Raw genomic sequence first — 72,089 nt, 5'->3', positions numbered from 1 at the left:
TCCCTCCATGACATAATACCGCCCCACGGCCATGTATCAGTGGTGCAACATACATTTTGAGCAGCCGTATTGTGACGTCTCCTGGCAAGACATTTACAAAATCGTTATAATATAAAAAAATAAAAATAAACTTTTATCTGTATCATTATTATTATTTCATTACGGTAGGAATGGTTGTAGATTATGTATAAAGGAAAATAACGATTTTTCATTTTTAAGTTTGTGCAATACTTATGTATCTATATTTCACAAATAACGTTATCGGCGAATGTATGTATCGAAGCAGACAATGATAATTAAAAATAATTACAAAGATGCATATTAAATTGCCTATAAATAGTGGAGGTTAAAACATTGCTGTCTCTGTCTTCTTGTAGCCGGTAAAGTTGTAAGAGCCTTCGACGTTCGCTTGAATGCTTAGGTAGCCTTCGTTTATCCTTTGATCGGGAAAGACGCCATTGGAGGCTGATTTTTGTCAAAGGTGTGTACTTTCATTTTATGTGTAATCAAGAGATGAAAGTAGCGAAGGGCATTTTTTATACCATAATTAGTTACAGTAATGATACCATGTTCCATATCTAACAAAGGAGGTCAGTGTTATATAAAAATAGTTTGCAAATTAAAGATCGTACGTCCACAGCAGGAAATCTTTCTGTGATGTGCATATCCCCACATAATAGGTGAAAGTGGATAAACTTAAAATATTTTCAACTGCAGGAGCTAATGGTGAGAATCGTATTTTATCTGTCGTGCTTGCAACAATAAACAATATAAAATTAATTAAAATATTATTTCATAAAAACTGCATATAAAGTAAGAAGGGTGTTCAAAAAATGGGTCTGAGTACTATGGAACTCAACATCTGTGGTCATCAGTCCCCTAGAACTCAGAACTACTTAAACCTAACTAACCTAAGGACATCACACACATCATTGCCCGAGGCAGGATTCGAACCTGCGACCGTAGCAGTCACGCGGTCCCGGACTGAGCCCCTAGAACCGCGAGACCACAGCGGTATGAAGGGTGTGCACTGGTGATTATGCGACAGTTTGCATAAATGACAGCCTGTCTGAACAGGTCCATTGATGTGGTGCAAAGAGGAACGTGAACCGTCAGACAAGACGACACGTTTACATTGGTACGGATCGAAGATCGATGATTCCACTCCCAATGCAATCGTGACTAACGATATCGTGAGTTTAATACGTTTATGTCATCTACTGCGCGCGGTCCTATGTTCAAGAATGTGTGCTAAGCGGTGTGTTCAGAAACGCTTTTGCCGGCAGCAAAATGTGTCAGATCAGACACAGACCTCCGAATTCCACTTACTGTGTCAAACCATGGATGACCAAACGGTCGTCACATACTCATATTTTCAACGTGCTCCATACGTCTCTGTTCCACTTACATTGTTATCTTACTGCGTGTCGAGCACCCTACACCACCAGGAGACATTCACTTTCATGGTGGGCAGTGGTCATGTTTTGGTTCATCATCTTGCGAATAGAGCTAGGATACTGATACTGTAGCCAGTAGCTCATCAGTATGCAGAATAATAGAAGTATCTGTTTCCAAGGACTGGTAAGTACCTCGAATGAAACACAAATGTGCCAGCAGACTTTTTAATTATATCTTCGGAAGACACGCATTGATTAGATTCGATGGGTGTCAGGCACATAGCGAAGCCCACACCGAAAGAGAAAAAAATAATAATAATAAACAATCGTAGATGCATATTAAATTTTAATCAGACGTTCTCTTGAAAATTATGTACAGCATCATGATGAGATTCAAACAGTAGCCCCTAAACTCCCAGTTTCAAATGTTTAAATTTTATTGGATGGCGCTAAGCGCTCAAACTAGCAGTTTTGGTTTAAGCACATCCTGGCGCACCAAGAGGGATGGCACAGTGGCTAGCACACTGGACTCGCATTCTGGAGGACGACGGTTAAATTCCCTGTCCGGCGATCCTGATTTTTGTTTTCCGTGATTTCCCTAAGTCGCTCCAGGCAAGTGCCGGGATGGTTTTTTGGAAGACCACGCCGACTTCCTTCCCCGTCGTTCCCTAATCCGCTAATCCGATAAGGCTGATGTCCTGCCTGTTTGGTTTTCTCCCCCAAACAACCCAATCCAGCATTCTGACTCACTAGCAATCATTTTCAAGAAAACTAGCTTTTTCATCCATCTTTATGATGTCATGTTTCATGACCTATATGACATATGCGATATACACTATTGGCCATCAAAATTGCTACACCACATACATGACGTGCTACAAACGCGAAATTTAACCGACAGGAAGAAGATGCTATGATATGCAAATGATTAGCTTTTCACAGCATTTACACAAGGTTGGCGCCGGTGGCGACACCAATAACTTGCTGACATGAGGAAAGTTTCAAACCGATTTCTCAAACACAAAAAGCAGTTGACCGGCGTTGCCTGGTGAAACGTTGTTGTGATGCGTCGTGTAAGGAGGAGAAATGTGTACCATCACGTTTCCGACTTTGATAAAGGTCGGATTGTAGCATATCGCGATTGCGGTTATCATATCGCGACATTGCTGCTCGCGTTGGTCGAGATCCTATGACTGTTAGCAGAATATGGAATCAGTGAGTTAAGGAGGGTAATAAGGAACGCCGTGCTGGGTTCCAACGCCCTCGTATCACTAGCAGTGGAAATGACAGGCATCTTATCGGCGTGGCTGTATCGGATCGTGCAGTCATGTCTGGATCCCTGAGTCAACAGATGGCGACGTTTGCAAGACAACAACCATCTGCACGAACAGTTCGACGACGTTAGAAACTGCATGGACTATCAGCTCAGAGACCATGGCTGCGGGTACCCTTGACGCTGCATCACAGTTAGGAGCGTCTGCAATGGTGTACTCAATGACGAACCTGGGTGCACGAATGGCAAAACGTCATTTTTTCGGATGACTCCAGGTTCTGTTTACAGCATCATGATGGTCGCATCCGTGTTTGGTGACATCGCTGTGAACGCACATTGGAAGCGTGTATTCGTCATCGTCATACTGGCGTATCACCCGGCGTGATGGTATGGGGTTACACGTCTCGGTCACCTCTTGTTCGCATTGAAGGCACTTTGAACAGTGGACGTTACATTTCAGATGTGTTACGACCCGTGGCTCTACCCTTTTTTCGATCCCTGCGTAACCCTATATTTCAGCAGGATAATGCACGATCGTATGTTGTAGGTCCTGTACAGGTCTCTCTGGATACAGAAAATGTTCGACTGCTGCCCTGGCCAGCACATTCTCCAGACCTCACACCAACTGAAAACGTCTGGTTCAATGGCTGCCGAGCAACTGGCTCGTCACAATACGCTAATAACTACTCTTGATGAACTGTGGTATCGTGGTGAAGCTGCACAGGCAGCTGCACCTGTACATTCCATGTATGCGCTGTTTGACTGAATGCCCAGGCGTATCAAGGCCGTTATCATGGCCAGAGGCGGTTCTTCTGGGTACTGATTTCTCCGGATCTATGCACCCAAATTGCGTGAAAATGTAATCACATGTCAGTTCTAGTATGATGTATTTGTCCGATGAATACCCGTTTATAGTCTGCGTTTCTTCTCGGTGTAGAAAATTTAATTGACAGTAGTTTAGATATGCAGGTGCATTCAGTGACATATATAAATATCATAATTGGTTGCGAATGGAGATAATATTAAAGAAACAAAGAATTAAAATGTCTTGCCTGGTGTCGGGAAAGCGGGTGACAGTCTCTGCACTTTAGTAATGTATATGTACCATATGTCGTAGATATCGGTTCTGTATCTAGAAACGGTTTACAGCTAAATACGATTTTAGATGTATCATACAGAGGACATCATTCATCTGAAACATCGTTACTAAATCCGCTAAGAGGCGTCTATATAAGATATGCATGTATGCTTCGGAGACGACTTTACAAACATTAATCGACATATGTATCTATATATCTTAACGACTGTTATTGGGCCTGTTAAAGCAATAAATAACGTTTAGTTGCCTGCAAAGAACTGACGTGAAACGCCAATGTATCTCCGCGTTAATAACGAATGCACATGCTCCGGTGTCCACTTCTAAATTGACATCCACGTTTTTCATGGCCAGTGACGTCTTTTGTTTGATTGAAGTTTTAATACAGGCTGACGGCAACAGCGGTATTTTCTGCGCGCCTGTATCGCTCCGTGTCGAATGATTGGCAACTTTGACAGACAGCGGCCGCATGCTAACGATCACTGCAAGCAAAACACGTGGCGTAACGTTATGGGCAAAAAAGCCAGCTGTGACTGCAGAAACACTCGGTTCGAGATGTCTTTCTTCTCGCTACATTTTACCATTACTTCGAAATATTCTTATTCGTCTGTTACTACTCTGTCTACTATTACCTCCACTAATACTACTAATCAAATTTCTATGTCAGAAGGAACAGATGCCATCTTCGCATAGATAAGGCCTGCTGGCCAACGATCTTCTTCAGCGCGGATGCACTCACATTGCTCAAACTCTTAAGAGAATAGGTAGATTGACTGCCGCGAGTAATGAGTACAGCGGGCAGGGGCAGTACAAATGTAGTGTGTGGACAGGAAGTTGGAAATGTGTCTGTCTCACGTGGAGCAGTGTCCTCCGTGGCTAAATTGGATGGAGCGTCTGCCACGTAAGCAGGAGAGTCCCGGTCGAGGAACATATTTTCAACTGTCCACACTGATATTTATCAACGCCTGTAAGCAGCAAATGGTCTGGATTTCATTGTAATTTCATATCTACAGAGAGATTAGTGGAGTGATGACCATCATCTGACGCCTACGGAGCAATTTGGAACAAGGGGCCCTACCTGCTTTACAACATCCAAAGATTACAGTATATAAGGACATTTTCACTGTGGCAGTTACCACTCACGTTCCAAAAATGTAGAGCAAAACAGCAGCTGTACTAACAGACACAATCGATTTGGATTCATTTACATCTACAAAGAAAAAGAGCTGGGGATTACATGAAAATTAAAAGCATTATCAGTAAATGCTTGCACAGTTTATAAGTTAGTACGCTCTTACTGTACCTCAAGTAGACGGGACAAGTTGTGTATTACACAAAAGGTGCCTCCAAGAGACTTGAAAAATAAAAGAAAATGTGTGTGCCAATTGTGGTATTCATGAAAGTAAAAACAGTCAACGCAAAATATGCTAAGCCAACTTCATACACAACAGGATGAACAACAGATAAAAGTAAACCGATGTGGATGAAAAATGATATCCGACAAAATCATAAAGTAAATCAATTGCGAATATTTAATTTAATCTAACACAGCTTGAAATAGACAAACAACCAAAGGCTCCAAAATCTGGCATTATGGTGAACATTACCGCTCAATATGACAGAAATGAACAGTAAAGGATTCTAAACTGGCATAGCAAGAAAAAGACTTGACAAGCAAAGAAATACCCTATGAAATCACAAATCAGATAAAATTCTAAATTTCAGTTGTTTGAAAGAACATCTAATGTTATCAATGTTAAATTTACGGACAATGAAATGAACCCATTACAGGCATATTTTACTCTTAGTACTGAATGAAAACCATCAGGTAGTAGTATAGTTGAAGTGATTGGACATGTAAAAATTACAGTCGATGTACCAAAATTTCCAGTAGTAGAACTAAATGAAGTAGGCGGTAAAATATCCAAAATAGAAACGTGACAACAAACAAAGCAATAACAGTAACCTAACCATAGAAAGCCAAACGCTAAATAGAGTAAAGGAAAAATAAAATTAACGATGCTATAATTCTAAAAGCAGACAAGAGATGATACTCTTAATTGATATTGTGTATTATAAACAACATATAATCAAAAATTCCACAGATCCTTTACATCAAATAACTGCCATAAATACTTACAGTAATGTCCCAGTCAAGGAAACTGTGCCCATTACCGGTGACAATCTTTGAATATATGTCCAGGTAGAAATAGATGACTCTGTCTCAGTGGCTAAGCTTACTTTAACGCACAACAAAATTACTTTCAGCAAGCAACCAATACTACAGCCAAGAGAGCGATCTTGCAAAGTGAAAATGCCTGGCTGGCAGCCTAGCAAACGGTGTATACAGTGACTAATTAGAAAATTACTTGAAACTTTCTGGCAGATTAAAACTGTGTGGCCGACCGAGACTCGAACTCGCGGCCTTTGCCTTTCGCGGGCAAGTGCTCTACCAACTTTTTTTTTTTTTTTTCGCGGGCAAGTGCTTTACCAACTTTTTTTATTTTTTTTTACTGAAATATCTGCATTATAATTAATTGAAAACATAGATAAAACTACAATATATGTTTTCCCATTCATGAAAACACAAATATACAAAAACAAAGAATGAGTCTTAATGACACTTTGCTGCCCGACAGAGCGTTGTGACGGCTTTTCAGAAAGTGGCAAAAATAACGCACTTGAAACGTTTTCTTATGTCTGTCCGACGCGATTTAATGCAACTCAAATATAAAAATTAACTGAAAAGAAATGTTCCTTGTTGTTGAGAATCTGATATTCGCTAACTGGCACATTGCTAAGTAACAGATCAAAAAATATAGTTTTATTTATCATCTTTGTAAATTATAAAGAGGAAAACACTTACTTCACTGTAATGCTACTTGAAATTTTCTTTCAGTTCTTTTTTTTTTTTTAGTACAAAAGGCGAATGTGAGGAAAAAAAAATTGGAAGTGCTAAATCATCTTCTTACAGGTCAGTGATGCTACTTTTTTTTTTTTTTTGAGAATGCATAAAAAAACAAGGCAGCCATGCGCAAAAAGTTGCCAATAAAGTGAACTAAAAAGGGCCATCTTGCTCGCCGCGGTCACATTGCTAGGCGGGCGGCCAGGAACGGGCGGTCGTCATTACATTGGACATCACCAGCCACCAATCGTTGGAGCGCCCGGGGCCGCTGCACACAGTCAGAGACTGTTCCTGTTACCATAGGGGAATAGTGGAAAGATCACATCTACAAGTCAATGTCTTCTCACACCCGGCACACCCCAGCTGGGTGGTGGGTCCATGAATGACGAACCCAAATAGTTCGCAAAAAGGTTCCGGTAATCCTGTCTGTTCGTTAAGACCAGAAACTCGTCGATCATATAGTACCATAAATCGAGGACGTCTTTGTCTCCATCGCGGTATATGTAGTGTATCGCCATTCCTCGTACCCAATTAACCGCATTCATCCGGGTCATAGGGAAATAGACAGCGTCGGGATGAAAGAGTTCTTGGGGTAAAATCGAAACGTAGGGGCGGCGGAGCAGGAAAGCCAGGATCTGGCGGATCAGTTTCCAGCACTCACGCGCGGGGCCACAGTTCAGTCTATGTTCGTCCGTGTCTAACGTCGTGCAACGGGGGCACACAGGGTCGTCAATTAGGTGAATGGCATGCAGCCGTTGTCGGGTTGGAAGTTTCTCGTTAACGACCACATACCACGTCGACCGCACGAAAGTAGACAGGAACGGCGCGTGGATGGCTCGCCATACCCGTGGCCAGTCGACCGTAGGGTGGCGCCGTACAATGTCGTTATCCGGAGTCCAGTGCTGGAGAGCACTATAATAAGTCTTCGCTGTCGGATTCCGTGTCTCCGATATAACCCGCAACACATAGCTATGCTCTACGAAAAACGTTCTAATATGTGACAGCGAGGGCGATAAATGTCCAACTGGTACCGGTGGGTACAGCGTACGTGGGGCCACTTCTTCAATCAGTAGGCCGGGGAGACTGGCTGTTGGTGAAAGCCAGAGTCGCCTCATGGAACGGAGATACAGTGCCAGCGCTCTGTGCTTGACGTGAGTGAGTCCAACACCGCCTTTGTCGAAGGGTAAAGTAAGCGTAACAAAACGGATCTTGAAAACAGCACCATCGTTCACCACGTGTCCAAACACGGCCTGTATCCTAGAAGCCATCGTGTCCGTTATCGGCAGTACATGGGCGTAATGGTTAAGGTGAGAAGCCATGTACACATTGACGTATTGGGCGCGTTGCAAAATGTTCAATGATCTGAATTTATTGAGACGAGCCTCTAAACGGAGTCGTCGTAAGACCATACGATACGTAAAGGCCGCCGTGCGTTGTATTTGTCGATGGAGTGATATCCCTAAACACCTGAGCATCGGGACCTTTATCAGAGGTACGGCCAGACCTGCAGGCATTCCTCGTCCTACCTCCATGTAGCGTGATTTCCGAAGGTTGAGCACACTGCCTGCCACCGCCCCATACTGGTGGAGCCAGGAAAACGCCGTGTGTATTTCGTCACCAGACCGTGCTAAGAACATCACACCGTCTGCGTATGCACCACATCGAATGGTTACGGAACGGAGGGTAAGTCCTTCTAAGCGTCGCCGTAGTCCGTGAAGAGCTGGTTCGAGGGCAACGGCGAAGAGCATGGCAGAAAGAGGACAACCCTGCCGGACGGACCTGTTGACACGGACGGGGGCGGACCGACAGCCGTTGATCATAATCCTCGTGACAGCCCCATGGATCAATCGAAGCACAACAGACGTCGTCAGACGCGGGACACCGATGTGTTCCATAACAGCACGCAGGAAACCATGGTTAACGCGGTCGAAAGCATGGTCGAAGTCCAGCGCAACAAGGGCGCCTTGGAGGAGGCAAGTTTGCATGAGCGCCACCACGTCTCTATAGGTGCTTAAAGTCGTAAACACATTAGTGTCGCCCCCAAGGCAGGTTTGATCAGTGTGAATGGCCGCCATTACCGTAGGTTTGAGCCTCTCACGGAGCATGCGTGTCAACAGCTTATAGTCAGTGTTTAGCATTGTCAACGGGCGAAAATCAAGAGGGCGACGGCCTCCGCCGGGTTTGGGCACAGGGATCAAGAGACCCTCAGTAAAGTCAGATGGTACCTGAAAATCGGCGTCCAGGAGTTCACTGTACATCCTGACCCACATTGGGCCCATGAGATCAAAGAACCGCTTGTAAAATTCAAGAGGGAGGCCGTCAGGGCCAGGCGTTTTGTTGGGAGAGCCACGCAACAGAGCCTCTCGCAGTTCTTCCAAAGTCACCGCCGACAAGAGCGTAGCGTCATCTTGTAGGTTCCGAGAGACTGGTAGGTCAGATAGGACTTCCCTGACCCCTACATTCATGTGGGACTCCCTCTCGTAAAGAAGTTTATATGACTGTGTGAACGCTCGGACGATATCCATTTGTGCGTCAACGCGTCGCCCATCCTCCGTCTCAACCTCGGTAATTAGCTGCCTCTTGCGTCTTCGGCGTTCTTGAATGATATGGTGGGTGAAGGTCGTTCACCACGAACATCATCAGTCGTCCTCGCTCGCACCCGCACACCCGCAAGACGTACGGCGTTGATACGAAGCAATTGTGCCTTGACGCGTTGTACTGCTGATTGTCGCTCTGGCGACGGCGGTTGTACAGCCAGTTCGCGGAGCGCAGTATAGTAAAAATCAGTAGTCGCAGTATACCAGCGCGCTCGGTCGCGTCCATAGCTGACTAATGTTCGGCACAGTGCGGGTTTTGCACACCGTAACCACCATTGAAGTACAGAACGGTAGGCGGGTAAACGCCGGTGGCAATTGCTCCATGTGGACTCGACTGCGCGTCTGCAATTTATCTCATCAAGAAGGGCCACATTGAGGCGCCACGGACCCCTACTTCGGCGGACGCGCTGGCGGGGAAGGGTGAGAGTACACACATATGCGAGGTGATCCGTGAACGCTGCCGGCCACATCTCAGCGTCGACAACGGCCGATCGTAGGCCGCGGGTGACGTAGACTCGATCCAAACGGCTCGCGGAGTGACTAGTATAGTAAGTGTGTGCTCGACGGTCGCCGTGTTGGATGATCCAGGTGTCCAACAAGGCCAAGTCCTGTACAAGTGCCTGGAGTGCCGGGCACGTGGTATAGTGTGGCTCCTGGTCGGATGGGCGGAGCACACAATTAAAATCGCCACCTACTACCAAGTGGTCGGTATTGCCCTGGAATAGCGGGGCTATATCTTCGGCAAAAAAGGTGCGCCGTTCTCTCCTTTTGTCGGTGCCTGAAGGAGCATATAAGTTCACCAGACGCACTGTACCAATCGTGAGTGCGACCCCCCGGGCCGACGGTAAATAGGAGACATCAGTGGCCATTATCCCTTCCCGCAGTAGAATCGCCGTACCTCCGCCGCCCACATCTGCAGGCATAGTGTAGGCGTCATATCCGTAGGCATCGAGACAGAGTCCTGATCGGACTTCTTGAAGGAAAACAACGTCCAGATCCGCAGCGCGTAACGTATCCTTCAGCATACGGGTCTCGACATCAGATGTAATGCCATTGACGTTGATCGTGGCGAGGCGGTATGCCTGGTCCATCAAGTCTCGGGTGGTGACCATGGTATGACAGGAGGGCAGTAGTCGTGACGTGGAGCGCCGGTCTTGCGAAGTGCTAGGCAGCGACGAGAGGTGCTCATGCCGCCCTAGGCGTCTGTCGCCGGCCGCGTAGACGCTGCCATCGGCATCGGTGAATCGTCTTGGTCCTGAAACGCATCCTGCAACTCCATCTCCTGCGCCCAGTCGCCCAGGGACGTTGACACCACTGTATCTCGAGAGGCAGACGGAGGCAAGGGTGCATCCCCGGTGTCGGAGCTGCGGTGATCTCCCGCATCCCCATGTGGTCCAGACCCAGCGGTAGTGGGAGAAGACGTCGAACCTTGTGAGACGGTAGGGTCGCCTGTGTCGGCGCGGTGGAGCGGTTGAGGCACCTCGTCATCCAGCGGTGTCGCCTCGGGCTGTACTACGTCGTCGGTTGTCTTGCGCCGCTTCTTATGACGCTTGGGTGATTTCTGCTTACGCTGCCGCGCCTCTGTTTCCGACGTAGGGCAAGGGGAGGACGCTGCATCCTGTGCTTCAACTTCCATCGCACCGTCGGCGAGCCGTTGTGACGGTGCGCCGGGGTCCGACGAAAGGATATCAGTAGCATCAGCACTGAAAGACGCTTGGGGCTCCGTGGAAGCTACTGCAGGGTCCTCCAAAGCTCGCACCAATACAGTGGGGTCGTCATATACAGCTGGCGTCTCCCGTCTCGCCGCCGCAACATACGTAATCGGCAGAGAGGTCGGTGTCGACGGACGAATCTGGTCGGTCGAGGGTGTCTGCACGAGACGGCGTTGCAGGCATTCGGTACGCACAACCGGAGCAGGTTCTCGGCTGACCGTCGTAAATAATTATTGCCCTGCAACCAGCGATCGTGAGATACGAAGGAATATGGCGATGCAGGTCAATACGGACTTGCCGCACCCCGTTAAGGACAGGGTAGGTGTCGAAGGTCTTCCATTTTTCGGCCGTGTGGCCAAGAACTGTTCCATAGGGTCGAAGAGCAAGGGTGACCAAATCCGCTGGAACTTCAAAAGGGAGCTCAAACACGCGCACATTTTGGATTCCCAATCCAGCACGTTCAAGCGTCACCACACCCACGTTTCCGTCTGAGTGGCAGAACCGATAACCTGCCGTCGAGCGTCTGAGAAGTTTGTCACATGCTTCGTCGTCAGTGAACTTGAGATATACGACGCTGGAGACAATAGATAAGTGGATACCGATCAGCTCGTTAGGATCAACATGTACCACATCGCGTAAAAAACGCTCTACTTCGTGGGCCTTGGGTCAAGAGTACGTAGTGTCGAACTGCAGCTTGATCGTGGCTTTCCGATACGAAAGAGCCATCGTGTGTCAGGAACGTGACGGCAATACGTAAAACTAGCGTGCCGGCGCGGTAAACAACAACACACCCGGAAACGCGACACGGAGCGGCCGGGACGTACCGCACCGCTCCACAGCCAAAGGCCGACTACCAACTGAGCCACCGAAGCACGACTTACGGCCGGTACTCACAGCTTTACTTCTGCCAATATCTCGTCTCCTACCTTCCAAACTTTACAGAAGCTCTCCTGCGAACCTTGCATAACTACCACTCCTGAAAGAAAGGATACTGCGGAGACATGGCTTAGCCGCAGCCTGGGGGATCTTTCCAGAATGAGATTTTCATTCTACAGCGGAGTGTGCGCTGATATGAAACTTCCTGGTAGATAAAAACTGTGTGCCCGACCGAGACTCGAACCTTTGCCTTTCGCGGGCAAGTGCTCTACCAACTGAGCTACCGAAGCACGACTCACGCCTGGTATTCACAGCTTTACTTCTGCCAATATCTCGTCTTCTACCTTCCAAACTTTACAGAAGTTCTTCAATAATCAAACAGATTAAAAAAAAAAAACAAAAAACAAAAAAAAACTTAGTTAGTTTACTTCAAGCTGCACTGATCCGTTGTACAATTACTTGTAAAGATATTTTAACATCCAAATTACACATTCATGCACTGAGGTGACAAATGTCATGTCATAGCGATATGCACACATACAGATGGCGGTAGCACCGCGTGCGCCAAGTATAACAGGGCAGCGCTTTGGCGAACCTGTCATCTGTACTCAATTGACTGACGTGAAAATGTTTCCGATTATGGCCGCACGACGGGAATTAACAGCGTTTGAACGCGGAATGGTGATCGGAATTAGACGCATATGTAATTTCATTTCAGGAATGATTACGAAATTCAATATTCCGAGATGCACAGTGTCAACAGTGTGCCCAGAATAGAAAATTTCAGGCATTGACTCCCACTGCGGACAACGCAGTGGACGACTGCCTTCACTTGACAACCGACTATAGTGACGTTTGCTTAGAGATGTCAGTGCTAACAGACAAGCAACACGGCTTAAAAAATTAAATAAAAAAAGCAGCAGAAATATGTGTGGAACGGACGACGAACGTATCCGTTAGGACAGCGCGGAGAAATCTGTCGTTACGTGGACTATGGCAAGAGCCCAACGACGCTATTGCCTCTGCCAGCTGCATGAAATGGGCTACAGTGACTCTACAGTATTCTGACAGTATCAGTTGGAGCCTAGACCGTTGGAAAGCCGTGCACACTGTTGTTGGTAAAACTGATGGTAGGGTTCTAGTGTAGTGTAGACCCCACGCAGCTATGGAGCCAAGTTGTCAACAAAACACTCTGCAAGCTGGCGGTGGGTCCATAACACTGTGGGCTGTGTTTATACATGATGTGGATAGCATCCTATGGTCCAACTGAACCTGTCATTGAAATGGGTATGATCGGTTACCGTTCATGGAATTCATGTTCCCAAATTGAAATCGGGAATTATCAGGATCAGGGAAATGGCATGGAAGGACTAACAATCCTTGGATCGTAGGATAACAACATTTATTTTTATACATTTTGTTTGGTTACAACAGGTCTCCTGTGATAAACAGGTAGAAAAATTGAAGGTAACTTGCCATTATAATCGTCCAAAATGGTAAACGAGGCAGCTATTAAATTACAATAATAATAACCTCAAACAAATACATGAAATAAGACCTTAACAATATGGGCCATTTTAACATTTTTAAATCAACCGGTTCTAAATAAAGTAGCGCATTAAAGTAATTGAGAGGGTTCGAGATAAATTTCTTCAAGCAAATTCTAGTCCAAGGCATTACACGGATCCCCAAAAGATAACTACTAACAATATAACATAGGTACCTCACAAAAGCTTTCACCCAAAACATTAACAATAAAACTTAAAATAAGAATATAATATTCATTATACATCAAAGAGGAAAATGCGTATGTGTAATCAGTTAATCAAATGTCTCTTGGTCGGCAACGAAATTTAATTTACAGCTCAAGTCAGATAACGTAAGATATTCAGATTCAGCGCAGGCAGCACGGATGCGCGAATGCAAACCAATAGCAAGCCACGCTGGAAGTGCTCTAGGGCCGTGAATACTGCGGCAAGTAAACAAGGCCCACGAGGTAAGAAGCCGCTGACAAAGAACACTCTCTCACCAACTTAGTAAACGCAGTTAAGCAACAAGGAAATAATTGTCTCATCGGATTATACTACAAGCAGCCCACCCGGCTAGCCGCGCGGTCTAACGCGCTGCTTCCCGAGCAGGAAGGCATTCTGGTCCCTGGCACGAATCCGCCTAGCGGATTAATGTCGAGGTCCAGTGTGCCGGCAAGCCTATGGACAATTTTTAAGGTGGTTTTCCGTCTACCTCGTCGAATGGGGGCTGGTTTCCCTTATTCTGTCTCAGTTGTAATATGTCGGCGATTGTTGCGCAAACACTGTCTCAACCTATGATTGCACCACAATCACTCTACCACGCAAACATTTGAGGTTACACTCCTCTGGTATGAGATGTTCCCAGGGGGGCATGCACTAGGGGCTGAACCGCACAATAACGCTGCATTCGGTCTGGGACGGCGGTGGGGTGGGTGTACTGCTGTGACCTGTTATGAGGTTGTGAACCACTGAGGGCTATAGTGGGGCGAAGCCTCACTGTCGTTTCTACGTCCCCGGTTGGATAGACAATAGGCACAATACTACAAGTAAAGTTTTGGTTTAAACATGACTCCACTTATAGAGTGTTTCGAATTAGCTGATGCACCCTACGAAATGAGATTCACCAGCAGAACTATAGAAAGAGACCTGTAATTTGTTCCAGGAAGGAACATAACAAACAGCTTGCTAGGGTCTTACAATTAGCCGAAGCTCACAATATGCTTCAAGGGGCTAGATAAAAAATTAATAATTAGAACCGTTGGTTCACTTGTATAAGAATTTTAAAAAGGAACATTTTTTTAAAGTAAAATAGATAAGACGTAGGCCATTAATACGGCTATGCGTATCATTACATAACCATAACATCACTAACCATAACAAATCGCATTATTTGCGAGTTTCAACAAAAGGATGCCTGCAAAATACTGCCAACTTTTACCATTATACCAACACAAGCACTCTTTATTTTACTTGCATCCACTCAGCTGTACACGGAAACATAACCTTTCCAAACGTTGTGGACTGCTCTTCGTCTATCTCCTGCGCTAGAGACCTGTCTGGTCTGAGTGGCTCTACCAACACCTTCAGCAGCCGTGAGCAAAGGACTCCGGGTCGTAACAGAGTTCACAAACCTCTCATGACGTTGAGGCGATAACCCTCGAGGAGGACGCCCTTCTCAAGCAGTGTACTTCAAGTTTACTTTTAATCACCAAACGCTGCAAATCTAGGAGCTGGCAAGGCTCTGAGCGGAACACTGTACCTTCCTACGTTCTCCAGCAAATCGCCCTGCTGTTTGTGAAGTACCTCTAACTGTCGTTGAATTTGTTCTTCATGTTGTCATTTCAGTACTTGCTACGATAGTATTAGGAGCTGGTATCACAACTTTGCGCCAACGAAACATTAATAACATATAGTTTCCTCCAGTACTGTGACAAACCGTGGAAAACAAGACAGTTGACGTAACACGCGTTTGGATACAAAAGGTCGACGCTAAATCGATGGCTGTAAGAAACATGAGCTAAAATCAGAATTGAGAAAAGAGTCAAGACCACCTAGATCACAACCCACTCAGAGTTCGAAACTCAAAGATAACGTCCAGAAAGCTAGGTAACAACGGTACTTTGTAAATAAATGTTCCCGTCCTTAAAAGAACCTGTTGATTTATTTCATCTCTTGACAATTTTTGTCACTTTCTTCAACATCAGTTACTAGAATGGATGGTTGTGGTGCCGTGTCAATTTTCGCTGTGACAGTCCTTTCACTACAATACTCACGGTAGTTCCCTCGCATTATTATCTTTTCCATTCTATGATTTTCACCTGAAGTACCCCTATTTCATTTTATACTGATAACGCTTCACACTTCTTGTTGTCCACGTTATATAGTGCTTCAGTCTATGGCTTTCTGTTTTCAAATGTTCTGCTATAATAAAAGGATTAACAAATATAAACTTCTGCGCACCGAATCGGGTCATGCCAAAATTATTTCTTCCAATGACACCGATCGGAGTAGCCTCTAGCAAGAGATCTTCATGATGAATTATTTCCTATCGAGTATTTTATCCAGAAAGGTCATTATGAAGCCATACTGTAGAGATGCTTGGCCTTGGATAATGAACCAGCTGTATTTTCCCAGCCTTGTCACGCAAAGTCACACATTGCTTGACAATCCACACACTCTTCCCTTTGCAACAACTCTCTTCAGAGAAGATGTTAGTTTCCAAACACACGGCTATGTCGTGGTTGTCCATGCGGTTCGGTTATCTTTACCGCTGACACTCGCGGGATTATAATGACTCCTGGTTAGTAAAAGGAGGTCTTTTTTATTGGGAGGTGGGGAATCATGACACAGTTCCAAGTAATTATGTGATATGGCGAAAAACAAGAGCACTGGAAAAACGTCTGCTCAGCATTTGTCCAGACTCGGACAGGCTCTGTTCATAACTGGAAATAGCTCATCGACGATCTCACATTTTGTTCTGCAGCTGTGGACTTTACACTGTTGCTTACTGTACCCATACCATAAGCGTGTGCCCACTCGCAAGCTCAGTCGATCGCGAGTCATGCACACGATACAGAGGACGAAAATTTCACAACCTGTCAGAGTGTTCGCCTGTTCCATGAAGAGACGGTGATTGCATGCAGTGTAGAGGCGTTGTAGTGTACCCGCATGTCTGCATATGGTACAAGCATCATGTGTGACAGAATGACGCAATACTGTACGAATGACTGTTTGATAAAGCTTCTCAGTATCTGAGCAATAGTCGATAAGTTCTTCTAATATCTAAACCTTGCTATGAATCTACTTCCAACATTAGTTATGTTTGTAAGAGGTGTCGCCCTCAGACAAAATCAGATTTTGTTTCTGCCCATTTGAAACAATAATGCCAGCGTCATTTCGATATAACGCACAACCTCCAAACACAGCGTCATTTCCGTGTGTATAGAAATCACCGCGCTCTCAAGTTACATTACGGTCTGAGGGAAAGTTTGGAATACAGAATTATTGGATAGATATCACTACGTCAAAGTTTCTGTTTTTTTTTTACATGTGTATCTCTAAACGAAATTTCATTGTACGCGATGATACGTGATGTGGTAGCTAATTAGTACGCTCCATATCTTCATGGATATCTGCAAAGCACACTTAAGTGCCTGGCACAACATACATCGAACCACCTTCACAGTAATTCTCTGTTATTCCGTCTTGAAGGGCGGGCGGAAGAACTGAACACCTATGTCTTCGGTGCGAGCTCTGATTTCACTTATTTTATTATGTTCATGGTTTCTCCCTATGTATGTCGGCTTCAACAAAATGTTTTCTCATTCTGAGAAGAATTTCGTGAGAGGACTCCGCTGCGACGTAAAACGCATTTGTTTTAATTATGTTACCGCGAGTGGCACTCTCCGCTATTTCGCAAAGTAAATATTACTGAATTCCAATCAAGAACAACTGCCAAAATGAGAAACATAGAAGAAGATATCTTCGGCGTAACAAAGCAGCTTAAATCACTTAATATAGCCCAGACCTCCGGTCTAGATTTTATACCCGTCAGGTTACTCTAAGATGTGCTGTTAAAATATCTGCACATTTACCAGTTATACACAGTTGCTCCCTCACAGAAAGATCCGTACCTAAAGACTGGAAAATTGCTCCAGTCACACCAATACCCAAAAATGGAAGTAGGAGTAATCCGCTTAATTACAGGCCCATATTATTAATGTCGATTTGCCGTAGGGTTTTGGAGCATACACTGTATTCGATCATTATGAAGTACCTCGAACAAAACGATTTATTGACACATAGTCAGCACGGATTCAGAAAATATCGTTCTTGCGAGACACAACTAGCTCTTTATACTCATGAAGCAATGAGTGCTATCGATAAGCTATGTCAAATTGATTCCATATTTTTAGATTTCCAGAAGGCTATAGACACAGTTCCTCACAAGCGTCTTCTAACCGAACTCCTTGCCTAAGGAATATCGCTTCCGTTGAGCGACTAGATTCGTGATTTCCTCACAGAAAGGTCTCGGTTCATAATAATAGAAGGAAAACCATAGAATAAAACAGAAATAATATCCGGCGTTCCCCAAGGAAGTCTTATATGCCCTCTATTGTTTCTGATGTGTATTAACGGCATAGGAGACAATCTGAGTAGCCGTCTTAGATTTTTTTTGCAGATGATGCTGTCATTTGCTGTCTTGTAAAGCCGTCAGATGAGCAAAGTGAATTAAAAAACCATTTAGATAAGACATCTGTATGGTGCGAAAAGTGGCAATTGACTCTTAATAAGGAGAATTGTGAAGTTATTCACATGAGTACTAAAAGAAACCCTCTAAATTAAGATTACGCGATAATTCACACAAATATGAAGGCTGTAGATTCAACTAAATACTTAGGGATTACAATTACAAATTACCTAAGTAGCACGATCACATAGATAATGCTGTGTGTAGAACAAACCAAAGACTGCGATTCATTGGCAGAACACATAGAAGATGCAACAGATGTACTAAAGAGACTGCTTACACAACGCTTATCCGCCCTATTCTGGAGTATTGCTACGCAGTGTGGGATCCGCATCAGGTGGGACTGACGGATGACATCGAAAAAGTTCAATGATTAGTAGCTCGTTATGTATTATCACGAAATAGGAGAGATAATTCCACAAACATGATACGTTAATTGGAGTGGCGATCATTAAAACAAAAGCGTTTTTCGTTGCGACGGGATCTTCTCATGAAATTTCAACCACCACTTTTCTCCTCCGATTGCGAAAATATTCTGTTGGCACCTACCTACATAGGGAGAAATGCTCATCACGATATAATATGAGAAATGAGGCTCACACAGAAAAATTTAAGTGCTCGTTTTCCCCGCGCGCCGTTCGAGAGTGGAACGGTAGACAGACAGCTTATTGTGAATATCAGAGTAATCATGTAGATGTAGATGTAGATAGTATAGAACGTGGTGCTCTTCTTATAATTTTCTCGATGTGCTAAGTTAATTCTATTTGCTAAGGATGCCAGACCGCGCATTAGTACTCCAAAAGAGGACGGACAGGCGTAATGTAGGCAGTTTCTTTCGTAGTTTTTTTTTAAATTTTTTGGGTGTTTGCCAATAAAACGCAGTCTTTGTTCTATCTTCCACTTAACGTTTTCTACACGTTCCTTCCCATTTAAGCTGTTCGTAAGCGTAATTTACGGGCTTTAGATTTGACTCATTTATCGTGTAACCGAAGTTTCACTGATTTCTCTTAGCACACAAACACATTTCATTATTTAGGGACATTTGCCAATTTTCGCATCGTAGAAATATCTTTTGCAGTTTTTTTATCTTCTGCTGAATTTAGTTGAGGATAAACGACAGCATAATCTGCAAACAGCCTACGACGGCAGCTCAGATTGTGTCCTAAATCGGTTATATAGATAAAGAACAGCAGAGGGCCTGTAACACTACCTTGGGGAACGCCAGAAATCACTGCGGTATTACTCAACGACTTCCCGTCAGTTACTAAGAACTGTGACCTCTCTGACAGGAAATCAAAAATCCAGTGACGCTACTGAGACGATATTCCACAGGCAGGCAGTTTCACTAGAAGCACCTTGTGTCGTACAGTGTCTAAAGCCTTCTTGAAATCTAAAAATGCGTAATCAGTTTGAAATACCTTGTCATAGGACTCAACACTTTATGTGAGTAAAGATCTAGTTGAGGTTCACAAGAACGATGTTTTCTAAAACCGAGTTGATTATACAAGGTGAGTAACTAACTATTGCCACCAAGAAAAACTCCGAAAGTATGACAGAAGCTAGAAAGCGTGTGGGACAAAAATTGTATGGGACGAGGGGCCTATAATATGACGTTGGCTTCTTGTTGCTAGGTGGGATCGCGACAGATATATGAAGGTGAACTTTGTTTTCTTAAATTGGTGCTATAGTTTGGCACTTTTTTTCTGATAACGGCTATCGAGACGAATCCTATGATGTTTAACAGTAAAGTCTTTGAAGCTCAACGAAGGTTACAAAGCCGGCCGCTGTGGCCGAAAGGCTCTAGGCGCTTCGGTCCGGAACCGCGTTGCTGCTACGGTTGCAGGTTCGAATGCTGCCACGGGCATGGGTGTGTGTGATGTCCTTAGGTTAGTCAAGTTTAAATAGTTCTAAGTCTAGAGGACTGATGACCATAGATGTCTAGTGCCATTGTGCTCAGAGCCATTTGAACCATTTTTGCAGGTCACAAAGGTGGCATAAACGTGCATTTACAGAAAGTATTCGAAGTGATGACCATTGGTATCAATGCAGTGATGCAATATTCTTATGATGGATTGAGTGGTATTCCTTATCACAGCGGCACTTATAGAAACACATGCTCTGACAATTCTCTCTCGTATATCTTCTGGTGTAGTTGGAACGTCTTTATAAACAATGTATTTTACAATTCCCCACATGAAAGAATCCAGAGGCGTTAAGTCTGGTGAACGAGCCGGCCACGACACATCTGCTCCGCGTCCACTCCGTTTCACTCATTTCTAGCCATCAGCGATAAATGTGACGAACACCACATTCTGTTCCATGTTCCTAAAGGTATTTCTTCTAATAACAGAACTATTGTTTCTTACAGGAATGTGTACTTCCTACCATTAAAATTTCCTTCTATGAAACAAGGGCCTATAATTCTGTCCTCTAGTATCCCACACAGCACGTTGAACGACAACGGTTTTTGGTGTGCAACTTGCCGCAGCCATCATGGATTTTCAGGCACCCTGTAATACATGTTATGCAAAGTAACATTTCCACGGTTCATAAATGTAGCCTCGTCAGTAAATAAAATCAAATTAATAAATGTGTCATCACTCTGAAACTGAAGTTGAGCCTATCGGCAGAATTCAATGCGACGCATACAATCCGCACCAGTTAATTCTTGGTGGAGACTGATATGGTGAGGAAGATATTCATGGCGATACAGAACATGAACAACACTACTCTGGCTCATGCCAGATTCCCTTGCGATCTGACGCGAACTAACACAAGGATCTAGAACCACAGCTGCAAGGGTACCGATTTCCGTTTCGTCTTTAGTAACTTTCCTTTTGCCGGGTATATTTCCAATGCGTCAAAGATACAGTTCTCCTCAATTTTGTCGTACACATATTTAAATGTAAGACATGTAGGGTGAGTACATTGAGGATATCTTTCAGCTGGCGGCTACACGGGTAGCGGAGGCTGTGTGGCGTGGACTGGGCGGTTTTTTAGGTTAGAAGGCCTCGGTAAAGTGCGGGATGGGCTGCAATGTCAAAGGGTGCTTGGCAATTACAGGACGTGCTTGGATCAAGGAACAGTCGGAATTATAGTTGTAAACTGTTGTAGTTGCGCTGGAAAAGTCCCTGAGCTTCAAGCGCTAATAGAAAGCACAGAAGCGGATATCGTTATAGGTACAGAAAGCTGGCTAAAGCCTGAAATAAGTTCTGCAGAAATTTTTACGAAGTCTCAGACGGTGTTCAGGAAAGATAGATTAGGCAGAATTGGTGGTGGAGTGTTGGTGTCTGTCAGTAGTGGTTTATCTTGTAGTGAAGTCGAAGTAGATACTCTGTGCGAATTGGTGTGGGTGGAGGTTATACTTAACAGCCGAATTAAGTTAATAATTGGCTCCTTCTACCGACCCCCAGACTCCGATGATACAGTTGCGGAACAGTTCAGAGAAAGTTTGAGTCTCGTAACAAATAAATACCCCACTCATACGGTTATAGTTGGTGGGGACTTCAACCTACCCTCGGTATGTTGGCAAAAATACTTGTTCAAAACCGGTGGTAGGCACAAAACGTCTTCCGAGATTGTCCTAAATGCATTCTCCGAAAATTATTTCGAGCAGTTAGTCCACGAACCCACGCGAATTGTAAATGGTTGCGAAAACACACTTGACCTCTTGGCCACAAACAATCCAGAGCTGATAGAGAGCATCATGACTGATACAGGGATTAGTGATCACAAGGTCATTGTAGCTAGGCTCAATACCATTTCTTCCAAATCCATCAGAAACAAACGCAAAATAATTTTATTTAAAAAAGCGGATAAAGTACCACTAGAAGCCTTCCTAAAAGACAATTTCCATTCCTTCCGAACTGACTATGCGAATGTAGACGAGATGTGGCTCAAATTCAAAGATATAGTAGCAACAGCAATTGAGATATTCATACCTCATAAATTGGTAAGAGATGGAACGGATCCCCCGTGGTACACAAAAAAGGTCCGAACGCTGTTGCAGAGGCAACGGAAAAAGCATGCGAAGTTCAGAAGAACGCGAAATCCTGAAGATGGGCTAAAATTTACAGACGCGCGAAATTTGGCACGTACTTCGATGCGAGATGCCTTTAATAGGTTCCACAACGAAACATTGTCTCGAAATTTGGTAGAAAATCCGAAGAAATTCTGGTCGTATGTAAAGTACACAAGCGGCAAGACGCAGTCAATACCTTCGCTGCGCAGTGCCGATGGTACTGTTATCGACGACTGCGCCGCTAAAGCGGAGTTATTGAACGCAGTTTTCCGAAATTCCTTCACCAGGGAAGACGAATGGAATATTCCAGAATTTGAAACACGAACATCTGCTAGCATGAGTTTCTTAGAAGTAGATACCTTAGGGGTTGCGAAGCAACTCAAATCGCTTGATACGGGCAAGTCTTCAGGTCCAGATTGTATACCGATTAGGTTCCTTTCAGATTACGCTGATACTATAGCTCCCTACTTAGCACTCATATACAACCGCTCGCTCACCGATAGATCTGTACCTACAGATTGGAAAATTGCGCAGGTCGCACCAGTGTTCAAGAAGGGTAGTAGGAGTAATCCATTTAACTACAGACCTATATCATTGACGTCGGTTTGCAGTAGGGTTTTGGAGCATATACTGTATTCAAACATTATGAATCACCTCGAAGGGAACGATCTATTGACACGTAATCAGCATGGCTTCAGAAAACATCGCTCTTGTGCAACGCAGCTAGCTCTTTATTCGCACGAAGTAATGGCCGCTATCGACAGGGGATCTCAAGTTGATTCCGTATTTCTAGATTTCCGGAAAGCTTTTGACACCGTTCCTCACAAGCGACTTCTAATCAAGCTGCGGAGCTATGGGGTATCGTCTCAGTTGTGCGACTGGATTCGTGATTTCCTGTCAGGAAGGTCGCAGTTCGTAGTAATAGACGGCAAATCATCGAGTAAAACTGAAGTGATATCAGGTGTTCCCCAGGGAAGCGTCCTGGGACCTCTACTGTTCCTGATCTATATAAATGACCTGGGTGACAATCTGAGCAGTTCTCTTAGGTTGTTCGCAGATGATGCTGTAATTTACCGTCTAGTAAGGTCATCCGAAGACCAGTATCAGCTGCAAAGCGATTTAGAAAAGATTGCTGTATGGTGTGTCAGGTGGCAGTTGACGCTAAATAACGAAAAGTGTGAGATGATCCACATGAGTTCCAAAAGAAATCCGTTGGAATTCGATTACTCGATAAATAGTACAATTCTCAAGGCTGTCAATTCAACTAAGTACCTGGGTGTTAAAATTACAAACAACTTCAGTTGGAAGGACCACATAGATAATATTGTCGGGAAGGCGAGCCAAAGGTTGCGTTTCATTGGCAGGACACTTAGAAGATGCAACAAGTCCACTAAAGAGACAGCTTACACTACACTCGTTCGTCCTCTGTTAGAATATTGCTGCGCGGTGTGGGATCCTTACCAGGTGGGATTGACTGAGGACATCGAGAGGGTGCAAAGAAGGGCAGCTCGTTTTGTATTATCGCGTTATAGGGGAGAGAGTGTGGCAGATATGATACACGAGTTGGGATGGAAGTCATTACAGCATAGACGTTTTTCGTCGCGGCGAGACCTTTTTACGAAATTTCACTCACCAACTTTCTCTTCCGAATGCGAAAATATTTTGTTGAGCCCAACCTACATAGGTAGGAATGATCATCAAAATAAAATAAGAGAAATCAGAGCTCGAACAGAAAGGTTTAGGTGTTCGTTTTTCCCGCTCGCTGTTCGGGAGTGGAATAGTAGAGAGATAGTATGATTGTGGTTCGATGAACCCTCTGCCAAGCACTTAAATGTGAATTGCAGAGTAGTCATGTAGATGTAGATGTAGATGTAGTCTGTAACTCTCACTGAATGTCGTTGGCATTCTCCGTAAATGAGAAGCATATCGACTTATTCTTCGAAGGAATACATCATTTATGTTAGCTTGATTCCACGGTACTGGTCTTATCGTTCCATTTTTTTTTTTTTTTTGTCATCAGTCTACTGACTGGTTTGATGCGGCCCGCCAAGAATTCCTTTCCTGTGCTAACCTCTTCATCTCAGAGTAGCACTTGCAACCTACGTCCTCAATTATTTGGTTGACGTATTCCAGCCTCTGTCTTCCTCTACAGTTTTCCTCATGTCTTAGCAGATGTCCTATCATCCTGTCCCTTCTCCTTATCAGTGTTTTCCACATATTCCTTACCTCTCCGATTCTGCGTAGAACCTCCTCATTCATTACCTTATCAGTCCACCTAATTTTCAACATTCGTCTGTAGCACAACATCTCAAATGCTTCGATTTTCTTCTGTTCCGGTTTTCCCACAGTCCTTGTTTCACTACCATACAATGCTGTACTCCAGACGTACATCCTTAGAAATTTCTTCCTCAAATTAAGGCCGGTATTTGATATTAGTAGGCTTCTCTTGGCCAAAAAAGCCTTTTTTGCCATAGCGAGTCTGCTTTTGATGTCCTCCTTGCTCCGTCCGTCATTGGTTATTTTACTGCCTAGGTAGCAGAATTCCTTAACTTCATTGACTTCGTGACCATCCATCCTGATGTTAAGTTTCTCACTGTTCTCATTTCAACTACTTCTCATTACCTTCGTCTTTCTCCGATTTACTTTCAAACCATACTGTGTACTCATTAGACTGTACATTCCGTTCAGCAGATCATTTAATTCTTCTTCACTTTCACTCAGGATAGCAATGTCATCAGCGAATCGTATCATTGATATCCTTTCACCTTGTATTTTAATTCCACTCCTGACCCTTTCTTTTATTTCCATCATTGCTTCCTCGATGTACAGATTGAAGAGTAGGGGCGAAAGGCTACAGCCTTGTCTTACACCCTTCTTAATACGAGCACTTCGTTCTTGATCGTCCACTCTTATTACTCCCTCGTGGTTGTTGTACATATTGTATATGACCCATCTCTCCCTATAGCTTACCCCTACTTTTTTCAGTATCTCGAACAGCTTGCACCATTTTACATTGTCGAACGCTTTTTCCAGGTCGATAAATCCTATGAACGTGTCTTGATTTTTCTTTAGCCTTGCTTCCATTATTAGCCGTAACGTCAGAATTGCCTCTCTCGTGCCTTTACTTTTCCTAAAGTCAAACTGATCGTCACCTAGCGCATTATCAATTTTCTTTTCCATTCTTCTGTATATTATTCTTGTAAGCAGCTTAGATGCATGAGCTAGTAAGCTGATTGTGCGATAATTCTCGCACTTACCAGCTCTTGCCGTCTTCGGAATTGTGTGGACGATGCCTTTCCGAAAGTCAGATGGTATGTCGCCAGACTCATATATTCTACACACCAACGTGAATAGTCGCTTTGTTGCCACTTCCCCTAACGATTTTAGAAATTCTGATGGAATATTTTCTATCCCTTCTGCCTTATTTGACAATAAGTCCTCCAAAGCTCTTTTGAATTCCGATTCTAATACTAGACCCCCAATCTCTTCTAAATCGACTCCTATTTCTTTTTCTATCACATCAGACAAATCTTCACCCTCATAGAGGCTTTCAATGTATTCTTTCCACCTATCTGCTCTCTCCTCTGCATTTAACAGTGGAATACCCGTTGCACTCTTAACGTTACCACCGTTGCTTTTAATGTTACCAAAGGTTGTTTTGACTTTCCTGTATGCAGAGTCTGTCCTTCCGACAATCATATCTTTTTCGATGTCTTCACATTTTTCCTGCAGCCATTTCGTCTTAGCTTCCCTGCATTCCTATTTATTTCATTCTTCAGCGACTTGTATTTCTGTATTCCTGATTTTCCCGGAACATGTTTGTACTTTCTCCTTTCATCATTCAACTGAAGTATTTCTTCTGTTACCCATGGTTTCTTCGCAGCTACCTTCTTTGTACCTATGTTTTCCTTCGCAACTTCTGTGATGGCCCTTTTTAGAGATGTCTATTCCTCTTCAACTGTGGTGCCTACTGCGTTATTCTTTATTGCTGTATCTATAGCGTTAGAGAACTTCAAACGTATCTCGTCATTCCTTAGAACTTTCGTATCCCACTTCTTAGCGTATTGATTCTTCCTGACTAATATCTTGAGCTTCAGCCTACTCTTCATCACTACTATATTGTGATCTGAGTCTATATCTGCTCCTGGGTAGGCCTTACAATCCAGTATCTGATTTCGGAATCTCTGTCTGACCATGATGTAATCTAATTGAAATCTTCTCGTATCACCCGGCCTTTTCCAAGTATACCTCCCCCTCTTGTGATTCTTGAACATTGTATTCGCTATTACTAGCTGAAACTTGTTACAGAACTCAATTAGTCTTTCTCCTCTTTCATTCTTGTCCCAAGCCCATATTCTCCTGTAACCTTTTCTTCTACCCCTTCCCCTACAACTGCATTCCAGTCGCCTATGACTATTAGATGTTCGTCCCCCTTTACATACTGCATTACCCTTTCAATATCCTCATACACTTTCTCTATCTGGTCGTCTTCAGCTAGCGACGTCGGCTTGTATACCTGAACTATCGTTGTTGGTGTTGGTCTGCTGTCGATTCTGATTAGAACAACCCAGTCACTGAACTGTTCACAGTAACACATCCTGTGCCCTACCTTCCTATTCATAACGAAACCTACACCTGTTATACCATTTTCTGTTGCTGTTGATATTACCCGATACTCATCTGACCATAAATTCTTGTCTTCCTCCCACTTCACTTCACTGACCCCTAATATATCTAGATTGAGCCTTTGTATTTCCCTTTTCAGATTTTCCACTTTCCCTACCACGTTCAAGCTTCTGACATTCCACGCCCCGATTCGTAGAACATTATCCTTTCGTTGATTATTCAATCTTTTTCTCATGGTAAACTCCCCCTTGGTAGTCCCCTCCCGGAGATCCGAATTGGGGGACTATTCGGGAATCTTTTGCCAATGGAGAGATCATCATGACATTTCTTCAACTACTGGCCACATGTCCAGTTGATACACGTTACGTGTCTTTAATGCAGTGGTTTCCATTGCCTTCTGCATCCTCATGTCGTTGATCATGTCTGGTTCTTCCGCCTTTAGGGGCAATTTCCCACCCCTAGGGCAAGAGAGTGCCCTGAACCTCTATCCGCTCGTCCGCCCTCTTTGACAAGACCGTTGGCAGAATGAGGCGGGGATCGAACCCGGGACCGAAGACGTTTTGATCATGAATCAAAGACGCTACCCCTGGACCACGGGAGTTTCCTATTAGTCATGTATTGCGAAACCATCGAATGTTATTTACATGTCAATGACGTGTTAGATGGATACGCCGTATTCGGTGAATATTTATTATTTGCACGTTATACAAGAGAGAATTGGCAGAGTAAGTGTTTCGGTAAGTGCCGAAGTAATAAGAAATACCACTCAATTAATGATAAGACGATTGCAACACTGTAGTGTTAAAATGACCATCATTTCGAACACCTTCTGTAAATGGACGTTCATGCCACCTTTTAGACCTTCGTTGGCCTTCAAAGACTTAACTGTTACACATCATTGGATTCGTCTTGATAACCGCTATCAGAAAATAAGTACCTAACTATAGCATCCCATTTAGAAAGAAAAAGTTGACCTTCATATCTCTGATCCGACACCACCTAACAACAATAATCCAACGGCATATTTTGGCCCCCGTTGTCCCACAAACTTTTCAGCTACCATCATACTATAGGAGTTAATCTAGGTGGCAAAAATTAGTGACTAATAGTATATATCAATAGATGTACTCTGTATATCAGTAGAACAATTCATAATGTTCGGATTAATGCACTGATTTGGTTGGAAATGGTGCCGTAAAGCCATCGGGTGTGAGATCAGGTCACGGTCATAAATGTCTCCTGTGACAAGGTGGCCCACAACTGAAGTAAGTGGTCCATGTAATCTTGGATGCTGGTATTGGAATGAAGTCGACGTCTGAAATGTACTATCGGAGACATATCTGATGGTTTCATGATCTTGGTGGCCTCAAGCGTATCACAACATCGGGCAGACACTTCACACATGTCCATGCAAAGTGTGGATGCGCGTAGTTCTGTTGAAATGTTGCACCACGATAGTTTGGCATGAGAGGTAACACATCAGGACACAGGATGTCCACATCAAACCGTTCTACTACCAGAATTCCATAAATCACCACCAACCGTGATCTGATCTGACACCCGATGGCTCCCCACGCTATGACCGCAAGAATTACACCACTGTTCCCTTACAAAAATTTGGAAAAAAAATTTGAAAAAAGGGAACCCTCCTTCAGATAGCCGCCCTACGACTACGGTCAGCTGGTTGATGTTGTGGTTAGTGTATTCATCTCTTGGTCTCCCTTTATGATTTTTACTTTCCACGCTGCCCTCCAATACTAAATTGGTGATCTCTTGATGCCTCAGAATATGCCTGACCAACCGATCCCTTCTTTTAGTCAAGATGCGCCACAAATTTCTCCTCTCTCCAATTCTACCCATCTAATCTTTAGCATTCTTCTGTAGCACCACATTTCGAAAGCTTCTATTCTCTTCTTGTCTAAACTATTTATCGTCCATGTTTCACTTCCATACATTGCTACACTCCATACAAATACTTTCAGAAACGGCTTCCTGACAAATCTATATTCGATGTTAACAAATTTCTCTTCTTCAGAATCGCTTTCCTTGCCACTGCCAGTCTACATTTTATAGCCTCTCTACGTCGACCATCATCAGTTATTTTGCTCCTCAAATAGCAAAACTCCTTTACTACTTTAAGTGTCTCATTTCCTAATATAATTCCCTCAGTATCACTCGGTTTAATTCGACTACATTCCATTATCCTCGTTTGGCTTTTGTTGGTGTAAATCTTATATCCTTCTTTCAAGACACTGTCCATTCCGATCAACTGCTCTTCCAGGTCCTTTGCTGCCTCTGACAGAATTACAGTGTCATCGGCGAACCTCAAAGTTTTTATTTCTTCTCCATGGATTTTAATTCCTACTACAATTTTTCTTTTGTTTCCTTTATTGCTTGCTCAATATACAGATTGAATAACATCCCTTCCCAACCACTGCTTCCCTTTCATGTCCCTCGACTCATGTAACTGCCATTTGGTTTCTATACAAATTGTAAATTGTCTTTCGCTCCCTGTATTTTACCCCTGCCACCTTCAGAATTTGAAAGAGAGTCTAAAACTTTCTGTAAGTCAACAAATGCTAGAAATGTAGGTTTGCCTTTCGTTAATGATTCTTCTAAGATAAATCGTAGTGTTAGTATTGCCTCACGTCTTCCTACATTTCTACGGAATCCAAACTGATCTTCCCCGAGGTCAACTTCTTTCCATTCGTCTGTAAAGAATTTGTGTTAGTATTTTGCACCTGTGGCTTATTAAACTGATAGTTTGGTAATTTTCACATCAGTCAACACCTGCTTTCTTTGGGACTGGAATCATTATATTTTTCTAGAAGTCTGAGGGTATTTCGCCTGTCTCATACATCTTGCTCACCAGATGGTAGAGTTTTGTTAGGCCTGGCTTTCCCAAGGCTGTCAGTAGTTCTAAAGGAATGTTGTCTACTCCCGGGTCTTGTTTCGAGTTAGGTCTTTCAGTGCTATGTCAAATTCTTCACGCAGTATCATTTCTTCTATTTCATCTTCAGCTACATTGTCTTCCATTTCTATAATATTGTACTCAAGAACATCGACTTTGTATAGTACTCCTATATACTCCTTCCACCTTTCTGCTTTCCCTTCTTTGCTTAGAACTGGGTTTCCATCTGAGCTCTTGTATTCATGCAAGTGGTACTCTTTTCGCCAGAGCATTTCGATTCATCAGTGATCACAATTCACGCCTTCCATCAGCTGTCCGTGCATTCCGGCTACAGCACTACGCAAAATGCAGCCCTTAGTGATGTGGTGTTCACTGCAGCATACAGGTCGCATATAAACCCGTCGTCTGGTGTTTCCAATCTCAGAATAATGGTGTGGGATGACAGAATGATTCAAGGAGTCCATTACGTGTTCTCAGATGACAGGTATAGAAAATCTACTCGGTGCACAATATCCTTCTGGCGGTCGGACGTTGCTAACCGAAACGGGTGTGCCTTCCCGCACTTCCCCATGCTGTCCGACATCGCACCGCTAACACAACCGAATGCCCCACAGAAATGGATATTGCATCACTCGAACAGCCGGCCAAATGGTGGCGGCGATGTCATTTGTACTGATGTAATTAATGTGACAAAGTTTTCGGCGGGATTATCGCCGCACGATGCGAATTAACAGCCTTTGGACACGGAATGGTAGATGGAGCTATAAGCATGGGACATTCCATTCCGGAAATCGTTAGTCACTTCAATATTCCGAGATCCACAGTGTCAGTAATATGCCTAGAATACCAAATGTGAGACATTTGCTCTCACCATGGATAACGGAGTGGACGATGGCGTTCACGTAACGACCGAAAGCAGATAAGTTTGCGTACATGTGTCGGTGCTAACAGACAACAACACTAAGTGAAATAAACGAGGAAATCAATCTGGGACGTCTGAAGAAATCCGTTGCGGCCGTGCGGCTAAATTTGGTGTTGCGGGCTATGGCACGACATGGCCGACGCGACTGCCTTTGCTAAAAGCACGTCGCCTGCAGAACGTCTCCTGGGTTTGTGACCATATTGGTTGGACCCTAGACTGAAAAACTGTGGCCTCGTCAGACGAGTCCCGATTCCAGTTGGTGTCAGCTGATGGGAAGGTTAGAATGTGGCGACAACCTGATGACGTCACGGACCCAAGTTGTCAACAAGGCACTGTGCAAGCTGGTGGTGGCTCTACAATGGTATGCGCTGTGTTCGCATGATGGGGGCTAGGTCCTCTGTTCTAACTGAAATTATCTTCAGCTCCTTGGAGAACATTTGTAGCTAGACAATAACGGAATTTTTATGAAGAACATTCTGGACAATTCGAGCGAACGATTTGGCCACCCAGCCCGACTGACATGAATCTCCTGTAACAATTATGGGACTCAATCGAGAGATCAGTTTCTGCACAAAATCTGCACTGTCAACCCTTTCTAAATTTGGACAGTTATAATGGCATCATGTTTCAGTATTTCTGGAGAGGGCTTCCGACGGCGTTTGAGTCTATGCCACATCGACTTGCAACATTACTGCGGACAAAAGGAGAACCGACGCGATATTGGGAGAGATCCTGTGACTTTCGTCACCTCTGTTCGCTGGTTTACCTCCAGAGAAAATGGGAAATCTAATCATTTTCTTACCCGTCTTTGGGTCGTGTGAATAAAGCGGTGAATATGCTTTATTCTCCGTATATCCGATAACAACATTATTCAGGTTCGCATGAGTCAAGCAAGTCAGAAAATGTACTTCGCTTGAGAATGTTCTCAGCTCGAGTAGAATAGTCGGGATGGTTTCTGAACGTGAAAAACATTCTCCAATGTCGTATTAATACAGCTACAGGTTTTACTCGCAAGCACAGATTATTCTTCGGTTTTTGAAGTGAGCTCTGTAACGTACTTCGATCTGAGCAAGTTAAATTAAGGTGAAATGTTACGGAGTTTGTTTAGCAATAATTACAGAATCTATGTTGTTCGGAAAGCAAAATAACACTGACTTTGTCCAAAAAAACACGAAAGAGAGGAACAATGTTCGTTTTACAGGTTTGACGACAAAACGTATTTGTGGGCGAAGTTCTCTCCCGGAAATCATTAAAGAAGAGAGGGTGACATTTCAAACGAAGAGAAAACGAAAACATGTTTTTGCTGTGTAGCAGATCCAATTTTTCAGAGCGTTGTATAAGAAAACTTAGGTATCCAGCACAGAACTGGTCAATGATCTTTGCAGTTGTTCTTCGTCATGTTTTCTCACAACGTAGATATTGTATTTTGTTCTATTAGTTGTACGTAGCCGGATCAAAAAGTTAATAATTCGTTTATTACAAACCCAACGATCTGTTTCTCGTAACAAAAGCGCCCGTACGACCATTTAACTAACTGATGCACGAGCGGACCCTTATGCGTCATACTTAATCTAAATTATGTCAGTTCGAGTTCCGCTTTGGAGTACATGAAAATATGTTCCATTTTTAAGATTTTGTCCGCGTAATGTGTTCACCTACTTTCAATAACAGAAGTTTGAAATTCATAGAAAATCTGCAACACATCAGAGAATTCATTTCAATAATCTATCCGTAATTGTCTTACTTCTTTTTACCACGCAAAACACTAAACTTAAACATATTGCAACTCTTCCAGGACACAATGATGCTAGTTTCATTTTTGTACATACAATGGTTGGCCTGTTTGATGGAGGTGAATGAAATGTAAGATTACGCGTGTGTTGTTGTTTAGCATAAGTGACAAAAAGCAGATTTCAGAGTACTTGATGGCTCAACACCAAAGTTTTGTCTCAAGTACAGATAGCGTTGAGGTTCATTGGACAAAGTTCAAAACCATCGTACAATATGCATTAGATGAGTATGTGCCAAGCAAGATCGTAAGAGATGGAAAAGAGCCACCGTGATACAACAACCGAGTTAGGAAATTGCTGCGGAAGCAAAGGGAACTTCACAGCAAACATAAACATAGCCAAAGCCTTGCAGACAAACAAAAATTACGCGAAGCGAAATGTAGTGTGAGGAGGGCTATGCGAGAGTCATTCAATGAATTCGAAAGTAAAGTTGTATGTACTGACTTGGCAGAATACCCTAAGAAATTTTACTCTTATGTGAACACGGTAGGTGGATCAAAACAAAGTGTCCAGACACTCTGTGACCAAAATGGTACTGAGACAGAGGATGACAGACTAAAGGCCGAAATAGTAAACGTCTTTTTCCAAAGCTGCTTCACAGAGGAAGACTGCACTGTAGTTCCTTCTCTAGATTGTCGCACAGATGACAAAATGGTTCATATCGAAATAGATGACAGAGGGATAGAGAAACAATTAAAATCGCTCAAAAGAGGAAAGGCCGCTCGACCTTATGGGATACCAGTTCGAGTTTACACAGAGTACGCGAAGGAACTTGGCCCCCTTCTTGCAGCAGTGCGCTGTAGGTCTCTAGAAGAGCGTAGCGTTCCAGAGGATTGGAAAGGGGCACAGGTCACTCCCGTTTTCAAGAAGGACGTCGAACAGATGTGTAGAACTACAGACCTATATCTCTAACGTTGATCAGTTGTAGAATTTGGGAACACGAATTATGATAGAGTACAATGACTTTCCTAGAGACTAGAAATATATACTGTAGGAATCAGCATGGGTTTCGAAAAGGACGATCGTGTGAAATCCAGCTCGCGCTATTCGTCCACGAGACTCACAGGGTCATAGGCACGGGTTCCCAGGTAGATGCCGTGTTTCTTGACTTCCGCAAGGCGTTCCATACAGTTCTTCACAGCCGCTTGGCCACAACGGCCGAGGAGTCAAGCAGCTCCGTCCTACGTATATCCCGTGAAGGGACCATGCGGGTAAAATCAGAGAGATTAGAGCCCACACAGAGGAACACTGACAAGCTTTCTTGCCACAAAGAATACGAGACTGGAATAGAAGGGATAACCGATAGAGGTACTGAAGTATCCTCCGGCACACTCCGTCAGATGGCTTGCGTAATATGGATGTAGATGTAGATGTTCTGTGCCGGACCTGGCAGACAACAATCACCGAAACTTGACAAGGAGAGTAGACAGAAAGGAGGAACACCCTCGTCAGAGAACATGCTTCAGATTTTTTATTCATACGAAATTGAGGACTTTCTCTGGGAATGTTCTTTTGATTCTCCGGATAATGTACCTATAAAACCCTACAGTTTGTACGCATGTAAAGCTATATTGACATCAGACTATGTGTTCTTGCTCAGGCAGTTTATTTTCAGACAGCATCACTCTCTTCATTGTTGTAATTTCTGATACATTTGTTCTAATGTATTTATCGTACTGTCGTATTTGGGAATTCTTAAGTATTTATCGGAGGTGCGTTTTATTATTATTCATTACTTTACAAGGCGAGTGCTTGGCTATCGCTGGTAGGTCCTAATATCGGATATATACTATGCTGCAGTTGGAGCAATAAGCAAAACATATGCTGACTGTACGAAAAGGGACGCAGATAAGCAGCAGTAGAGGTGCCAACGTTCATCGTACTTTTGCACTGTAGTGCCACGTAGTCGTGAGGATGAGATATTAAGCCGACCTAATAACACGATTAATATATGAACAAATAATATAGATTGTTTCGAGAAACGTTCCTTCTTTGTCGCATCAGTGTTTCCGGAAGCGTCGGTCGAAGGACTACTGGCGGCCGTGGCCAGCGCCTACGCACGCTTTACGCTGTGCGCTGCCCGAGTGAAATTGACACGACGCATTCCTCAGCGGATGTACTGAAAAACACTTGTTGTAGGATCCGGGTACACTGCTATGTAGCGTTTCTCGTATCGCGTAGCGATTAAGAATGTTTTGAAAACATTTGCTCCTCACTCCCGATCTTGGACGCTCAAACAGTATCAAATGCCGTCGCCGAAGTAGAGGTTTAATATGAGATATCCTGTACACGGGAAACATTCAGATCTAATACTGTTTTTCGGTCTGACTAAGCTGTTGTTAGAATTCTTCTCTGCGTGATGTATGTATTTCGAGCTCTCTCCAAGATTCTGTAAATTCCGGAGTATAAACTTCCTTCACTGCTCGTAACTATGTCTCACACATTAAAATAAAACATTGCAGCATGTTGTACTTCAGTAAGCACACTATAATAATGTCACTAAAATACCATCGACCTTCCAATGAGAATACTGAACGCCGTAGTTACAAAAACTGTTTCTAGAGCATTTGTTCTACAAAAGTTCTGTAACTGATTAGTGTCTCTGCACTTGTGGTTCAATCCAGCTGTTCGACAATATACTACACACATCCTCTTCTCATTCCGATTTACATATGGAATAAAATTGAGGTAGTAATGGTCGTCATAGGAGAAGCAATACACAGTCGGTATAAGAATGAGTCGCCAGTCTCGCTTTCACTCGCGAGACCGGGTTAAAATTAATGAAAGGCTCCTCGAGTGGCAAATATATAAATACACTCCTGGAAATGGAAAAAAGAACACATTGACAACGGTGTGTCAGACCCACCATACTTGCTCCGGACACTGCGAGAGGGCTGTACAAGCAATGATCACACGCACGGCACAGCGGACACACCAGGAACCGCGGTGTTGGCCGTCGAATGGCGCTAGCTGCGCAGCATTTGTGCACCGCCGCCGTCAGTGTCAGCCAGTTTGCCGTGGCATACGGAGCTCCATCGCAGTCTTTAACACTGGTAGCATGCCGCGACAGCGTGGACGTGAACCGTATGTGCAGTTGACGGACTTTGAGCAAGGGCGTATAGTGGGGATGCGGGAGGCCGGGTGGACGTACCGCCGAATTGCTCAACACGTGGGGCGTGAGGTCTCCACAGTACATCGATGTTGTCGCCAGTGGTCGGCGGAAGGTGCACGTGCCCGTCGACCTGGGACCGGACCGCAGCGACGCACGGATGCACGCCAAGACCGTAGGATCCTACGGAGTGCCATAGGGGACCGCACCGCCACTTCCCAGCAAATTAGGGACACTGTTGCTCCTGGGGTATCGGCGAGGACCATTCGCAACCGTCTCCATGAAGCTGGGCTACGGTCCCGCACACCGTTAGGCCGTCTTCCGCTCACGCCCCAACATCGTGCAGCCCGCCTCCAGTGGTGTTGCGACAGGCGTGAATGGAGGGACGAATGGAGACGTGTCGTCTTCAGCGATGAGAGTCGCTTCTGGCTTGGTGCCAATGATGGTCGTATGCGTGTTTGGCGCCGTGCAGGTGAGCGCCACAATCAGGACTGCATACGACCGAGGCACACAGGGCCAACACCCGGCATCATGGTGTGGGGAGCGATCTCCTACACTGGCTGTACACCTCTGGTGATCGTCGAGGGGACACTGAATAGTGCACGGTACATCCAAACCGTCATAGAACCCATCGTTCTACCATTTCTAGACCGGCAAGGGAACTTGCTGTTCCAACAGGACAATGCACGTCCGCATGTATCCCGTGCCACCCAACGTGCTCTAGAAGGTGTAAGTCAACTAACCTGGCCAGCAAGATCTCCGGATCTGTCCCCCATTGAGCATGTTTGAGACTGGATGAAGCGTCGTCTCACGCGGTCTGCACGTCCAGCACTAACGCTGGTGCAACTGAGGCGCCAGGTGGAAATGGCATGGCAAGCCGTTCCACAGGACTACATCCAGCATCTCTACGATCGTCTCCATGGTAGAATAGCAGCCTGCATTGCTGCGAAAGGTGGATATACACTGTACTAGTGCCGACATTGTGCATGCTCTGTTGCCTGTGTCTATGTGCCTGTGGTTCTGTCAGTGTGATCATGTGATGTATCTGACCCCAGGAATGTGTCAATAAAGTTTCCCCTTCCTGGGACAATGAATTCACGGTGTTCTTATTTCAATTTCCAGGAGTGTATATAAATACGTAAACGAGTCATACCAGCCTTCACAACCAAGTGGATGTTGTGTTGTGGGGTAAGTCCACTGGAGGTCGAACCGCACAATAATACTGAAAGAGTCGTTCGGTGTGGGGCGCGGAACGGTGAAGTGCTCAGCGGTAGTCGTCGTAGAGTTGTGGACCACTGCGGCTACGGCTGGGACGGAGTCTCTCCGTCGTTTCTAGGCCCCCGGTTAACATGCAATACAATACAAACCACTGGAAAGTCTATTTCGTCCGTCAAACAGCATCTCACAGTTCTATGCTCTGTTATGCATCTTCTTTCCACAGAGCGCTGTAGATGTTGGCCTATGCCGCGCAGACAGCAGCTTCCTCCTCGAAAACCGGCAAAGCACGTAGCTACGCTAGCACGCGATAACGCTGTTGCAAACTCTGTCGAAAGCACTTAATTTGTCACTGACTACGTACTTCCGAAATACGCATCCCTATACAACCTAAGCCACAGAGGGCACAAAAGTAGCCACCACAAGGGCTGCCTGCCAACCCCCGATATCTTGAACTGCCAAAATAGCACGATGAATTTTTTTAACATGCAAATCGTACGGTCAGTCAACCTCCAGAGTAAAATGTAGCCAGCTGGATAGGCCATTTGCTGCTACCTCTCATAATGGTTACTGCGAGGTTCGGAAGATTGCCTAAACTTAGAGAATTTGCTATTTTCAAATGCTATTCACGAAGACTGGCCACCCTGTGTAAACGACTCGCCTTCCAAATCAGCACGGTCGGTTCAGGCTAGCACCTTCCTTCCGAATGAACCTGCCGATTACCTATAGGTTGGGGGACATCCAAGGCGCCAGGAAACCGAAGAAGATGCGGTGGCGTTCACAGTGCCGGTCAAGAGTAGCTGACGAGCGCGGCCGAGGAACGAAATGCTGAACACCGTCACTAGACAACCACATTGCAAAATAAAGTCGCACATCCCGGTGGAAAAAGACACGTGTGCTAGAATTTTAAGGTGCACGTTCCAGTGGTAAAGTCCGTTGGGCAGGATAGCTCCTACATGTGTTCTTGTATTTCCAAGCTGTAACAAATGTATATGAAAACACCGCATACAGATTCACGGATTGGGGGGGTCGTTCTGTCGGTTCCTGTATGAGCTAGGGTTATGGGGTTAAAAGTGTTTGGTTTAGCCCGGACAAGCGGTCATTTGTGTAGCCATTCAAGCGTCTGTCTTACTATTGCTCTGTTAAGCACATTAAGCGAGGTTTGAAAGACAAACCGGGGCTGATGCCTATGCAGATTGGGCGAATCGATTAATTCCTATTACAAAAAAAATTTAATTGGAGTGAAATTAATGGTCGACCTTTTGCGCCATTTGAATGTGCACTGTTCGGACTTCATGCGCATCAGCTGTCACGCTCGTTCGGATTTTGAGTGCAAAAACGGTCACCCTACAACAACTCCGGACTGGAGCGAGACTGATGTTTCAAATTTAGCCCACTCTTATGTCGTAACTTGGTCTAAGACAAATTTGAAGTGTTAGAAAAGTGGTTGCTTTTCAATTTTACGTGCCAAAAATTACGTTTTCCTGGGTGGTTTTACAAGCGCGCCACTTCTACACTTTAGACTTGTACAGATTAGTTTAAACTTTGCGCGAAGGTAGACGAATGGATGACGTTAAAATTACTCTTTTTTAATATAACAAACGTAAAAGTATTTACACGTTACCAGCTGTGAGATGTCAGTTGAGCAATTCAGCACACCTCTGAGATGCTACAGAATCTACCCCCAGTGACCTACAGTGATAGAGAACTTCCCATAGAATCATGCGAATTAAAAGAAAACGAGTTCACATAATGGATAATAGCTTATCTAATAAAATTACCTCCTCCCGCCGGAGGTTCGAGTCCTCCATCGGGTATGGGTGTGTGTGAGTTGTTCTTAACATAAATTAGTTTAAGTAGTGTGTAAGTCTAGGGACCGATGGCCTTAGCAGTTTGCTTCCTTAGGAATTCACGCACATTTGAACTTTCGTATTAAATTACCAGTGTAGTCCAATTAAGAATGAAAATATGAGCACCAATCCTCACACGGACATATTGCTAACAGAAGACATCAGATTATGGAAAGGAAGGGTCACATAACAATCTCATTTGTTGATAAACGACATAAAAAATGTTTTATCCATTACAAACACGATCAATTAGCAAGGCAACAAGGCATTGGAAACATGTACGTTGGTGGGTCATGATACAAACACTATAAAACCGTGTTTGTGAATACGATCAATGTCTGCGAAAAAGATAAAGAATAGACTCGATAAAGTTTAACAAATGCCAGTGCTCCTAAGCGCCTAATGCCTAAGTGGATAGTTGGTGCAGCTACCTGGCTGCGAAAATTATTTCACAGAAGCGAAACCTTGATTCTCCTTCGTCTCAGTGAACGCACCTTATTGAAGTACGACACCCGAGTATGGTGCAGTATCGGCTAAGAAGTCTGTTCAGCCCTGACATCTGAGCTCGGTTGTAAGTTGGGGACATCTCTCTGCAGCTCTGAGATGGCGATTATGGTATCAAGTCCTGTGATAAAATATCTTCTACCATGCCCCTTCAGCAAGTGCTCTCTACAATGCTGTGAGGAGATGTGTGTTCTCATTCCCATCTACAGGACGTAGCTGCAAACAGTCCTGTTGGACGAAGATACGTAACTGAGCCTTATAGTAGAGATTGAAAATACCGCTTTAGTTGCAAATTTCTTTTATTATCACGACCGGTTTCGGGCTCTCATAAGCCCATCCTCCGGTGTCGCACTGAAAGTAGCAAGCTGCGGGAGATAACTTTTACACGCCGCAACACATATGAAAAACATAAAAACATTAAACAAAAATTAGTAAAAAATGTCAAACATGAAAAAATAAACTGGAATAATTCGACCATAACACGGTGGTGTGGCTTGTGTGCTGCGGGGACACAGTAGGCTATGTCGTACATAAACCATACCAGGTCTAACCCCAAATATAAAACCCATAATGACCACCCATTTGTCGCAAAATAGAGAGAAAAATTAGTCATCCTGACAGTGACGGCAGCTACTGACAATAAAATTTGCACTCTTCTCAGATTGACAAACAGGAATTTTATATAAATGCTAATGCTTATCAAAAAGAAAGGACTGAATGAAAGAACACCATACGATTCAAAACAGAAACTTTAAAGAACGAATTCATAAGTTATTGTTTACGAAGGCTAAATCCCAGACCATAAAACATTTATGCTAGAAGAGGGCTGTAGCCGCATCGAGCTGTAAATTCGCTATGACTACAATGTAACTCGGCAATGGCGTCGTTAACTTCACTTCTCTCTTGTACCCGGGCAACACTAGTACGCATGGCTAGCTTGTTTTAAAACTGATTTGAAGTTCAAGGTTTTACAATATAGACTGGAAATAATAGTCAGAAGTCAGACTAAAGTAGGATCATCTTTACCGTGTGGAGAAATAACGGGATTTTGATGTATGTGACAGGAAAGCGAATCGTGTGATTGGTGATTTGTGATGGGATGTTGTGTACATAGTTCTGCATAGTCAGCGCGTACACAACTTTCCCACTAGAGCGCGCCCCGCTAAGCACAACGGCGCAGGCGCAGCGATCGTCCGTCGCCGCACTACGAGATGGCGCTGCCATAGAGATGGACCAAATTCTGCTTCCGCCGATGTGCGTATAAATATGCAATGCAGCCAATGAGATTGCTGCTAACGTAGAACCTTTTCTCCTCACAGATCACACTCGCCCAGTGATACATGAACGCGCGAGGTATTATAACGAGTATACAGACCTCCGATTATCCAGTCTGTTTTTGTCTGCACCAGTCTGTATTTGTCTGTACCAGTCTATAGTCAAATTCCAGTCTGTGCCTAATACGATTACCATATTCCTGTACATACACATGAAGATAAATGTTTAGACACTTTTGTCAAGTATCAGAGATATATGAGGGAATAAGATTAACGTACCAAGACCAAAAGAACTTCAGAATGTGAATAGTAAATAGCATCCAGAATCAAGTTAAGTAATTTTTATGCTTGTTATTATTTTAATAAATGTGTGTGAAAATTAATCAAGTTCTGTTTAAAGTTGGTCACCGTCGATCTGCTACTGTAAGCCTGTAAGTGGCATTTCTATCGTCTGACCTAATGGCAGACGATAAACACGCCACGATAAGACCACGAGACATATTGCTGACACTGGCCTACTACGTTAGAGCGACAAGTCAAATAATCTGATGGTGTGTGTACTGAAGGTCTTACAGTACGCTCACCACATGGTACTTAGCCTTCATGAGACTTAATAGCCACGAACATCAAAGAACACATAAAGAGACTCACCGCCGACATAAACTCGATTATTTGACTTGAGTAGGCCACAACTAAACGCAGGTATGAAGAGATTACAATTTCGCCGTGTTGACAGAAGTTAACGTCAAGGTCACAATTGCTGATGTTAACATATGTAATTCCTTGAATGATGTTTCGGTGAGTGTGCTCAACATAGGGACGGGCAATAATTACGAAGAACAATAAACCTTAATTATTCTCCGTGTCGACTATATCATTTCATAGACATTTAAAGTGTATTCGTGAAAGTAACTGATTATTCTCATAACGTAAATGTGCCAAGTGATACTTTAAATGTGATCAGGAATAACTGTACACGTTACGTCTTGCAGTTGTTGAATACTCCACGTAGCGACGCCTCGACGTCGCAATAATAATTAACAACTTAATATCCTTGCTAAATTCATAATTTAGCCTCGGCTTGGGTGATGGAATGGTGATTGAAGACACTATTTTTAACGTTTGAATAACCACTCTCAAACTGGGCATAAGAATTACAGTCAGCAAGTTCGCGTAAACTAAAGAGTCTGTCGCGATCACGTAAAGGACTTTTGGTTATTTCAGGTCAATGGAGGCATCGGGTTATCGAGTGGTGCAGTCGCCACATTTATAAGTGAAGAAGATCGACAGACAACGAATACAATTGCTTTCATTACAAGCAAGGGCGGCGCACACACTCCGGCGTGTTGCTCCATCGAGACAGTGATATCTTTTTCGAGGTATAGTATCTGAAAGTAACGAATCCACTCGCTGAATATGTTTTTTTTCTAATAGTTATAGATTGGCGTTGTCGTGATAGACGGACGCCTTTCCACGTCATCTTGACTGGGACACCAATCACCCATCACCATCGAGCCGGGAGAGAACAGCACCACACAGGCAGGTAACTGTAGAGAAGTGAGACTAACAATGGCAAACTCAAGCGACATAACTAGAGAGACAATAAAAATATCGTATACCGGATCAGCCATTGCTCGAATCAAAATGAATCTACGAGTACTTCGGTTCCCAAGCTATGGCGGCCTAATGTCAATGTTATGGTAGGGTAAAAGTGGGAAACCAGAATGAAGAATCCTACTATCATAACACAAGATAAGCGAATATGTTTGGGGCAGAATTAAGAGATTTAAAAGAAGGGTACTAGCTTTCAGACTTACGTGGCAGCTTCAAAGACATCTTGACGTATTCGCAATTTTTTACTAGTCAACACAATTTTCCCAGCTCAGTCAATTCTCTTAGTTACAACGTGCTGGCACACCTACATCTTTCAATTTGTAGGCTTATGTCCCTGAAACCATGATCGAAATTCGGACGATCCGCCAGACATAGTAAACAATTTATGATATTTTATATCTGAATAGCATACATGTAATAGCTAGAATAGTTTTGTGGCATGTATAAGATTTCTGAGCTTGCACTTGTTTCAGGGGAGATGTTAAAACATATTTTTTTAATTGCTAGTTGGGGAGGTTAATTTTTACCCGATGACACCATTCCTCTCCCAAACCCACACCTTCTTACATCCACTGTGAGGAGAGTAAGAACAAATAGACACAAATTTATATCATTCTAGAGCGGAATGCATTTGCAATGGAAAGTATGCAGACGTTATTTGGGGGAGGGGGGGAGAGAGGAAGCCATGCATCCTGACATTATGTACCATTTTACTTTGCTTGACTTGATATATTATGTTACATGCAATTATTAATACTAATAAGTAAAAAAGGCACAAATGTATCACGATGTTTTGATATAAGTGTCTTTGAAGCTGCTATCTACTTGTACACTCGACAGCAAAAAAAGTGGGTCATGCCTGAATTCCAACATGTAGGTTGCACCTGAATGTATGCAACCAAGATAACATATCTGTGATGCACATCGTCGCAACCCTCCACAGTGCAGTCGTTGTAAGATACACAATGGGTACCGCTAGAGACTATTAGAGAACAACAGTCTTTATGACAGTCTGTCAAGATGTAAAGCAACACCACGATAGTATACAAGAGATTAGACATTCCTTAACATTTGTAAACTAAACTTAATTTCAATAATGACATTTCAAACGTTATTGGACAACTAATTTTATCACATAAATCGTTCAGTAGTCCTTAGGCACAATTAAATATTTGAGACAGTATATGGATTTATATGGCAACTGGAAACAAGTTCTTTGCTGTCTAAAAGGCTTACGCAAGACATGCTGAATGTTATTCAACCTTCAACGGGGAGTGGTTTCACATCAATGTTTTGCAATACTAAGCAGTTAAAAGAAATCGTGATTAACATGAGGCCGCACTCTACAGAAATCCCAACATTAACAGCTAATCACAAGTAATATCACTGTTAACATTACTTATCAACAGTTATTTGTACACAAAGTTATACTTCAAATGACATTACTAACGTCTTCGTTCTGGATCTGGATGCAAACCAAGAATGTAAAGCCATTGTTAACAAAACAAAGCTTTGCGTCTTATCGACACTCGATCACTAGGTAGAAAGAGACGTCAAATATTGACATTTGCACCAGTATCAGTTATCAATTCTCAACTTGAAAGTAAATGACGATAATGTTTGAACAAAACCAGGAATCCTAACATGACAATTACGTTATTGGTAATTAACCTCGAAAGACGTTGTGTATTGTTGCATTGTCAAGGAACAAAAGATGCACATGTTTACAACTCAAATGCCACCATGTAATGGTGGTGACAAGGATTCGAACCCAGCACCTAATCGGATTGTTGAATAAGTACGTTAAATCAGAATGTAGATATCACCAGTAACCAGTAGTGAGGTTGGAACCTTAAATGACGACTGGAGTTGTATTTCCTGACCGGGATTCGAACCCGGCGCCTACCGCCGTCGTTGTCTAACCAGGAACAGACGAGAAATGTCCAATATTGGTCCACCATCAGCGAGATGTGCGCTCGTTTAACGAGAAATAAGGCGACGAAAACATCTACTTTGACTGAGAGTCGCACGCGGCACACATGGTTATGAAGACACGTTAATAATCAAATTCTTAGTCAGAAGTATCTAGGAGTAGCATGTTTAGTTGCAAATCTTAAGGCGTTTCTCATAACTAGTAACGTGTTGCCTAATATCGGCGATATCATGGTGTTAAAATGGCTCTGAGCACTATGGGACTTAACATCTGAGGTCATCAGTCCCCTAGAACTACTTGAACCTAACTAACCTAAGGACATCACACACATCCATGCCCGTGGCAGGATTCAAACCTGCGACCGTAGCAGTCGCGCGGTTCTGGAATGAAGCGCCTGGAACCGCTCGGCCACCGGGGCGGGCCATCATGGTGTTAATTTACAAGTGGATTGACTGCCGTAAAGAGCAATGTTCTGTAGCAGTCGTGTATCATTGCGATGTAAATGAAGTGCCTCAGCAGAAAGTAATTTCCGTCGTGTAGCATATATTCTTTCAGAGACACTTAGTACATGCTATAAGTGCACAAAACGTGTATTATATACTATTATTTGGAGAAGCTGCCGCCAAACCTGTTTACTTTTACATTCCGCTTAGTCATGGTTGAGTACACTTTTTCTTAAGGCTACATATAATGCAGAGAGCTTACAAGAAAGAATAGTTTCCTACGTCATGCCATTGCTAACTAGGTAAAATATTTTTTGGAAGCTATGTTTAAAATGAATGTATTTTAGTACGTGTTGTTCGTCAAATATTTGAATGAATCGTCAGCTGTAGGTGTGCCTGCACATGTTATAGAATAATAGCTGTAGCTGCGTTAGTTTATACTACAGACTTGGGTATGTTAGGTGTAACTATTGATCCTTCAAGGGGTGATCGTGGCCTTGCGGTCCGCGTCTAACTAGCCGGGCTGGCCGAGGCGAGACGGAAGTGAGCGAGCTGGCGGCGGCATTGGTAGGCCAACAGCCCGGGACGAGCCAGCACGGCTACGCCGCATTCCTCTACCTCTGCCGCTCCGTTTGACGTAAATATGTTTACCTCCTCTCCTGGCATCAGTATAAGAGTGGCAAACAGAAATACACATGAGGCTGTCTGCCGTAATGGCTCACTGGGAGAGGCCTATTCGAGATAGAGTCGTCGCTCTCATTGAAGAAGGAGGATGTTCCATCAGAGAAGCTGGCAGATGGTATGGCGTACCACATACCACTGCAACGAGATGGTGGAGGATCTGCCTTGAAAGAGGCACCACCAACAGGGCTCCTGGCTCAGACAGGAAGAGAGTAAGCTCACAGCAGGAAGACAGGGACGTAGTGTCCAGGAGCAGAGAAAATTCCTTTCTGAACGCGAAGCAGTTGCGGCGGGAGACCAACTTCCCCGGCTCCATTGAGACGATTCGCCGAAGGGTGAGGGACGCTGGACTGCGTGCACGACGATCCGCTGTGAAACAAGAGCTCAGCGAAGACAGTATTTTATACCGGCTATCGGAGCTCCATCTGAGGGCGTCGTGGGACAACGTCATTTTCACTGATGAGAAGTTGTTTTCCAACAATTAGGGTGGTTCACGAATCGTTTACAGTCCGCAAGGGACTCGCCATCGACGCGAATATGTAACCACGACGAGAAGAAGTGACCGGCTATCTGTTACCTGCTGGGGTTGGATTTCTGCGAGAGTTGCGGGAATTCTTCACAGGATAGAAGGCACTCTGAACACCATGGAAAAAAATCTAATTTGTGTGAAATCTTATGGAACTTAACTGCTAAGGTCAACCGTCCCTAAGCTGACACACTACTTAACCTAAATCATCCTAAGGACATATACACACACCCATACCCTGAGGAAGGACTCGAACCTCCACCGGGACCAGCCTCACATTCCACGAGTGCAGCGCCTGAGACCGCTCGGTTAATCCCGCGCGCGGACAGCAAGCAGGATGCCCACATATTGGAAAATGTGGTGCTTCCATCTGTGTGAATGGTGTACGCCGAAGGGGACGTCATATTGCAATAGGACCATTCTTCCATACACAAGTCTGCATTTCTTCAGCAGTGGCTCTCCACGATTGTCGTCAACGTCATGGACTGGCTGCCACAGGCGGCTGATATGAAGCCCATTGAAAACATGTGGCCTGAGGTAGCCAGAACATTAACAGAAACTGGCCACGAAACCAACCAACTACTGCGGACGCTCTTTGGGACTGCGTCCTGGAAGCCTGGGAGAAAGTTGCTTCTTCAGGCTATTAAGTCCGACGGCTGATGCATTCCGATGCATTCTATGCCAAGACGCAAAATAATGAAGGATTCTGGATAAAATATTACAGTCCTTAAAATGTTTTGTTATGTCTTATTTTTCGTCATTTTTCCTCATTGGGAGTTAGTGGCAACAGAAAAGGTACAATATGGGTTAGTTTTCCTTTGAGCTGCCTTTTTAATTGAAGTGGGTTTCTTTTGAATATACAGTTTGTTAAATTTTGTATTTTGATTTCATTTATACCCTGACTAGATACTTACAAAGTAGATGGACTCTGTCACAGTAGTTTTTGTTATTTCAAATACATTCCTCTCTTCCCCTCCATCAATGAATACACCCTCCATCCTCACACAATACGCAAACGATTTCATGTTATGTTTCCTCGTTGTTATATCTCCTCTATTCTCTCTCAAACTCTCTCTCTCTCTCTCTCTCTCTCTCTCTCTCTCTCTCTCTCTCTCTCTCTGACATTATCGCCGCAAGTGTCCTTCTATTCCATTCCCCCAAAACTTTGTAAACAAATATAGCGGTTTCCATTGACCCTACATTTTCTCTTTTAATTGTTGCTGTCTTTACTCTCTATCATTCCTCTCAACACCTATGAAACTGTATTCTTTGATCTCCCCTTTCCTATAACCCAGTCTTCGTTTTGAAAACAGTCCTTCCTTATCTCTCGGTCCTAAGATAAAACTAACTGTGGCACACATATAAGTAAGCATTTCACGCTTATATTTTGCACTTCTGCACTTCTATCCATTCCCAGGTCCTGCCCTCCTTCCTGTTACCTGTCCCTTGACATCTTCATCTACACCGAAATGAATACTCTGCAATTCATCACTATGTGCTTGACAGGGGGTTCTGTGGTCTGGTGGATTAATCTTGTATTGAGGTGTAAAACGTGTAGGTTCACATCTCACCTCAGGCGTAGATTTTTAACACACACAAGTAACTCCCTTCGCCTGTAGTAACGCCAAGTGCAGAACGCCAGTAAGCTCCGTAGTTCAATATCCGCAGTGAAGATAACATCCCTTCGCTGCCGACTGGGGCAGAGCGGCATTCGTTTGAGCTGTGACAGACGGAGAAATCCTGGAAGGCAGAGGCTCTGTCACGAGCAAGCCGTCGTAAACTAGAAAAAGTATTTCATTTAATGAACCAATGGCCATGCAAGTTCACAAGGCTCTTACTTTATTTGAAACTGAGACGTTGAAAATTGTTGTGCTGGACTGGGATTAGAATTCGATTTCACTGTGTTCGCCAAGATTGCAAACTGTTCTAGGTCTCCTCGAAAGGCACCTATCTGGTTTCGAATCCTGATCAGCACAAAATATTGATTATTTCATTTCAAGTCCTAGCATGTGCACATCGAACTACTGGTGAAAAACAGTTGCATCTTCAAAGTCTCATCGTGAGCTGTCAACTATAAAGCGTTCGTTACAACTCACAGCCACATGATGAGCTTTTGATCACAACATTACAAGATCAAACGTTTTTTTTACATCTTTTCAACTTCAAACATTCCCCTCCATCCTATTGGTGATAACGGATTTGGGTTTAACGTTGTGTTCTTTGTGATCCCCAACGACGATATGTTGTGGATTCAACTTCTAGCCAGTAGAGTATTGTCCATCGCATCATTGAAAGTACGAACTTGCCACTCCTAGCTATTATTGGAAAAGAATTTTATAGTTTAAGTGTCTTCATGACCACGTGTTCGGGGTTTGAATACCATTCAGCAGAGAACTTTTCGTCGCCTAATGTCTAGCTAAACATGCGCACATCTCGCTACTGGTGAACCAACAATAGCTATATATCGCCTGTTCCTGGCTATAAAACGACGGTGCTTGATGCTGGGTTCAAATATCCGCCAGGCAAAAACTATTCTATCGTCATTTAAGGCATCTCGCTGTTGGTGAAAACATTTAATATTTAACTTCTGATTTTACGTACTTCATTAACAATCCGATTAGGTGCTGGGTTCGCATTCCTGTCACAAGCTTTAAATGGTGGCATTTCAATTTTAAACATGAGCATACCTTGTTCCTCGTGAATGACACCATATTAAACGTCGTTTGGCGCAGTTCCCAGGAAGGTAACTGTTATAACAGGATTCCCAATTCAGTACAAACATTTTCGTCATTTATTTTCAGGATCTGAATTGGTAACTGATACTTCACGTCGCTTTATGCCTAGTGATCGGGTCTCAATAAGGCAAGAACAAAGCTTAGCTTAGTTAGCAATGATTACAGGTGCTGGGTTTGAACCCAGATCCAGAACGACGACGTTGGTCATGCCATTTAAATTTCATATTTGTGTACACGTAGCTCTTGATGTGTTATGAGAACAAAGAAATTACTGGTGATTCGCTGTTAATGTTGAGATTTCTGTAGAGTGCTTGTTGCTGTTAATCGCGTTTTTTGTTGGTTCGTCCAATATAGTTTCCAGAGCCACTCGTCGTTGAGAGACGTTCAGCACGTGGATGGAAAACCTTTTCGAGAGCGAAAAACGTTTTTCCAATTGCCGTACAGCTTTGTAGCTTCATATATTGGCTCAAGTATTAATTTTGACCAAGGATTACTGTACGATATACGTACAATAATCCGTTTTCTCACAATTTTTTGGATGTCACATGTTGTAATTAAGGGTAGTCTATGAGTGTTATGGGGTGACTCATCGCTAAGAACGTGCTTTCTAATATGTTTTGTATGACGATATTAGTTGACGCTTAGACTGACTTCCATAAAGACCTTTGGTCTCTAGTGCTCTCTTGCGGCACCTGTTGTGTGTATTCGATCGACTGTACCCCACGGGGTTTTGGTGTTTAGAGGACCTGCAACACAGCTACGTTATGTTGGTTGCATTCGGCAATGACACACTTTTTTTGCTGTCAAGTGAACATCCCTAACTCTGCGCAGGATGTATTTTCCGGTTTTTGTGCCCTGATAGGAGCACTTTTCATTCTAGTAGAACAATAGTTCCTTCGGCTGAGCAATAGTGAAAAGAACACGCTTGACCGAATGGATGTCGTAGTATTATAAACGAATGTAGAGCATGCAATGCATGAGAAGTAAAATACCGTTAACGATTACTGTCTTTGTTACGCACAGCAGTGAACCGAGCCGTTGTCGCCTCGCATGTTTGCCCTCTCTGCTGCTAGTGGCGAACCGGAGTGCTGGCAAGTGGGTTCCAGAAGGTGCGCGGCCCTTGCCCTGCTGCGCAGTCCTGCACCGCGCTGTCTGCTTTAAGCCCTCCAACCCCAGCAGCCTACAGCCCCACACAGGCGCCCTACGGCGTGTCGCCCTCAGCCCTTGAGGGCCCGACGCCTTTTGAAAGGCCGACACGCAACCCACCTCGAGTCCCAGGAACTGTTTGCCCATCTCTGCCACCAATCTCAAGCGATCGCCTTCTCAAAGCAGATACTCAGAGGACGTAGACACTCCTTGCCACCTCAGTTTGAGCCTAAATATATAATTTCTCATTCTTTCTGCACGGTGTACGAGTATACGGTGATGAGGGGTTTTCCATTGCCTAACAGCGGTATGATTTATTTCTTGTTCTGCACCTACATCTACGATATGCTATTCAGAATTTCCAAAACTACCAATATTTCCTCTAAACAATCAGTAGCATGAAGTTCCGCCACTAGGCTCTTCAAGTTGTGTTTTTCAACTGTCAGTCCACCACGTGCTGTCATTGTGAGTGCACAGTTGTCAAGATTGTTGCTAATTATTTTACAGCTTTTTCTGATCTCTCGGCTAATTTCGAAAAGCTTGAGGTGAGAGAATGGAGGCTCTGCAATACGTTTCGTTTTAAGCTTCGCATAACTGCAACTGATACCCAATGCTTGTTATGGAAAGCTTTTCTTTATCAGCAAAACATTAGAGGGGCTTAAGCGATTTAAATATGGGCGACAGTCCGTGCGGGATGACGAACACTCGGCCATAGTCATGATGCGCATCTCCGGAAACGATTACGAATGTTCGTGAGGAGATCCACAAAGACGAAAGCCAGAAAGTCTTTGATTCTACTGAAGACACTGGAATTTTGTATGGTACATGTGAAAGGTTTAAAATGGCTCTGAGCACTATGGGACTGAATATCTTAGGTCACCAGTCGCCTAGAACTTAGAACTACTTAAACCTTACTAACCTAAGGACATCACACACATCCATGTCCGGGGCAGGATTCGAACCTGCGACCGTAGTGGTCCCGCGGTTCCAGACTGAAGCGCCTAGGGCCGCTCGGCCACATCGGCCGGCCATGTGAAAGGTGTTCTAGCTGACAAGTACACCGAATTTCGTTTCTTTTGATGACCGATCAACTGTAATGCCAGTACGTTTGTAACATGTTTTTTACCTTATTGTGTAACGTATCATTCACGTTTAAATTTACCTCTTGAACGCAGCTATGGTTATTTCGTAACTGGACTTCCTCCCTTTTCCTACCCTCCTCCCATTCTTCCACTGTCCAGTGCGAGTCCTTAGTGTATTTATATTTTTATTCATTAAAATGAAAGCAATCCCTTAAAATCTCAAATATTTTAAATAATTTTGCACTGTTTGTTAATATATAAAGAAGATCGAAAATATACGATGGAAGTTCCTGTCAGTACAATTCTAACATGTGTTTTTATCTTCTCATGAAGTTCTGCAGCGCAGACTGAAACCGGTTAACGGTAAATAAAACACAGTGATACAGACAGTGTTTTTAATTTATAGAACAAACTGGTCTTAAGACACGGCGTTATTTATGAACTTATTTATCATATATAAGACACTTATACAACAAATACTTCTTTATTCTCGTGAAGCAATGAGCGTTATCAGCAGGGAATCTCAAATTGATTCCATATTTCTAGGTTTCCAAAAAACTTCAGATACCGTTCCTAACAAGCAGTTTACAATCAAATTGCGTGCCTATGGAGTAACGTCTCAGTAGTGCGAGAGGATTCGTGATTTCTTGTCAGAAAATTCACAGTTCTCCGTAACTGTCATCGAGCAGAACAAAGTGTATCTAGCTTCCATCGAGGAGTTCTCTATACACGGTTAAGGAGACAACGTCAGTTCCGCTCTCAAAATGTTTGCAGATGATGTCATCATTTACTGTCACATAAGACCATCAGAGGATCAAATCCAGTCACTAAATGGTTTAGACAGGAAGTCTGTATCGTGTAAAAAGTGCCATTGACTGTAAATAATAAAAATTCTGAAATAATCCACATGAAGATGAAAAGGAATGCGCTACATTTCTGTTATTTGATAAATCAAACAAATCTAAAGGCTGTCAATTCAGCAAATAACTAAGGAGTACAGTCACGCATAACTTAAACTGGAACGTTCACACATGTAATGTTGTGGGAAGGAGAACCAAAAGCTGATTACTTTTGGCAGAACACTGTGTCGGAGTATAGCTATACGGTACGGGTTTCCTACCAGACAGGACTGACGGAAGACATCGAAAAATTCAAAGAAGGACAGCTCATTTCGTACTGCCACATGATAGAGCGTAGAGGATGTGATACGGGGTTTGGCATGGCTGTCAGTACAACAAAGGTATTATTCGCTGCGACAAGGTCTATTCACGAGATTTCAGCCACTTACGTTTTCTTCGGAATACGTGTTGATTCGCTCACAGAAATATTTAACTTTTTTTTTGCGCTCTTCAACAGTGAAAATTTGGAGAAATAGGTTGCAAGTGATTCGATGAACGCTCAGCCTGTCAGGTGAGTGTTAATTCCTGAGTAGTTCTGCATTTGTAGAGTTACATAAAGATATTGTCTTGGAAATACATATTATTTAGGTTGTATCACATCAACTTAAGTGTTTTCCCAGCTTTAAAGCATGGTATGACAACAATTATCAGACTACAACTATGCAGGTACACACATGCACTGATGAGCCAAAGTAACTTCCAAATAGAACGTTGGTACATATATGTAACTCATTACAGCAGCTATGCTGCGTGGCACGCATACGACAAGGGCTTGGTAGGGTTTTGCACGTATGTGGCGCCAAATAGAAACGCACTGCTCATTTGTTTCTGGTAAATTATGCGCCAGTGATATTTAGGGAGAATCGGGTATCCAATAACGTTCTAGCTGTGTTCCATCGAGTTCGGATAAGATGAAATTGGTATCCAAGAAATCAGGCACAGTTCACCATCGTATTCCCAAGGCCAATGTAGCATGACTCTGACTTTCTGACGCAGTGATTTGTTCTGCTGCATGATGTCATCGCCTTCGGGGAAGATATCAACAAGTTCTCGTAGTCCACAGCTGTCACGATGACTTCAAAAACTGTCCCATCGAGCACCCGTTTGTGTAGATGACGCCACATCCGGACACGACCATTGACATGGTGACATACGAAACCCGATTCTTCGGACAAGTCGCCGCTGTTCCATTGATCCAAGATCCGTATTTGATGATGGCGAACCCACTGCAGTAGTAACCGACGATGATGTGTGGTCAACATGAGAAGAAATAGAGGCCATCTGCCGCGGAGCCAGATGTTCAACAAGTAAACAATGTGCGGTGACCAGCATGCCCTGGAGCTCTTGCGCCTACAACACCATGGTAAGCTGTCGTCTAATATGCTACAGGCAGTTCTACTTTATAGAGTGGGCAATGCAATGACTTCCACATCCTGCGATGAGGCGTGGACGTCCAACATATGGTCGCTTAGTCATGGGTTCACTGCCCTTCACCGTCTTTAATATGTCGTAGCATATTGAAAAGTATGTATATTTCTTACCTCTGCAGACGTATCGCACTAAACAAACTAAATATTGATGTAATAATCTATGGAAGTGAAGAACTTAATTAAAACCTGCCATTCCGTATTTACCGACACCTACACCAAATAATAGACAAAAATGAATGCACAACCTTCCAGATCGCATAGATTATCTATGCTTCAGCAGCATATATTTCGATGAGATTTGTAGTGCCTTGAGTTCCAGTGCCTTGACTTACTTTAGCGAGAGAGTTTGATTCACTAATTACAACAAGAACGAAATTCCTCATTCTCTTGCATTAGTGAAAATACTGAAAGATGTACCTATTCCACCTAGTAATAAGGCAGTCACAATTGATATCTGCAGAGTATTTTAAAATACCTGGACTGTAGAGTTAGGAAACCGGAATCTCCCTATGGATTGTGCCACCTGTCAGTGTTTGGTCCGTGAGACAGCGTCTGCAGCGCCATCTGCTTCCTGCAACGGCTGACGACGAATTTCGACACCCAGTAGCCCAAGTTTCATAAATCGATATCTTTTTAATACCCGTAAATATGTGGAGTTTTGTGACTACAAACTACGATTTGCTGACCGCATTGGTTTTCTGTTATCATTTTAAGAAAACAGCTGCAGAATCGCATCGAATGCTTCTCGGAGCTTTTGGCGAACACGCTCTTGGGAAAACACAGTGTTTCTAGCGGTTCAAAAATTTCAAAAGTGGTGATTTTGATGTGAGAAACGACGAGCGCGGGAAACCACCGAAAAAGTTCGAAGACAACGAATTGCAGGCCTTATTGGATGAAGACGATACTCAGACTTAACAGGAACTCACGGAACAATTGAATGTGACGCAAAAGCCGTTTCACTTCGGTTGACAGATATGTTCGGTGCAGAATGTGGGAAAATCAGTTCCGAATGGACTGAATAAAAGACTGGAATCAAATTATGCTCGTCAGATACAAAAGAAAGACGTTTATCCATCGAATAGATACAGGTGATGAAAATTAGAAATATTTTAAGAATCCTAAGTGTCGTAAATCATTAATGAATCCAGGAAAACCATCGACATCCACTGCAAGACCAAATCGCTTTAAAAAGAAGACAATGCTCTCTGTTTGGTAGGATCAGAAGGGTGTCATTTATTACGAGCTGCTAAAGCCTAGTGAAATCGTTAAAACATCGCTACCAACAACAAATCATCGATTTAAATCGAGCATTACGTGAAAAACGTCCGGAATATGGAAAAAGGCAACACAGAGTCATATTGATGCATGAAGACGCCCCATGACACATAGAAAAACGGGTCAGGGAAACGATCGAGGCATTCAGTTGGGAAATACTAGGGCATGCGGCTTATTCTCTAGATTTGGTTCCGTCCGATTATCACCAATAGGTGATCAGGATCTCGCTGAACAACGCTTCAATTTGTATGAAAATGTTCGAAAATTGCTCGGTGACTGGTTATTTTCAAACGAAGACCAGATTTTTTTTTTTTTTTTTTGGCTTGGCATTCATAGTCTGCTAGAGAGGTGGGAGAAATGTATAAAATATTATTGGAGATTACTTTGAATAAAATATTGTTTATCAGTTTCAAACAACAGGCGTGTAATTATTGCAACCAAATTCTGGTTTCATACTTCTAGACCTAGTATTCCTGTTGCAGACGCTATGGAAATATTAACATAATTGTAGTGTGAAACCAGGAGAAATCCAGTGAAGACAGAAGATGTATTAGCAATTGAGACATGTCTAGAAAATTCCATTCTCAACAAACTCTTTTCAGTTAGTGAGATGGGTAGCACTGGGAACACCTCTGAGCGCCTTACTGACTGAAACGCTCATAGAGCAAAATTGTCCTAACATTTTTAGATACAGAGCGACTAATTCAAAAATACGTTACTGGACAAGACATGTTGACGCTGTACTGCGTTTGTGGTTAGGTACCACTAAATGGTTACACTACATTTTTTTTCAACGATTATATTCACATCACACTAAGATTGAGTTAACAGTGGAATTAGGAAAAGTCTCATCGGGCTTCTAACTTCTTCTCATCGGTATCAGCAAGCAAAATATTTACTTTAATTGCAAACACACTAATACTAGCGAATTCCCAGCACCATGTAACCCACAAACATGAAAGCTTCCACGGTACACGACCTGAAACCTACATGACAAACCAAACCGGATCTTTAAAATGAATTAAAAACATTGAAACATATTGCGTACAGCATGGGTTATAGTCCTACCATAACTGGTAAAAGAATTAGTAGAAGGAATAGGGAGTGGTCTTCTGCGCTTCTACATCTCCCTCAAAAGTCGCTTAAGCACATTGACAACAAATATGCACACACGCTATACGCTGGTAGGACTTCAAAATGGTTAGGAAATACAGACCAGTTTTCACTTAACCAGTAAATACTATATTCCACCATTATAACAGAATGGTAAATTTATGATTTCTTGCATTTTGTGCTGTATATTACATGTCAGTCAATCAGGCACGGCTATTACAACTGACTGAACGTGAAGGGAGTTGGAGACTGAGAAAGAAAGACTCCACCTTCGCTGAACGTCCTCTGAATGAATATTATTATGATATGAAAAGTAAAGTTCTCCACAGAGCATATGAAGACCAAAAACTAACAGGAGTTGACATAGTGGCTATGAATGATCACTAACAACCAGTTATCACTTTTCCCTCAGTAAGACAACATGCTTGTTATAAATAGTATAGCTGTTCCGTACCCACATTCCATTGACTCCTTTCCCTCCTATGCCTCCTTTCTGCTCAATTTTTTGCCTATTCACATTCACACGCACCAGTTATTTTGTCAGTATGACATACTGCTCCGTTTAAGTAATCATTTGAGTAGTGTCTCGACCGCTGCATTCTTACAGTTTTAATCTTGAGGTACAATGGAATTTAATTTTGGTTATGTATTACACTAAGCTTCTATTTTTAAGCTTTTTTCGTAATATTTGCACAGTTGTGAAATCTCAATGAAGTCGTGTAAACTGTCTTTTTAATGTTGTCTGGCTATGTTTAAGAAAGAAGTAAACCGGTTCACAACGAAACATAGAATGAATATCATTGCGAAATGTCACCACAATGTATTCCAGTTTTTAATGTGACTATGTTCGTCCAAGTACCGACGGAAGATTCCATAAATGAGACTTCTTATTTTTTAAACTTTATGTCGAAGACTAATATTTAGGAATTTCAACTCTCTAATAATTCAGTGTATCCGTTTCCAAGGTTTACAAAAAGGAACAGCCATCCGAAGTAAAAATTGAGTGCAATGTATGGCTCGTGAGCTTCCAGGTTTAGTGGCGATAGAAAATCGAAAAACAGTAACAGCGTGTTAAAATTTTTATATCTGCGATTCTTCCATCTTACTGCAACCACACTAATGGGTCATATTTTCGCCACTATAACGCCAAGCCCTGCTTTTTTGCAAATTCGATGACGATAGCTTTTAATGTTATATGTGAGGTTACACGTTACACGCATAATAAAGTGATATATATTCGTCTGACTTGCTTACATCATAATATAGCGTTTATTAGACCATCTCCACTGCTAAATAATCTTCAGCACTCGAGAACAACTAGTCGAGCGGAATTAAATGATATAATTACGTGTAAACAACAACAGCGACGGAATCTTTACAAAACTCACCATTAATATTAAACTAATCTTAGATGGCAAATGCCTTTTCAGACGCAACGGTTAAAGGACCAAGGGAACCTTAATTAGTGATATTATCTACAGTTTTAATCTAACTCACTGGCAGTGGTAGCTCGCAGTGAATCAGGGAGCGATAGTGAATTCCACGGAAAAATTCTTCTACTGTAAAAAATATATAAATAAAGTAAACCACTCCTTTCAGCAAATGGATCACTATTGCACAGGCAACAAATATAAAATTTATCAACTCAACTCGTCGGGAATTTGGGTGCGGTGGTGCGACTACTCGCTCCACGAAATTGAACAGAACACCGACGTTAAAATAAACGCTGTTGTGTAAGATACTTAATATTTACCAGGTAGCGGTCGTCGCAGGTTTAGTGTAGCTTTACACGCACAAAGGCTGTGTTAGTACACATTAACGCAGTGCCGAGACGCGGTGCTCAAGCGGTGCTCGCGGGTAGGGCCTGCAGGTTTTCACGAGCCCTAGCGCAGAGTTTAATTAAAGACGTTCCCGGGCTAAATACCGACATGTGCATCAGGGGAAATTACTTTAATAAAGATGGCAATTTTACACTGCAGGCTCTTCTCAAGTTTTTTATATAACTGCGGTGAAACTACGGCTGCAAATGTTTGTCGACATAGCGCATAAATCAACTGTTGCACCACAGAGGAGACACCGGTGAAAGATAATAATTCTGCTTCTCAGCATTAATGAATGTCTACAGTGGGAACGAGATGTCAGAGTAATATAAACTCGTTACTCACAACAATACAATGTATTATTTGACCGTAACTGCAATATTACTTCTGTAATCTTGTATCACGGATATTAAACCTGCTGGAAGATAACGTCGTGCCATCTCTGTCGGAGAAGATAACAAACAGACAGGATGCCGATCTTACTCAAAAATGCTCAATTAGTCCGTAGCTATCACGGTGTCTTCAAAAAATGGTTCAAATGGCTCTGAGCACTATGGGACTTAACATCTGAGGTCATCAGTCCCCTAGAACGTAGAACTACTTAAACCTAAGGACGGCACATACATCCAAGCCCGAGGCAGGATTCGAACCTGTGACCGTAGCGGTCGCACGGTTCCAAACTGAAGTGCCTAGAACCGAACGGCCACTGGGGCCGGCCACGGTGTCTTCGATTGTTACTTTACATCCCATGGAAGTGACGGTGAATGTTCCCCTCCCCATTCCCCCCTCCCCCTTCCATCATAATGCCGCCACCAGCCTGTCATTCTAGGCGCGGTGCATGTTCTCGTGGATGACAGAGACGATGTCTTTGGGTCAACAATTGATCACGTAGGCGTCATCTGCTGTGGAAATCCATGTTCAACCATGTGCACTGAACAATTTTCTACGAAACGCTTGTGGCTCTATAGGGTACCCATATGTACTTGTCACGAATATTTTAGTGTTTGTTGCGAATTAATGAACTGAGTGACTTTAATAAAAGAAACTCTATATAATGTAACGAACTAGTGAAAAAGAAAATCAAAGGGCATGGAATATAGGATTGTTAATTCAAACAAACGCTACTTCAGAGAAAACCATTGGCAATAGAGACATGACATAATGTGCTACGAAACAGTATATTTATATGTGTGACTCTTACAGTTCAGATGTGGAAGACGAAGAGCGATCTTATAAAGAAGACAGAGTCAGAGAAACAGCGCACGAGCGAGAATGTCAAAGAGAGAGGCGTTATCACATTGGTCTGGTAAGGTCATCTCCTTGGTCTCTTTGATATTTTGACTCAGGCGTTCTTTCTCTGACTCTGTCGTACTTATAAGATCGCTTCGCATCTTCCAGGTCTATATGACTGTGTAAGAGTTTTTTATTTTCAAATGCATTTTGAACCTAAAATGTTAATAAATGCGTTCATTTCGTGGTTTCATTCGTCCAGTGTCAAATAACGAAGCATTTACAGCAGTTGTTGCACCCTAGACAGTCAACAAAGCATGGCAGGAGCTGCAAGACAGTCGCCGTTACGCGGCAGATTTGAATTTTTATACTTTTCTTTACAGTAGCCCAACTGCTCTCGCAGCTAGTATAACATTTCTATTTTACAGAAGCCTGCATACCTGGAGGAGATTTATTTATATCTAAACAAGCAGGTGTACAATAAATGACTGATCTTTCAGCTTCCCTGACTACGATCCAACAAAGACGTAATTTCATTTCGCGTTGTAAAGGAAAGACATGTAACTATGCACAGGCAAACCATTATAGTGACAAATATTTACAATGATTGTTATTTACAGTGGTACAGTTGATTTTGTGGTGTGAAAATAGGTACTCCACGTAGAAGTAGTTATGGAGGCTTATCGTCACAAGATTGTCATTTGTCATGTAATTTACGTCGCAAACGGAAGTGCTAAGATTAGAACCCATGCAGTATTTCATGAGACAATATCCAAACAATATTTGAATTTGTCCGGAGAAAAACATAAAAGCCTCTAAAAAATAAAACAAGAAAGAAAAGTACTTTTGAAACTCTTTAAGCATTATCCTCTCTTGTAAATTAGTGGTAGACTGCCATGAATACTACTTTATAGAGCGCGCAATTCTCCGGCACCCTAGTTCTATGATGAGATACTGACGTTCAGCACCTTGTCGTCTCTTCGTACGTCCACAAATACTTACGACAGTAGCACGCGAGTAGCAGACCAGCTTCACTCAGATGCTCGTTCCCTGAGAGCTGGCCTTAAGTCCGTTTCCTTTGCTGAGTCGTCAGCGCGTCTGATTGCCGTGCATCGTTCCCGGGTTCGATTCATGGCCGGGTCGAAGATTTTCTCCGCTCGGGAGCTGGGTACTGAGTAGTCCTTATCACGACTTCACCATTACACAAGTCGCTCACTGTGCTGTCAACTGATACGACTTGCAACTCGACAGCCTAACTCCCCTAGGTGAGGACTGTCGGCTATAAATACCATTCGATCAATCACCAGCCCATACAAATATGCCTCATGTCATGGGGTTACGCCAAATGTGCCCATATCATCTATATAATTATTTCCCATTCGTCTCTGCTGCACATGCCTTACTGCACGACATGTGTGCAATGCAAGCAGGGGTCAACTACTTTCACAGTGGACAGTGTGACAATGTTTAGCTCTAATCTTTGTAGTTGCTCGCAACTCTTATGGATTTCATCCAAATGAATGACCGAACCTTTGACTTGGTTCGTGGTAAATCCTTTCCATTGCCCTACTCTGTCATAAAATGCCTACTTTTCGCAACTCCTTCACCCCTAAGGCTGTTTTCGACATGCTGTTTCACTTCCGGGGTAAGTAGGAAAAAACTTTTACTAACTGTTGCAATAAAAACGGTTTTAAAATTCTAGTATAAGTGGTCTAACATTATCATGGTGGATTTTAGATGACCTTGTGATCAGTTCGAAACAAACTTCGAAGTAACAGCCAACCACAAACTTTAATTTATAGCCGATATTCACAGCAGATGAACAGCACATAGCTCCATGTATAAAGGAGCTTACTTACATTTCATTGTTTTCAACACATGATGCAAATACACATCTACACAAATTAAGGTGCCGTTTAGTTAGCGTCGCTGGCCGGGGTGGCCGAGCGGTTCTAGGCGCTACAGTATGGAACGGCGCGACCGCTATGGTCGCAGGTTCGAATCCTGTCTCGGGCATGGATGTGTGGGATGTCCTTTTTTAGTTAGGTTTAAGTAGTTCTAAGTTCTAGGGGACTGATGACCTCAGCAGTTAAGTCCCATAGTAATCAGAGCCATTTTTTTTAGTTAGCGTGACATAATGTAAATTTTCGCAGACCTGCCGTCTCTGAAGATGCAAGATAGCAAAATTTAGAAAAAGAGGCAACGCCACAACAGAGCAAAACATGTCACCGATACCGAACTAGATATTCATTTAGAATTACAGCTGTAGCAGATTTCAAGAGTTATTGTTCCATTTGATTTGAACAAAGTAATGGCGCTAACAGCCCTTATTTAATACTTTACATTAGTTCCCTCAGGTAACAGATCTTTTATAACAGGAGCGATCGAAAGTTTTCGTTAGAAGGCCGTAAGTTCAAAATCGTATGCAATCGAGCAGCCCATGGACACACCAGGTTGAAGAAACTCGTTTCCTAAAACACAGTGCCCGGCTACGTGAAGGAGTTTGTAACTGCCTGCTGCACATCTTCGTACTACGGGAATCGTCGACCTTTCAAGGCCTTTGTCGAGAGATCGAAGCCATGGTAGTCGCACGTGGAGGGGTCAGGGCTATAGGTTGGGCGCTCGAGAGTCTCCCATTCGTGTTGACTTAACTTCTGCCTTACTGACGTTTTCGATACGGCGACGTGCGTTATCATGAAGCAGCAGCAGCCCTTTCACAACGGCGGTTTTCGACGGCCATTCATCATTCTCTGATGGGTGTGTACCTGTCTTTGTCCTTCGAGGGCCTGTTCCATCGTAGTCGCTCTATGTTGCATTCAAACTACAGAAACTTCTTGATCGTCTCTTTTCACATTCGCTCACTTCAACTATTGACAGCTACGTATTCATCCACACTCCTAGCTGTTACTCTTTTCTACCTATATGCGTGGTCTTTGCTTCAGTGTTTTAGAAATGGCATTTTTCATCCTAAATGCCATTGCATTTATTAATTAGGGCGATATCGTATTCTCTGCCATACTCAGTTAAGAGCTGAATATGAATCGTATTCACCTGAAAAAGAACAACCATCTCCTGTGAACTGTATTTACATAGTTTGGTTCAAATGCCTCTGAGCACTGTGGGACTTCTGATGTCATCAGTCGCCTAGAACTTAGAACTACTTAAACCTAACTAACCTAAGGACATCACACACATCCATGCCCGAGGAAGGATTCGAACGTGCGACCGTAGCAGTTGGGCGGTTCCAGAACCCCTCGGCCACCGCGGCCGGCTTACATATTTTATTGCATATACAAAATACAGAAGGGTTCCTCATCATCTACTGAAATGGACGCAACGCTTCCGGTAATAAGTACTATTGAATCTATGTCAATACTCAACTCTATTCATCAGTGTGCATCAGTGGCAGTCAGCATTCCGTAATAGCTCCTAACAGTCAAATGATCTTATTATGAACGCGAAAGTAAATTCATGATACGATCAGAGAAAACCGTGTCTGTCACCAAGTAATGAGCCTCAGCAGTAGTCCTCCAGGCATAATAACCACAGTATACATAGAAATTGACAGAAAAATTTACTGTATACCAGTGGTGTCTACTACACAGTTTCAAAATTGTATTAAAGCCAAATAATGACAAAACCTGATATCCTGATACACGTAGACACTCTTGGCTTTTTTGTTTGTGTTTTTAAATGCTGTCTTATACCTGGATGTTGTTCCAAGCTACAATATAATTTCTTTTGTTTCATATTTCCGGTAGTTTTGTGTATTGGCTTGTGGTTGGGAAAGGCTTGTTTTGAAACTTCATCGAGTTAATCTCAGTTTTATGTTTAGTACGAGATAGATAATAGCAAAGTATACAGTTGGATTTATTAGGTGCATAATGACATCAGAGTTTTTGTTATTCTCTTGAGTAAAGATTACAAAGGACAAACTCCGTTATTAGACAGCGCAAATCTGATTTTAATCATTATTGTGATTTACTGTATCCTATGAAATTTGTGGTAGAAGTAGATAGGACAATGAAAGCTAAAATTTTTGTCGATTTCTGGGTACTATCCCATAGTTACCCTCTGTTGATTTACAATAACTAAGAAAAGCTCAATCACAGTAGCCTTATGCGTATTTCTTCTGTAATACAAGTTCATACATAAAACACGACCCGTTATCTTTCAGTGAGTGCTGAGCACTGAGATAACAATAAAAAGCAATACAACATCATCAAAGCTAAAGTGAAATTGAGAATATTTTCTGCTTTGTTCACTATAACACAATTAATTGCGAAATAAGTAGAATAAGTTGTTTACATTGATCACCGGCATAAAATAATTTTTTTGTCATAACAAATATTTTCTAATTTCCTCTCTGAAAAATAAAAATGCGATTTAAGTGCTTTTTAACAAACGCTAATTCCACTAATAGTACACGAGTGTATCAGATTTTTTGTGAATATTATAGTAATTCCAGAAGTACACATCAGGTGTCCTTCCTTAGAGTCGTCAGGCGAATTTCCTCTGGTGCTTCTGCAGAAATTTGCAAGTATTGCGGTTCGTATCTTTCATACGACAGTCATCGGTGACGGAAATTTTTGTTTAGATTCCTGTTACAAATAATATAGTTTTTAAAGAGAAATTTTATGCTCCTTTCAATAGAACTGTCCGAAATTAGTGCAGTGCGATACTTGTGCGATATTTGTTTTACCGATATGTATTAACAGGGACAGTAAAACACCATGGATAACCTGCACTCCAGTAGCGGCTCACCAGCGCTCGTGCATGCCAATAGCTGTCATCGATGGATGTGGCGGCAGTGTGGATGCTGGGATACTGGTTATTCTTCTTGTTGTAGTGGAACCTTTACTAAATCATCTTTACGAATATCACATGAGATTACTTTGTAATCGTTGAAGATACGTATGTTGTCGGCGATTATGTATGAAATTTGTCAATGAGTAATGGGTTACTAGCTGTACAGAAGGAATAGTATAATGCCACAAATTTCTTGTATATCGTCAAATGCTGGTGGTGCATTTACCTGGCTTCGGTGGCGCTGCCATTCTCATCGGCGAGCGACCAGACGCAAGTAGTATCCCCGAAGAGGGACATGAGGTACGCACTGACACACGTGTTCCGGGCACGCTCGACCGCGTAACGAGCGCAGCGCAGTCCGGAGACGCGGGCCCACCGGCTACCGACTGCTGGCGTCGCCCGCGAGCTGAATGGTGGCGGCAGGCAGAGCCTTTCTTCAGCGCCCCGCAAGCGCGCAGGCGCCGGCGCGCCGCCCCTGAATGGGCGCCGGGAGAGCCGGGACTGAGGCAGGCTGTCGTGGCGTGGCGTGGCGTGCGCCGGGTCGCCGGCCTGCCCTACTCAGGGGACCGGCCATTGCGTAAGGGCCGAGAGTAGCCTGCCGTATCCGTAACAGGCGATTTCGTGACATAACGCCGAATTGCTCTACTGGGAGCTTTTTCGTTATTGATGGGTAGGGTCACTGTCATTTGAGGCACAAAGTAGGACGTCAGAACCGGTTATTAATCTATATAAATAGAAACGTTTCTTCCTGCAAAACATTAAATCACCGAAAGTTCTTGGTACAATATTATATCAGAGTAAGAGCGTTTTTTTATATATACTTACTGCTGCGCCATACAATACGCAAATAACGTACTAGCCATTAAAATTTCTACATCAAGAAGAAATGCAGATGATAAACGGGTATTCATTGGAGAAATGTATTATACTAGAACTGACATGTGACTACATTTTCACGGAATTTGGGTGCATAGATCCTGAGAAATCAGTACCCAGAACAACCACCTCTGGCCGTAATAACGGCCTTGATACGCCTGGTCATTGAGTCAAACAGAGCTTGGATGGCGTGTACAGGTACAGCTGCCCATGCAGCTTCAACACGATATCACGGTTCATGAAGAGTAGTCACTGGCGTATTGTGACGAGCCAGTTGCTGGGCCACCATTGACGACACGTTTTCAATATCTGGCCAGTGCAGCAGGGCAGTAGTCGAACTTTTCTGTATCCAGAAAGTCCCGTACAGGACCTGCAACATGCGATCGTGCATTATCCTGCTGAAATGTAGGGTTTCACCGGGATCGAATGGGGAGTAGAGCCAGGGGACGTAACAAATCTGAAATTTAACGTCTACTGCTCAAAGTGCTGTCAATTCGAACAAGAGAAGACCGAGACGTATAACCAACGGCACCTCATACCATCACGCCGGGCGATACGCCAGTATGACGATGACGAATAAACGCTTCTAATGTGCCTTCACCGCGATGTCGCCAAACACGAATGCGACCATCATGATGCTGTAAACAGAACCTGGATTCACACGAAAAAGTGACGTTTTGCCATTTGTGCACCCAGGTTCGTCGTTGAGTACACCGTCACAGTCGCTCCTGTCTGTGATGCAGCGTGAAGGGTAACCACAGCCGTGGTCTCCGAGCTGATAGTCCATTCTGCTGCAAACGTCGTCGAACTGTTCGTGCAGATGGTTCTTGTCTTGCAGTCTTCCCCATCTGTTGACTCAGAGATCGAGTCGTCGATGCACGATCCAGTACAGCTATGCGGATAAGATGCCTTTCATCTCGACTCCTAGTGATACGAGGCCGTTGGGATCCAGTACGGCGTTCCGTATTACCTTTTTGAACCCACCCATTCCGTATTCTGCTAACAGTCATTGGATCTCGAGCAACGCGAGCAGCAATGCCGCGATACGATATACCGCAGTCGCGATAGGCTACAATCTGACCTTTATCAAAGTCGGAAACGTGATGGTACGCATTTGTCCTCCTCACACGATGCATCACAACAACGTTTCACCAGGAAACGCCGGTCAACTGCTGTTTGTGTATGCGAAACCGGTTGGAAACTTTCCTCATGTCAGCAGGTTGTAGGTGTCGCCACCGGCGCCAACCTTGTGTGAATGCTCTGAAAAGCTAATCATTTGCATATCACTGCATCTTCTTCCTGTCGGTTAAGTTTCGCGTCTGTAGCACGTCATCTTTGTGGTGTAGCAATTTTAATGGCCAGTAGTGTACATGTAATGTACACTGAAGAGCCAAACAAACCGGTATACCTCCCTAATATTGTGTAGGAACCCAGTGTGTTGCAGAGGTTCCCCAACACGATGTGGCATGGATTCGACTAATGTTTGAAGCAGTGCTGCACGGAACTGACACCATGAACCCAGCAGAGTAAGAGTACGAAATGGTGGAGATCTTTCCTGAAAAGCACGTTGCAAGGCATCCAACATATGCTCGATAATGTTCATATCTGGGGAGCGTGGCTGTCAGAGGAACTGTTTAAACTCAAAAGAGTGTTTCTGGAGCCACTCTGAAGCAATTGTGGATGCACTGTTCTGCTCGAGTTGCCCAAGAACAGATAGGATGCTTACGTACGCGTCGCCAGTCAGAGTCGTATCTACACGTATCTGGGGTCCAATATCACTCGAACTGCACCCGCCCCACATCATTACAGAGCCTCCACCAGCATGAAATATCCTCTGCTGACATGCAGGGTCCACGGATTCTTGAGGTTCTCTCCATGCCAGTGCACGTCCACCCGCTTTATGCAATTTGAAACGAGACTCGTCCGACCAGGCAACATGTTTCCAGTCATCAACAGTCCAATATCGGTGTTAACAGGCCCAGGCGAGCTTCGTGACGTGCCGTCATCAACGGTACAGGAGTGGATCTTCGGCTCCGAAAGTTCGTATCGATGATGTGTCGTTGAATAGTTCGCACGCTGACATTTGTTGACGGCCCAGCATTGAAATCCGCTGCAATTTGCGGGAGGTTTGCTATCCAGTTGAACGATTTTCTTCAATCGTCGTTGGTCCCGCTCTTGTTGGGTTTCGGAGATTTTATGTTTTATCGGATTCCTGATCTTCACGGTACATTCATAAACTGGTCGTACGGGAATATCGCCACTCCATCGCTACCTCGGAGATGCTGTTTCCTATCGCTCGTGCGCCGATTATAACACCACGCTCAAACTCACTTGTATCGTGATAACCTACCGTTGTAGGAACAGTAACTATCTAACCACTGCGCCAGACGTCTTAAACAGGAGCTGCGACGGCAGCGGTGTGTTCTGCATGTTCGCATCTCTCTGTATTTGAATACCCATGCCTATACCACTATCTTTGGCGCTTCAGTGTAAAAGTAAACATGTAATTTGTGAGGGATAGACTTTGTCACCGGAAAATTCGAGAACACCTTGACGAAATTACCAAAAATTTACACGATACTGTACTGAACATTCTGTCAGACAGAAGGCTATGCACTTTTTAATACCGAGTATATAATATGTGATGATGTGCGTTTTATTTCCTTTGTCTGAGCCAGTCTGCACTAAGATTTCCGGGCAATTCTTGCTTCCATATACACTCCTGGAAATTGAAATAAGAACACCGTGAATTCATTGTCCCAAGAAGGGGAAACTTTATTGACACATTCCTGGGGTCAGATACATCACATGATCACACTAACAGAACCACAGGCACATAGACACAGGCAACAGAGCATGCACAATGTCGGCACTAGTACAGTGTATATCCACCTTTCGCAGCAATGCAGACTGCTTTTCTCCCATGCAGACGATCGTAGAGATGCTGGATGTAGTCCTGTGGAACGGCTTGCCATGCCATAACCACCTGGCGCCTCAGTTGGACCAGCGTTCGTGCTGGACGTGCAGACCGCATGAGACGACGCTTCATCCAGTCCCAAACATGCTCAATGGGGGACAGATCCGGAGATCTTGCTGGCCAGGGTAGTTGACTTACACCTTCTAGAGCACGTTGAGTGGCACGGGATACATGCGGACGTGCATTGTCCTGTTGGAACAGCAAGTTCCCTTGCCGGTCTAGGAATGGTAGAACGATGGGTTCGAAGACGGTTTGGATGTACCGTGCACTATTCAGTGTCCCCTCGACGATCACCAGAAGTGTACGGCCAGTGTAGGAGATCGCTTCCCACACCATGATGCCGGGTGTTGGCCCTGTGTGCCTCGGTCGTATGCAGTCCTGATTGTGGCGCTCACCTGCACGGCGCCAAACACGCATACGACCATCATTGGCACCAAGGCAGAAGCGACTCTCATCGCTGAAGACGACACGTCTCCATTCGTCCCTCCATTCACGCCTGTCGCGACACCACTGGAGGCGGGCTGCACGATGTTGGGGCGTGAGCGGAAGACGGCCTAACGGTGTGCGGGACCGTAGCCCAGCTTCATGGAGACGGTTGCGAATGGTCCTCGCCGATACCCCAGGAGCAACAGTGTCCCTAATTTGCTGGGAAGTGGCGGTGCGGTCCCCTACGGCACTGCGTAGGATCCTACGGTCTTGGCGTGCATCCGTGCGTCGCTGCGGTCCGGTCCCAGGTCGACGGGCACGTGCACCTTCCGCCGACCACTGGCGACAACATCGATTTACTGTGGAGACCTCACGCCCCACGTGTTGAGCAATTTGGCGGTACGTCCACCCGGCCTCCCGCATGCCCACTATACGCCCTCGCTTAAAGTCCGTCAACTGCACATACGGTTCACGTCCACGCTGTCGCGGCATGCTACCAGTGTTAAAGACTGCGATGGAGCTCCGTATGCCACGGCAAACTGGCTGACACTGACGGCGACAGTGCACAAATGCTGCGCAGCTAGCGCCATTCGACGGCCAACACCGCGGTTCCTGGTGTGTCCGATGTGCCTTGCGTGTGATCATTGCTTGTACAGCCCTCTCGCAGTGTCAGGAGCAAGTATGGTGGGTCTGACACAACGGTGTCAATGTGTTCTTTTTTGCATTTCCAGGAGTGTATATTGTTTCCCATTATGTGCCTTCTTGAAGACAATTTGTATTCGGGGAATTGCGTGCTCTGTTTTCTTCTCGCACACAGATTTTACAGATTTTACAGCTTACCGGCTTTCGAGTGCCACTTCTTCATCTCAGCCTTTCTCCTGAATTATTTGTTGGATGTATTTGAATCTCTTGTTTCCCTCTGCAGCAGGGTTAGTCGACCTTTTTTACCTACCGCCCGCTTCAGCAGCTCCATTAATAGTAAATTTTTCTAACCACACACCGATATCAAAACAATGATGATTTGTAAAGTAGGTAAGTAACCTTACTTCGTTAAATTTATATGGCACAGTTATAGCTAGTTAGAGCACAGAGTAATACTTTCTTATCAGATACTTCGTGTCAAAATTTTACGGAAACGTAATGAACATATTCTCAAAGCCCCTTCCGCCCACCGCCCAGCATGAAGAGTGGAACGCCCGCTAGTGAGCGATAGGGATCAGGTTGACTAACATTGGTCTCCAGATTTTAACCTCTACAGTGCTATTCACTGTCGTCTTAACAGACATTCTATCGTCTTGTACCTCCTCTTCAACAATGTTTTCCATATATTTCTTTCCTTGTCGATTCCACGGAGAACTTCCTCATTCCTTACCTTATCTATTCACTAATTTTCAACATTCTTCTGTATCATCACTTCCCAAAAGCTGCGAATTTCTTGTGTATCAGTTTTCCCACAGTACCATACAATGCCGTGCTTCAAACGCTCATTCTCAGAAATGTTTTCCTCAAATTAAGGCTTCCATATGAGCAGTCTTCTCTCGGCCAGAAAAGTCTTTTTGCTAGTGCTAATCTGTTTTTCATGTCCTCCTTGCCACGAACATTTGGCTGCCTTGTTCTCTAATTTTCATGTTAAGTTTCTCACTATTCTCATTTTCCTTACTTCTCATTACTTTCGTCTTCCTTCCATTGACACTCAATACATATTCTGTTTTCATCAGACTGTTCATTCCATTCAACACATCTCCTACGTTCTTTCTGTTTCACTCATTATTGCAGTGTCCTAAAGAATCTTATCTCTCATATACTTTCACTCTGAGTTTATATTACACTTCTGAAGCTTTCTTTTATTTCCGTCACGGCTTCTTCGATGTATACATTGATCAGTAGCGGCGAAGGACTACACCTTGTCTGATACCATCATCCATCTGAGCATCTCGTTCTTGTTATTCCAGTCTTATTGTTCCTTCACGTAGTGTACATCACACATCTTTTCCTGTACTCACCCCGAATTCTTCTCAGCATTCCGAACATTTTGCACCATTTTACAATGTCGAACGCTTCTTCCTTGTCGTCAACTCCTATAAGTTGTTTTAATTTCTTATCAGCTTTTATTTCGTTTTCAAGCGCAATGTCAGGAATTTCAAAAGGTAACAGCTGAGCAAAACTGAACGTACTCAGATATTTCGCTTTTTATTTATTCTGATTAACATTAAACTGACACACAATATTTTTAGCGCAACGCAATCTGACTTTCAATAAGCCCTACAAAAGAATGGCCCTGATTAACAATAACCTATACCTTCCATGAATCACTTACCTCACAAATATCCTCTTTACTCAAAGTACTGCAATACAGCGAGCGCCAATACTGCCTGCTAAGTAAAACATTCTAACTATTGAAGGCACTAACTATTGATAGGAATAGTTAGCAAATGAAAGATTTTAATAGAGACTAATAATGTTGAAAAGTCAATATATATATATATATATATATATATATATATATATATATATATATATATATATATATATATATATCAGTTCATGATATCCAGTATTACAAATTTATTCTTTCTGATGGACACACGTCCAGATCGTCCGCTCTCAAAATTCTGCCATCTCTCTTCCCACATCCACCACTGCTGGCGGCTCACCCCCAACTGCCCAACACTACAATAGCAAATATTCCACCAATGCAAACCAGCCACAGACTTCACACAGCACAGTCAGTGATTTTCATATAGAGCGCTACGTGGCGTTACCAACATAAACACCTTAAACAGCCTACTTACACATCACCAGTCTCCTACATTCTGCACGCCAATGCGAATCGTCACTTTTGCTGACACTTCACCAGATGCTTTTATAAATTCTACCTTATTTGTTCTTAAGTCGTTCAGAGGGGGTTAACATTTTGATTCTAATAGTTTCCTCCCTCTTCTTTCCATGTCGACTTCTCTTTCTTCTTCTATCATGTTATCAGGCAAGTCAGCACCCTCATCAGGACCTTCACTCTAGTCTTTCCAGCTGTCCACTCTCCCCTCTGAAATTAACACCGGAATTTCCAGTGCACACGTAATGTTAGCGCCCTTGCATTTAATGTCACCGAACGTTGTTCGCTTGTCTATACTCTAAAACAGTCCTTCAGACAATACTTCCTTGTTGATTTTTCTTGACTTTTTAATGCAGCCATTTTGTCTTAGCTCCTGCACTTTTGATTTACTTCATTCCTCAACGACTTGTATCTATGTATTACTGAATTTCCCTGGACGTTTTTGTTTTTCCTTTGTTGTCGATCGATTGGATTATTTCATCTGTTACCATTGGTTTCATCGCAGTTACGTTAGTGGTATTTATGATTTTCTTTCTATCTTCAGTGACTTCTCTTTTTAAGCATGTTCATTTCTCTTCAACTGAACTTTCTGCTGAGTCGTTTACTAACGCAGAATCTATAGAGTCGGAGAACTTCAGGGGTATCTCTTCATTCCTTAGTACTTCTGATCCAACTTCTTTGCGCATTGGGTCTTCCTTACTAGTCTCTTGAACTTCATCCTACTCTTTATCATTACAAAATAGTGATCTGGATTCGTATCTGCTCCTGAATTTGCCTCACAGTCCAAAATATGATTTAGGAATGTCTACCAGACCATCATGTAATATATCTGCATTCTCCCCGTATCTCACGGACTTTGGAAAATATAGTTCCTTTTTTTGTGATTATTGAACAGAGTATTCGCTCATACTACACTACTAGCCATCAAAATTGCTACACCAAGAAGAAATGCAGATGATAAACTGGTATTCATTGAACAAATATATGGTAGTAGAACTGATATGTGATTACATTTTCACGCAATTTTGATGCAAAGATCCTGAGAAATCAGTACCCAGGACACCCACCTCTGGCCGTAATAAAGGACTTGATTCGCCTGGGCATTGAGTCATACAGACCTTAGTTGGCGTGTGCAGGTACAGCTGCCCGTGCAGCTTCAACACGATACCACAGTTCATCAAGAGTAGTGACTGGCGAATTGTGACGAGCCAGTTGCTCGGCCACCATTGACCAGACGTTTTCAGTCGGTGAGAGATCTGGAGAATGTGCTGGCCAGGGCAGCAGTCGAACATTTTCTGTATCCAGATAGGTCCGTACACCTGCAACATGCGGTCGTGCATTACCTTGCTGAAATGTAGGGTTTCGGCGGGATCGAATGAAGGGTAGAGCCACGGGTCGTAACACATCTGAAATGTAATGTCCACTGTTCGTCAATGTGAACAAGAGGTGACCGAGGCGCGTAACCAATGGCACTCCATACCATCACGCCGCGTGATACACCAGTATGCCTATGACGAATACACGCTTCCAATGTGCCTCCACCGCGATGTCGCCAAACACGGATGTGACCATCATGATGCTGTAAACAGAACCTGGATTCATCTGAAAAAGTGATGTTTTGCTATTCGTGCACCCAGGTTCGACGTTCAGTACACCATCGCAGGTTCTACTGTCTGTAATGCAGCGTCAAGGGTAACCGTAGTCACGGTCTCCGAGCTGATAGCCCATGATGCTGCAAACGTCGTCGAACTGTTCGTGCAGGTGGTTGTTATCTTGCAAACGTTCCCATCTGTTGGCTCAGGGATAGAGACGTGGCTGCACGATCCGTTACTGCCATGCAGATAAGATGCCTGTCATCTCGACTGTTAGTGATACGAGGCCGTC

This window comes from Schistocerca gregaria, chromosome 1 (assembly GCF_023897955.1).
Source record: "Schistocerca gregaria isolate iqSchGreg1 chromosome 1, iqSchGreg1.2, whole genome shotgun sequence".
NCBI classification, from domain to species: domain Eukaryota; kingdom Metazoa; phylum Arthropoda; class Insecta; order Orthoptera; family Acrididae; genus Schistocerca; species Schistocerca gregaria.
This window is presented reverse-complemented; position numbering follows the sequence as displayed.